This window comes from Martes martes (genome assembly GCF_963455335.1).
Source record: "Martes martes genome assembly, contig: scaffold_175, whole genome shotgun sequence".
Lineage (NCBI taxonomy): Eukaryota > Metazoa > Chordata > Mammalia > Carnivora > Mustelidae > Martes > Martes martes.
The window spans coordinates 16-72104 of NW_027666558.1; the positions used below are offsets into that span (position 1 = coordinate 16).

The following is a 72089-nucleotide window of genomic DNA, read 5'->3' on the forward strand; positions in this document are numbered from 1 at the left end:
GTTTTTTTTATTACTGATTCAATTTCATTACTGGTAATGGATCTATTCAACTTTTCTATTTCTTCCTACTTTAGTTTTGGCAGATTATCTGTTTCAAGGACATTATCCATTTTGTCTGAGTTGTTCAGTTTTTTGGCATATAGGTTTTCATAATACTCAGTTACAATTGTTTGTATTTCTGTGGTGTTCGTTGTTATTTCTCCTCTTTTATTAGTGATTTTATTTGGGTCCTTTCTCTTTCTCCCTTTTGCTCGCTCTTTCTCTTTCTCTTTTGATAAGTCTGTCTAAAGGTTTATCAATTTTATTGATCTTTTCAAAGAACCAGTTCCTGTTTTCATTGGTCTGTTCTATTGTGGTTTTTTGTTTTTGTTTTTGTTTTGTTTTGTTTTTAGTTTCTATATCACTTATTTTAGCTCTAATATTATTATGTCTTTCCTTTTGCTGGTTCTGGGTTTTGTTTGTTCTTTTTCTAGCTCCTTTAGATATAAGGTTAGGTTTTTTATTTGAGATTTTTCTTTCCTCTTGAGGTATGCCTGCGTTGCTATTTACTTCCCTCTTAGAATTGCTTTTGCTATATCCCAAAGATTTTGGATTGTTGTGTTTTCATTTTCATTTGTTTCCCTCTAATCTTTAATTTCTTCTTTTAGTTTGTGGTTGACCCATTCATTGTTTAGTAACATGTTATTTAACCACCATCTATTTGTGGTCCTTCCAAATTTTTTCATGGTTAATTTCTAGTTTCATAGCGTTGTAGTCAGAAAAGATGCATGGTATGACTTTGATATTTTTCAATTTTGAGACTTATCTTGTGGCCTAATATTTGATCTCTTCTAGAGAATATTCTATGTGCACTTGAAAAGAATGTATATTCTGCTGCTTTAGGATGGAATGTTCTGAATGTATCTGTTAACTCCATTTGGTCCAGTGTGTCATTTAAAACCACTGTTTCCTTGTTTATTTTCTGTTTGGGTGATCTGTCCATCAGTGTAAGTGGGGTGTTAAAGTCCCCTACAATTATTGTATTATTATCAACTATTTTTTTTATTTTGCTGTTACCTGTTTTGTGTATTTGGGTGCTCTCATATTGGATGAATAAATATTTACAATTGTTACATTTTCTTAATAGATTGTCCTCATATAGTGTCCTTCATTGTCTCTGGTTACAGTCTTTGTTTTAAAGTCTATTTTTTCCAGTGTAAGTATTGTTACTTGGCTTTCTTTTGACATCCATTTGCATGAAGAATGTTTCTCCATATCCACACTTGCAGTCTTTAGGTGTCTTTAGTTCTAAAATGAGTCTCTTATAGGACGCCTATAGATGGGTCTTTTTTTTTAATCCACTTTTTCACCCTATGTCTTTTGATTGGAGCAGTTAGTCCATTTACAGTCAAAGTAATTATTGATAGATATGTATTTAATTGCCATTTTTTATTGTTTTATGGTTGTTTCCATAGATTTTCTAGACCCTTTCTTCTCTCTTTCATGTGTTGTTGGCTTTCTGTAGTGATATACTTGGATTCTTTTTTATTTTTTGCATATCTATTACAAGGTTTTTACCACCTGGATTGTTTTATTTTCTATTACATTGGTTTTCACTTTAGTTTTTAATATCCTTTTTCTTCTGTTTATTTCAGGCTTAATCTGCTCTACTTTAGTTTTTAAGGTTTTTCACACATTTTCCTCTAATATTGCAGGTTTTGGTGTAAAATTTCACCTAAGTTCTGCTTTAGTGGCATCCCACAAATCCTGATAATGTTGTATTTTCATTTTATTTGGGTTGAGTGTTCTATGAATGTTAATTAGATCCATGGTGACACATGGCTCCAAAGTTCCCTGGGGATGATTTCCATCCCAGTCATACCTGAAAGGAGAAAGAACATGGAGAAAGGTGCTTGAGAGGTTTTTATGACATCACTTCCATTCAAATTCTATTGGTTAGAACTCAGTCATATGGCTTCACCTAATGGTATGGGAAGCTGGGACACGGTAGTCTAGCTTTTTGCCGGGGAAGAAGAGGAAAATGTATTTGGACAAACAACCAGCAATCTTTTTCTATTTTCTGGAAGAGCTTGTATAAGATAAGAAATACTTGAATCATGGGTATACAGTAGAAATTATAAAGTTATTTGGGCCTGCTGTTTTCTTTAGGGGAAATTTTGTAACTGCTGATTGTTTAATGGATAAATGTTGATTTAGGTTTTCTATTCTTGAGTCATTTTTTGTAAGTTACTTTTTAGGTATATATAATTTTGTAAAAGTTTTAAAATGTATTACCATAAATTTGTTTGAAGTATTTTCTTATTTTAAACTCTGCTGTAATTGTAATTATGTTCTTTCTTCATTTTAAATATTGTTTATTTATACTTCTTTTTTACTTGGTTTTTAATCTAACTAGAGCTTTATTCAATCTTGTTAGTCTTTACCAAGAATCTTAATTTTTATCCTATTAATTTCTGTTCATTATTTATTTCTTTTCTCTACATTACTTGGCCTTATTTTGCTGGTCTTTTTCAACTTATAATTTGAATGATAAGCTCATTATTTTTCAGCTTTCTTTTCTAACATATGCATTTAGGGCCATATATTCCCCTTGAATTTGGCTCCAGCTTTGTTGCTACAAGTATTTGTACATATCATTATTGATTATTTCTATGTATTTTCAAATTTCCACTGATTTCTTCTTTAATGCATGAGTAATTTACAGTGTGATTTTAAATTTCCACAGGTATAGGAGCTTTTCTTAGGGTATATATTAGGTTATTAATTTCAAAATTAATTTCATTATTTTCAGAGAATGTGGTAAATGTAATAATGATTCTAGAAAACTTATAGAGTCTTGCTTTATGGCCTGGTATATGCACATTAAGTTTGAGATGTCTTCCTGTTTTTTTTTGTTGTTGTTGTTATTAATTCCTTGCAACATTATCTTATTTATTTATAATTATAGTTGTGTAAGATAGATAGTATGACTCCCATTTTTCAAATCAGAGCATTAAAGTCCAGCCATCACGATAAGTAACTTTACTATATTCACAAACAGATCTAGTTAGTCTTATAACCAGTCTGAACAAACACCGAGTAAAAAAGTATGGTCAACTTTTTATACTGGTTGCATATGAGCCTTGCTTATATCTCATTATAGATTTTTAAACATTAGGGCAAGGGTTCATTCTTATTTAAATGGCTTTTTATCCCTCACTTGATATCTGAAACAATATTCTATGCATATCTGGTGTTTAAGAGATTTTTGTTGATGGGGTGACTGGTTGGCTCTGTCAGTTAATGGACCAACTCTTGGTTTTGGCTTGGGTCCATGATCTCAGGGTTGTGAGATCAAGTCCCACATGGGGCTCCACACTCAGCACAGAGTCTGCTTGAGATTCTTCCTTCCCCTTCCTCTCCCTTCCCTTCTGCTCCTCCCCCACTCGCTCATGCTCTCTCTCAAATAAATACATAAAATCTTAAAAAAAAAAAAAAGATTTTTGTTGAATTGGAGTAAACCTGAGACTGAAATCTGGCAAAATTCCAAAAGAGTATAATAAACAGGTAATTCATGAAGATTCAAAAAATAAAGAAGAGAAAAGATGGTGGAGGACTTGGGGGCCCTATTTCAACGAGTCCCCTGAATTGAGCTGGATATCTACCAGACCATTCCGAACACCCACAAAATCAGCCTGAGATGTAAGAAGATATGGATCTCTACAAACAGAATATTTCTGACGATTGGTCTTGAGGTATGAAATGTGGAGCTGTGATTCTGTGGACAGATATCAGAAGATAAACAGAATGGGGAGGGAGCCTCAGGGATCCTGTGCCACTGGAGTGCAAAAGCCTCCCATGTTGGGGACTGGCACAGACTCAGAGACTGGTAGTGGTGGGGAAAGGACTTTAGGGCAGCCCCCCAGATTGAAACCTGGAGCTGCAGGAGTACACCTGTGAACTGGGGGCAGCTTGCAATTTTAGAGCCACAAAGGGCAGAGACATGCCTGAACTTGGAAGCGAGGGCTGGGAGTGCTGCTGTGGGGCACACGATCCAGGACTCGTGGTTTTTTAGCAACACAGACAGAAATGGAGATAGCGTGACCTAGAGTACTCAGTGGAGAGCAGTGATCTCTCTGTTCTGAGACGGAGGTTTGGATACAGTCACTTCTGCTCTCTCAGAAGAGAACAGAGAAAGCTGCCAGAGAACAAAAGCCCCCCAAAACCAGTTTTCACTGAGCCCATCCTCCCCTCATGGGGGCAGGGCAACTCTGCCCAAACAGGATTGCCTGAGTAACAGTGCAGCAGGCCCCTCCCCCAGAAGACACACTAGAAGAAGAAGAGGCCAACAACCCTAAGGTCCCTATAAAACAGGTGCATCTTGCTTGGGATGTGGCCAATAATTTGGACTCTGTACAGTGTCTGAACCACCCCTCAACAGAATAACTAAGAGGAGGAACCCCCAACAGAGGAAAGATTCAGAGATTGTGAGCTCTGCCACAGAACTAATGCTTATGGATATAAGGAAGATGACAGGAATAGACTTCCAGGTAACAGTTATGAAGACAATAGCTAGGATGGAGAAAACCATTAATGGAATCATAGATTTTCTAAGGGCAGAAGTGAGAGCTAATCTGGCAGAACTTAAAAATGCTATCAGTGAGATCCAATCTAATCTAGATACTCTAACAACCAGGGTAAACAAGGCAGAAGAATTAGTAATCTAGAAGACAAACTGATAGAAAAGAGGGAACAGGACGATGCCTGGAACAAATAGCTTAAAATCCATGAAAACAGAGTTAGAGAAATAAATGATGCCATGAAACATTTCAATGTCAGAATTATTGGGATCCCTGAGGGGGTGGAGAGAGAGAGAGGACTAGAAGATATATTTGAGCAAATCGTAGCCGAGAACTTCCTTAATCTGGGGAATGAAACAAGCATTTGTGTTCTAGAAGCAGAGAGGACTCCTCCCAAGATCAAGGAGAACAGACCAACAGCCTGGCATGTAATAGTAAAACTCACAAATCTTAGACCCAAGGAAATCATTTTAAGGGCAGTTAAGGGGAAGAGATTCCTTACCTACAGAAGGAGGAACATCAGGATAATGTCAGACCTGTCTCCAGAGACTTGGGAGGCCAGAAAGGACTGGCAAGACATGTTCAGGGTACTAAATGAGAAGCACATGCTGCCAAGAATACTTTACCCAGCAAGGCTGTCATTCAGAATGGATGGAGAGATAAAGAGCTTCCAGGACAGACAGAAACTGAAAGAATATGTGACCACTAAGCCGGCCCTGAAAGAAATACTAAGGGGGGTTCTATAAAAGGAGAAATACCCCAAGAGTGATATAGAACAGAAATTTACAGAGACAGTCTATAGAAACAAGGACTTCACAGGCAACATGATGACAATAAAATCATATCTTTCAATAATCACTCTCAACGTGAATGACCTAAATGCTCCCACAAAAGAGCACAGGGTTGCAGATTGGATAAAAAGACAGGACCTACCCATATGCTGTCTACAAGAGACTCATTTTGAACCTAAAGATACATCCAGACTAAAAGTGAAGGGATAGAGAACTTTCATGCCAATGGACCTCAAAAGAAAGCTGGGGTGGCAATTCTCATATCAGACAAACAGAAAGGCACTATATCATTCTTAAAGGGTTATACAACAAGAAGATATAACAGTTGTAAATATCTATGCTCCCAACATGGGAGCAGCCAACTACATAAGCCAACTGTTAACCAAAATGAAGAGACCTATTGATAATAATACATTAATAGTGGGAGACCTCAACACTCCACTCTCAGCAGTAGACAGATCATCTAAGCAGAAAATCAACAAAGGAACAAGAGCTTTGAATGACACACTGGACCAGATGGACCTCATAAATCTATACAGAACATTCCACGCTAAAACAACGGAATACTCATTCTTCTCAAGCGCACATGGAACTTTCTCTAGAATAGACTATATACTGGGTCACAAATCAGGTCCCAACCAGTACCAAAAGATTGAGATTTTCCCCTGCATATTCTCAGACCACAGTGCTTTGAAACTGGAACTCAGTCATAAGAAAAAGTTTGGAAGAAATTCAAACACTTGGAAATTAAAGACCATCCTGCTCAAAAATGTTTGGGTCAACCAGGAAATCAAAGAAGAACTTAAACAATTCATGGAAGCCAATGAGAATGAAAACACATAGGTCCAAAACTTATGTGATATGGAAAAGGCAGTCCTAAGGGGGAAATACATAGCCATCCAAGTGTCACTCAAAAAAAAAAAAAAAGAAAGAAAAAAGAAAAGAAAAGAAAAATCCCGAATACACAAACCATCTTTACACCTTGAAGAACTGGAGAATGAACAGCAAATTAAGCCTAACCCACACACAAGAAGAGAAATAATTAAGATTAGAGCAGAGATCAATGAATTAGATGAGAAATATAGTAGAACATACCAATGAAAATAGAAGCTGGTTCTTTGAAATAATTAGTAAGATCAATAAACCACTGGCCAGACTTATTCAAAAGAAAAGAGAAAAGACCCAAATTAATAAAATTATGAATGAAAGGAGATCATGACTAACACCAAAGATATAGAAACAGTTATCAGAAATTACCAATAACTACATGCCAATCAATTAAGCAACCTGGAAGAAATGGATGCACTCCTGGAAACCTATAAACTACCAAGACTGAAACAGGAAGAAATTGACAACCTGAATAGACTAATAACCAGTAATAAAATTAAAGCAGTGATCAAAAACCTCCCAAAAAACAAGAATCTAGGACCTGATGGATTCCCTAGGGAATTCTACCAGATATTCAAAGAAGAATTAGTATGTATTCTCCTGAAGATTTTTCAAAAAATAGAAACAGAAGGAAAACTTCCATACTCATCCTATGAGGCCAGCATTACCTTGATCCCAAAACCAGGCAAAGACCCCATCAAAAAGGAGAATTATAGTCCAATATCCCTGGTGATTATGGATGCCAAAATTCTCAGCAAGATCCTAGCTAATAGGATCCAACAGTACATTAAAAGGATTATCCAGCATGACCAAGTGGGATTTATCCCTAGGATGCAAGGGTAGTTCAGCATTCACAAATCAATCAATGTGATAGAACACATTAATAAAAGGAGGAAGAACCTTATGGTCCTCTCAGTTGATGCAGAAAAAGCATTTGACTAAATACAGCATCCTTTCCTGATTAAAACTCTTCAGAGTATAGAGATAGAGGGATCATTCCTCAATTTCATAAGATCCATCTATGAAAAACCCAGCAAATATCATTCTCAACGGGAAAAGCTGTAAGCCTTCCTATTGGAATCAGGAATACAATAAGGATGACCACTCTCACCACTACTGTTCAACATAGTATTAGAAGTCCTAGCAACAGCAGTCAGACAACAAAAAGAAATAAAAGGTGTTCAAATTGGCAAAGAAGAAGTCAAACTCTCTCTCTTTGCAGATGACATGATACTTTATGTAAACCCAAAAGACTCCATCCCAAAATTACTAGAACTCATACAGCAATTCAGTAATGTGGCAGGATACAAAATCAATCCACAGAAATCATTTGCTTTCTTAAACACTAACAATGTAAATGTAGAAAGAGAAATTAGAGAATTGATTCCATTTCAATAGCACTAAAAACCATAAGATACCTTAGAATAAACCTAACCAATGAGGTAAAGAATTCATACTCTAGGAGCTACAGACCACTCATTAAAGAAATTGAAGAAGATACAAAAAGATGGAAAAATATTCCATGCTCATGCATTGGAAGAATAAACATTGTTAAAATGTCTGCTGCCCAGAGCAATCTATACTTCTAATGACATTCTGATCAAAATACCAATGGCATTTTTCGAAGTGCTAGAACAAATTATCCTAAAATTTGTATGGAACCAGAAAAGACCCCCAAATCACAAGGAAATGTTGAAAAAGAAAAACAAAGCTGGGGGCATCATCTTGCCAGATTTCAAGCTATATTACAAAGCTGTGATCACCAACACAGCATGGTACTGGCACAGAGATGGACACATAGACCAATGGAACAGAATAGAGAGCCCACATATGGACTCTCAATTCTGTGGTCAAATAATCTTTGACAAAGCAGGAAAAAATATCCAGCGGAAGAAAGACAGTCTCTTCAATAAATGGTGCTGGGAAAATGGGACAGCTAAATACAGAAGAGTGAAACTCGACCATTCTCCTATACCACACACAAAGACAAACTCTAAATGGATGGGAGACCTCAATGTGAGACAGGAATCCATCAAAATCCTAGAGGAGAACATAGGAAGTAACCTTTTGACATCAGCCACAGCAACTTCTTTCAAGACACCTCTCCAAAGGCCAGGGAAACAAAAGTGAAAATGAACTTTTGGGACTTCATCAAGATAAAAAGCTCTGCACAGAAAAGGAAACAGTCTGTGGGCAACCCACGGAATGGGAGAAGATAATTGCAAACAACACTACAAAGGGCTGCTATCCAAGATCTATAAAGAACTTCTGAAACTCAGCACCCAAAAAAACAGATAATCAAGTCAGAATATAGGCAGAAAACATAAACAGACACTTCTTAAAAGAACACATACAAATGGCTAACAGACGCATGAAAAAGTGTTCAACATCACTATCTATCAGGGAAATTCCAATCCAAAACACACTGAGATACCACCTTACACCAGTTAGAATGGCAAAAATTGACAAGACAAGGAACAACAAATGTTGAAGAGGTTGTGGAGAAAAGGGAACCTTCTTACATGTTGGTGAGAACCAAGTTGATACAGCCACTTTGGAAAACACTGTGGGGGTTCTTCAAAAAATTAAAAATAGAGCTACCCTATGACTGAGCAATTGCACTATGGGGTGTTTACCCCAAAGATAAAGATGTAGTGAAAAGAAGGGCCATATGCACCCCAATATTCATAGCAGCAATGTCCACAATAGCCAAACTGTGGAAAGAGCCAAGGTGCCCTTCAACAGATGAATGGATAAAGAAGGTATAGTCGATATATTCAATGGAATATTACTCAGCCATCAGAAAGGATGAATACCCAGCTTTTGCATCAACATGGATGGGACTGGAGGAGATTATGCTATGTGAAATAAGTCAAGCAGAGAAAGTCAATTATCATATGGCTTCACTTATTTGTGGAACATAAGGAATAGTGTGGAGGACAATAGGAGAAGGAAGGGAAAAATGAAGGGGGAGAATTGGAGGCAGAGACAAACCATGAGACTGTGGACTCTGATAAACCAACTGAGGGTTTTAGAGGGGAGGGGCATGGGGGGATGAGTTAGCCCAGTAATGGGTATTAAGGAGGGCACATATTGCATGGAGTACTAGGTGCTATATGCAAACAATGAATCATGGAACACTACATCAAAAACTAATGATGTACTGTATGGTGACTAACATAACATAACAAAAAGAAGAAGAGGAAAAAAATAAAACAGGACTTGTAGTTCTGGAACTATTGCAAAAAATAATCTGAAAACACTTCTGACACAAGTACCTAATAATTCTGGGGAAAGTTATGGAGATAGGTGTATATAGGTAGCATCCATATCTATCTATATCCTTTAAATACCTCTATATATCTATCTGTATATCCTTTAATGTATCTATCTAAATCTAGACAGATATATACATACATACATTTATATCAATATAAAGAACATATTTAGATATAGATACATATGTTAAAGGATAGATGGGCAAACAAAGAGGGACCTACAAAGGCAATAAATGTATAGATACTAAATGGAAAGAAAACTAAGTGAATTTAGTTTACTGATGCAAAGGCAAAAGAGAGTGGCCAGTTTTGATTTTTGTGTTAATGAAGTTATTGGTGGCCTTGGAAATAGATGTGAAGAAGTAGGAATTCCCATTGGTAGGGGGTAAAAAAAGATCAATTGTAAGCTAGATGGTGCTGCCAGGAGAGAGTTTTATTAATTTTAAGATGGAAGAATCATAACCTGATTTAAGACTTACTATTCTTGGAGTGCCTGGATGGCTCAGACAGTTAAGCTGGCTATCTTCGGCTCAGGTCATGATCTCAGGGTCCTGGGATCGAGCCCTGCATTGGGCTCCTTGCTCAGTGGGGGAGCCTGCTTCACCCTCTGCTTCTGTCCCCTACTTGTGCTGTTTCTCTCACTCACTCTATCAAATACATAAATAAAATCTTTAAAAAAAAAAGACTTAATGTTCTTACCTAGCTATCTCTTACTTAGTCTGTAAGATTCAGCTCAGGTATTATCTCTAGGACTATACCTGCACTTGATCAAACTCCTCTATTGTCTTAGCACTGTCAAAAGGTTGTTATCATATCACTTAGAATATTTTAATGAATATATCCATTTAAAGGTCTTGTCTCCTGCAGATTATAAACTCTGTGATCATGTGTTATTTATCTTTCAATCACCAATTCTTGGCAAAGGTTTGGCAATAGAAAGTTCTCAGGCAATGTTTAACTAAACTATGGAGCTTTTCAAAATTTCTCCTTTTTATCCACATTTTGTCCTTTTTTCTTCCATTATAATACATATATACTTTTTAATTGCATTTATTCCTTTTCACATGTATGACCTTCCTACATACATACTTATAGTATAAACAACATAGTTATTTTGTTCATTTTTATAATACTAGCATTTAGCATAGTGCCTATCATTCATTTATTGAATATTCAATCATTTCTTGAGTAACCAGTCGTTATTCTAAACTCTAAGAATATAATAAGGAAAAAGATTTATCTTCTGATAGAGGAAGACAGAATAGACAATAAACCAGGAAAGAAAATTATTTATAATAGTAATTATTAAAGACAAAGAAATAAGGTGATATGATAGAGTAACTGCTGAAAGTGAGGAGTCCTTAATTTATTTATGATTTATTTATTTTTAGAGTGCGAGTATGCATATGCACATACATGAGTGGGAGGGGAGGGGCAAATGGAGAGGGAGAGAAGAATCCTCACACAGATTCCCTGCTGAATGCAGAGCCCAAAGCAAGGCTCGATTCCAGGACCCTGAGATCATGACCAGAGCCGAAATCAAGAGCCTGCTGCTCAACCAACTGAGCCACCCAGGCACCCCAATAGAGTCCTTACTTTAGATAGGATACTTAAGAGCAGAATCAAAAAAGTAAAAATACTACTTTTTTATATGTATTGACTAAAACTTTAAAGTGAGAAGGGAATCTTAATGATTACAGAGTAGTCCAACCTTTTCATTTTACAGATTGATTTAGAGAGAATGTGTGACTTGTTGAAGGTATTAATGAATTTGAAATTTGTCTTTCTCTTGGTAAAGTGTTTTGGAAACTTTGAGATTCTTTATATCTGATTGGGATTTCCCTGAGATGTAAATGACCTATTTAAACCAGGGACTATGATGGTGTACTAATCACACCTATTTTCTTCCCTAATGGAGATTTGGAAAAAAAAGAAAAGAAAGAAAAAAATAAAAGATAGAGCAGGGTAGAGATCTTCAGGGGAGACAGGTAAATGGGCTATAATCACAGTGATACCAATAAAGTTCTGCAAGGAAACTTGTAGCACCTAAGTAAAGGTGTCAGGAATTACATAAGAAACTCTAAAAAAATTTTTTTGTGATTTTTCTAAGATATTCATGGTAGAAAATACACACACACACAAAGTCTAGAGTGGAAAATTGTAATTATAGGCCCTTACTCCAGGGATAACCACTGTTAATTATCTTCCTTATACAAATGTTTCTCCTCTTTCTGTCTTTCTTTTTTACAAAATTAAAATTATATTATTTTTATATATTTTTTTAATATTTGAGGAAACCAGAAAAGTGAAAAGAAAAAGGAAAAGGACAAAGGATAATAAACACTCATGTAATCTACTAAATATATATTTTTTGGTCATATAAGCTTTAGATCTTTAATTTTTTAAAGAAATAAAACATTACAAATATAGTCTATTTATGTTCTATCCTTAGTCCCAGTCCCTTCATTCTCTCCAGACACAACAAATATCATGAATTTAATGTATTTTAATGCTTCTATTACAGTAATTTTTTTAAAAAATAGTATTATTTAGTGTTTTTTTTTAATGTGCATACATGGAATCAATATATAATTGGAGTAATTGAATACAGATTTAGGGGAATTTCTTTTGGAACTGAACATTATGTTTTTCAGTTCTATTCATGCTGATGCATACATATCTTGCTTATTCATAAGTCTTAAGTGCTAACCTTGATGAATTTTCACTGAACACACCTTTGTGACCAGCCCCTAGCTCAAGAAACTGAACATTACCAGTATTCTTGAAATCCCCAAATACCCATGTTTGAATTTTAGGTTGGCCTTCTTTTGCCTAGCATTATTTTGAAATAGTTGTCATCTATCCTTTCCCATTTATAGAATATTTTGTTTTCTTAAGTCAATTTTTTAAAATTCATTCATTCAACTATTGATGGGCATTTGTATAGTTTCTAATTTGTGGCTTTCTTAAATAGTGATGCTATAAACTTTCTAGTACATACTTTTCTGAATGCATTTCATTTTGGTATATGTCTAAAAATTGTTGGGTCATGGCTATGCATCTGTTCAGCTTTAATATAGAGCCAAACAATTTTCCAAAGTATTGTACAAAACTCCATTTGCTCCGATAGTAAATGAGAGTTCAGTTTACTCTGCCTCCTTGGCAACAATTGACATTTTCTGTCTTTTTCATCTTAGGCATTATATAGAGTAGTTGTTGTTATCTTGTGGTTTAATTAGAACTTTCCTGATAGTTAATGAAGTTTTCATACATTTATTGACCATTTAGATATTCTTTTTTATGATATACTTAAATATTTAGCATCCTTACTTGATTTTTTTCTAGCAAATCTAAAGGTAATCTAAAGGTCTCTATTCTCCACCCAATCTAGATAAGGAAGGACCTTAGCAATAACTATTGTTCCCTCACTTAGTAGTGTGCCTTCAAACAAGTCTCTTAACCTTATTTTGCTTCAGTTGTTTCTACATCTGTAAAATGAGGAAATAATAGTACTTAACTCAGAGTTGTTGTGAGAATTAAATGAGTTTAAATATTTAATACACTGAACAGTGCCTGACAGGGAGTATTTCTATATGAATGTTAGTTATTATTATTGTTGTTGTTGTTATTGGCAAAAGGATAGACAATATATATCAAGGGGACAGAACAGAGATTCAAGAAACAAACTGACACAAATACAGCTACTTGATTTTTGACAAGGGTGCAAAAGGAACTCAGTGAAGAAAGGATAGTTTTTTCCGCAAATGGTGTTGGAACCACTGGATATACATACCCAAAGGAGAAAAGAAAAGGAACTTGACCCATGCATTATACCTTAGGTAAAAATTAATTCAAAATGAGTCATAAATTAAATGTAAAACATAAAACTATAACTCCTTTATAGGAAAACATAGGAGAAAATCTCTGTGGCCTGGGTTAGGCAAAGATTTCTTAGATAATACCATAGCACAATCCGTACAAGGAAAAACTTAATAAATCAGACATTACCAAAATTTAAAAGTTTTGCTCTGTGAAAGACACCCTTAAGAGAATTGAAAAGACAAGCCATAGACTTGGAGAAAATATTTCCAAATCACATATCTGACCAAGGACTTGAGGAATTCTAAAATATCAGCAAAGATTTAAACAAATACTTCACTGAAGAAGACATGTGGATGACAAATAAGCACATACGAAGATGCTCAACATCATTATTCATTAAGGATATGCAAATTAAAACCACAGTGAGATACCACTGTACATCTACTAGAGTGACTGAAATAAAACTAACAATACCAAGTGGTGGCAATGATACAGAGCAAGTGAAACTGTCATATAATGCTAGTGGGAAAGCAAGATGGTACAGACAATTTGGAAGGCAGCTTGGCAGTTTCTTACACATTTAAATATATGTTTGCTACATGACCCTACTGAAATAAAAATTTATGTACAAAAAAACACCTTTATGCAAAAGTATAGTAGCTTTAACCTAACAACCCCAAACTGGAAACAACCAAATGTCTCAGCTGGGGAATAAACAAACTGTGGTACATCTGTAAAGTGGAATGTTACTCAGGAATAAAAAGAAACTGTTGATACATGCAGCAGTGTAGGTGAATGTCAGAAGCATTATGCTAAGTGAAAAAAGCCAGACTCAAAAGGCCACATGCTGTATGATTCCACTTATATGAAATTCTGGAAAAGGCCAAAAGTATAAGGATGGAGAATAGGGATGGAAAATAAACAATGGTTGCTAGCAATCAGTGCTTGGCCGCTAAGAGGCAGTATGAGGAAATTTTGGAAGGTGATGAAGTGTCACGTAAGTTGGTTATGGTGCTGTGACATATTTTTGTATTTGTCAAAACTTACAGAACAGCACACACACAGGCAAATGAATATTACTATATAAATTTTAAAAATGTTTAAAGTAAAATCCTTCTTAGGTTAATTCCTTGAATATTACTTCTCTCCTACTCCTGTATTTTTTCTTTTGGGACCCCTATTACTTTTATATTATATACTCTTAATCTTTTCCAATCTTATATTTCCTTATATTTTTCATTCCTTTTATGTAATAAGATGAGTTTCTCAGTGTTATATTTCATCTCATTAATTGTGTTCAAAAAAGAATTTATCTTAAAATTTTTGAATTTTTCATTTTCCAAGGTTCCTTCTTGGTTTTCTCTTAGTGGTTCAGGACCCCCCTCCCTCAGAGATTTTGTTAATGTAGAGTCATTCACAGTGCCAAAGGATGATTTGGTCTAGGTCTTATCTCAGTGATTTTCTCTGCTTCTTCTAATTCTTGCTTCCAGATCTCAGTGCTTCTTATGCCTGTGGTTTTAGCCTCTACTTATTACTCTGTGTTGCTTTTATTTATTTATTTTGTCTATAGAAATCTTTTTTTTTTAAGATTTTATTTATTCATTTGACAGACAGAGATCACAAGTAGGCAGAGAGGCAGGCAGAGACAGAGGGGAAGCAGGCTCCCCGCTGAGCAGAGAGCCCAATGCGGGGCTCGATCCCAGGACCCTGGGATCATGACCTGAGCCGAAGGCAGAGGCTTTAACCCACTGAGCCACCCAGGCACCCCAGAAATCTTTATCTTTTTCCCCAAAGTTTAATTTATTTAAGTAATCTCTACACACTCTGTTGGGCTCAAACTCATGACCTCAAGATCAAGAGTCACATGTTCTTCCGACTGAGCTGGCCAGGGGCCCCTAGAAATCTTTATCTTATATTTGAGTATGACAGTGTCTTTTTAATATTTAAAAAATACGCATTTTACCTATCTTGTTTTTATCAATGAATACTATCTGATATTTCATTATACCACTCTGCCAGTGATTCTCAAGTGGGACAGTTTTGCCCCCCAGAATAATTTGCCTAGAGACGTCTTTGGTACAATGCATAGGACAATCCCTACAACAAATTATCTGACCCAAAAGATCAATAGTATTGATGTTGAGAAACCCTGCACTAAATAAAGAATATGGTATTTTTCATATGTAACATCATCATAACTTATTTAATTGCCTTCCTTATATGCACTTAGAAGGTTTTTTTTTTTTGTATTATAAGTATCACTTTAATAAATAGCCTTCTGTAACTTTTTGGTACCATTGATTCCCAAATGTACACATTTTCTGAACCCTTTGAAAGGCATTACCTTGGAAGCTGGAAATTACTTAGGAAACAACAAAAACATGGGAACAACAAAGTCTTTATAATGTCATATGTTTAGTGGAACTTATAATATGTTCACACATAAAGATCTTCCATTGTTTTTAATTTTTTTTATTAACATATAATGTATTCTTTGCTTCAGGGGTAGAGGTCTATGGCTTATCAGTCTTACAAAATTCACAGCACTCACCATAGCACACACCTTCCCCAATGTCCATAACCCAGCCATCCTATCCCCCACCCCCTTATCCCCCAGCAACCCTCAGTTTGTTTCCTGAGATTAAGAGTCTCTTATGGTTTGTCTCGCTCCCTGGTCCCATATGGTTTCATTTTATTTAAATTCCAGTTAGTTAACATACAGTGTAATATTAGTTTCAGGTGTACAATTTAGTGATTCAACATTTCTATGCAACACCCAGCACTCATCACAAGTACATCCTTAATTCCCATCACCTATTTAACCCATCCTCCCTTCTGGTAATCATCAGTTTGTTCTCTATAGTTTTATACCTTTAAACTCTTTTTTCCCAGGTAGTATGCAGTTGACCCTTGAACAATATGGGTTTGAATTGTGCAGGTCCACTTATATGTAGATGATTTTCAACATAGTACAGGACTATTGATGTACTTTCTCTGCCTTATAATTTTCTTAATAACATTTTCTTTTCTCTAGTTTATTTATTGTAAGACTATAGTATGAAATACATAAAACATACAAAATATGTGTTAATCAACTGTTTATGTTATTGATAAGGCTTCTGGTCAATAGTAGGCTGTTGTTTATATATGTATATACATAAGTAGTTAGGTGTTGGCAGAGTCAAAAATTATATCTACATTTATGAGTGTGCACAGGTTGGTACCCCTAATCCTCATGTTGCTTAAGGGTCAGCTGTACTACTAAATTGTTTTAAGGCCCTTTATGTTCTATAAAGCTTTCTAAAAAATCTTCCTACAGCTTGCTTTATGGTTAGGTTTCACATTTCACAATCTTTTTTTTTTTAAGATTTCATTTATTTATTTTACACAGAGAGAGATCACAAGCAGGCAGAGAGGCAGGCAGAGAGAGAGGGGGAAGCAGGCTCCCTGCTGAGCAGAGAGCCCAATGCGGGGCTCGATCCCAGGACCCCGGGATCATGACCTGAGCCGAAGGCAGAGGCCTTAACCCACTGAGCCACCCAGGCGCCCCACACATTTCACAATCTTAAGGAATACTTGACCAACTTGACTATAAATACCTCATGCATTCTTTATTCTTAATTCTTTTCAGTACGTACTAGTATTAAGATGATTTGTAGTAGGGATAAGTTAATAGAAAAAAACAGGACTGACTTTAATCTGCTGCCTAATCTCAGTTTAGTTCCCTCTCTTACCTAGACCTCAGTTTTTTCACTTGTAAAATGAAGGAGTTATACCACATAATTCCTATAGGCTTTTCCAATTTTAAACCTGTGATATGTTATTATTTTATATTGCTTTTATTTAGCTTTTGGCCGTGATCTTTTATTGTTTCTGGGATAAAATAGAGATAAAAGCAAAGTTCCTCATATTTGTTCTTTATTATCCTCTATCTACCTTCTTATAGTGATGGATAATACAGATTTTATTGTCTTATTGAAGGACTGCAAAGACTGATACTGGAAAAATAACATGAAAATTTACAGCTAGACTGGGAAAGGAGAAGGCTAGATTAAAAAAAAAAAAAAGAGGTGACAGTTGTACACAAACAAACAAAATCTAGGTATCAAATTGAGGCAGGGTCAGAGATATGCACCCTGGGCCCTAACAACCATGAGACCTTGTGTTGAAATTTGTTAGAATTGCACAGGAGCCTAGAATTCAGGTTTTTGAACTTCCTGGTTAATGTTTTAACACTACAGTATATCATATCATTCAAATTATTATGTCATTTAATTTTACCTAGAGAATGAAGATACATGCATGAAATAATCTTTTATAATTTATTTGTATAGGTTTTTTTAACCACTTAACTTATTTTCTGGCTGCTGGTGCTGTTACTTTGGGAATTGGTTTCTTTGCTTTGGCATCAGCTTTGTGGTTCCTGATTTGCAAACGAAGGTAAGGTTTATTAGAATGTTTAACTTTTTTTCCTCTTAAAAATTCAGTGAAAGACTTTTCCAAATGGTATTAAATAACTATAATAGCACTGACTCTGTAATTTGAGGTTTGGTTATAGACACTTAGATTGGGAAGGGAAAGCTTTACATGTTTAAAATAGCCCAGAAAGACACGTCCTACTAGTTTAATAGTCTGAATACTGTAATAGTAATCTTCATGCATTAAAATTCTAAGGAATAATGAGATATATTTTATTTTCTGGGAGATGTGTTCAAATTATAAGTCTAGAAATTTTTAGTTTTTTATTTCTTCTTTTTAAATTTTTTAAAAAATATTTTACTTATTTATTTGACAGACAGAGATCACAAGTAGGCAGAGAAGCAGGCAGAGAGAGGGAGGAGGAAGCAGGCTCCCTGCTGAGCAGAGAGCCCGATGTGGGGCTCGATCCCAGGACCCTAGGATCATGACCCAAGCCAAAGGCAGAGGCTTTAACCCACTGAGCCACGCAGGTGCCCCACAGTTTTTTATTTCTAATTTATTTATTTATTTATTTATTTTTAAGATTTTATTTATTTATTTGACAGACAGAGATCACAAGTAGGCAGAGAGGCAGACAGAGAGAGAGAGGAGGAAGCAGGCTCCCTGCTGAGCAGAGAGCCCGATGCAGGGCTCGATCCCAGGACCCTGGGATCATGACCTGAGCTGAAAGCAGAGGCTTTAATCCACTGAGCCACCCAGGCGCCCCTGATTTCTAATTTAGAAGTTAAAAACATTACTGGGACAAAAAGACTCTCTCTTTTTTTGAGATATTTAAGAGAAGAGCTGACAGAATCCTCTGGTATAGTCTAAATGTAGACTTTTGCCAGAGACAGAAAACCCTAAAATTTGGTGGTTTTGATTATTTTGTTCAGTATTTGCTTTGTTTGATGTTTAAAAATGTAAATTGTAACACGTTCTTGCACATACTCTTCCAGGATTCCCTATCTTAACCAATGAATACATATTATCTATTCATTTGCATAAGTCAGAAAACTAGAAATTCACTTATTCATTCTTTTAACAAATACTTACTGGTGCCTGCCATTGTTCTAGGTACCATGGATACAACTGTGAATAAGTCAGACTGTGAATAAGTCTGTGAATAAGTCAGGGTTTCTGTTTCATAGACTAGTAGTGCCACTGGGAGGAGACAGATAATGAAAAATAAAGTGACCAGGGAATGTCTCTTTAAGTGGGCAGTATTTAATCCGAGATTGGAGTTAAAAGAAGGAAACAACCATATGAAGACTTTGTCAAAGAGCTCTGTAAGCTGAAGGGATAGCAAGTACAAAGACCCCACATGGAAATGTCCTTGGTATTGTTCAGGAAAGGGAAAAAAGGCTAGTGTATAGACTGTAGTGAGTGAGGGAAATAATGATGAAATTAAAGATGTAGATGGGAGCTAGATCACATAGCATGTTGTGGGCTAGAATATGGAGTTTGGATTTTGTTATTTATGCCATTGTAAGGTTTTAAACAGGAGAATGACTTTATCAGCATAATATGGCTAACATTGGGGGCTTACTACCTAGTGGCCACTGTTCTAAGTGCTTTATATGTGACTTCATTTAGAATTCATAACCTGCCCATGAGGTAGCAGTAATGTTATCTCCCTTTTAAGGACACTATAATGTCATCTATAGATGATTTACACTTTTATAACACTTTTTAAAATTTGAGATATAATTCACATACAAAATAGTACATAGATTTTAAATGTATGATGATGAATTTCAGCATATATATTCCCATATCATCACAACCCTGATCAAGATATACAACTTTCCATCACCCTGGAAAGTTCCCTCATGCTCCTTTCCAGTTGTCACTCCCCACCTCCCACTCAGATGTAGTCATTATTCTGATTTTTATTACCAGAGGTTAATTTTGCCTAGTCTTGAGTTACATGTAAATGGGATCATATGGACTTTATGTTTGCATTTTTGCCTTAACATAATATTTTTAAGATTCATTCATATCTTTGTATTTATCTGTATTTCATTCTTTTTATTGATGATTTTTATTAATTGTATAAATATACCTCACTTTATTCAGTTAATGGACAATTGGATCATTTCCAGTTTTTAGTTCTTAGGAATAAGGCTGCTCTGAACGTTCTTGTACAAATCTTTTCGTACACGTGCTTTCACTTTTCTTGGGTAAATACCTAAGAGTAGAATTGCTGGATCATATTAACTTTGTTAGCAAATTGCTGAACAGTCTTCCAAAGTGAGTATATACTTCTACCAGTAATATTTGAGAGTTCTAATTCATATTTTTAAAAGGTTTTTCTTACTTCTCTGTGAAGCCTGTATTTAATTGAGCAAGAGTAAAAGCAGAGCAAGTTAGGAGGCTATTGCATAATCTAGGTCAGAGATGATAGTGTCTTGGACTAAAGGAGATGAAAAGAAGAGGTTGGATTTGAGGTGTGTTTTGCAGGTAAAGTTAGTAGGGCTTGTTTGGTGGATTGAATGAGGTAAGGAAAGATAAATGAAATGGAGAATTAATGCTAACACCTACCTTTTTACCATGAGCAGTTGAGTAGTTGATCATGCCAATTACTGAGATGGGAATATGATTAGAGAGTAAGTTGAAGGAATAGTGATAAACTAGGAGTTACATTTTGGAAAGTGTTTTGGACATCCATTAGAAATGTCAAATACTCAGATATACATGTAGGAAGTTCAGAAGAGAATTCAAGCCTGAAGATTTAGGATATCAATGTATAGAGGGTATCTAAGGTCATTAGAACTGGGTGAGACTAACTAGGGAGTGATTTTTGGAAGAAAAGAATCTAGGACTGTGCCCTTCAGCCCACCAACATTTAGAAATCTAGCAAAAGAATAGGAAGAATCGTCTGAAAAGGAAGAACAGAAAGGTACGCTGTTAAGGAAATCAAAATTAGAAAATGTCTTGGGGGTGTTGGGAAGATGGCAGAGGAGGAGGGCCCTAGGCTCACCCTGTCTCATGTTTACAACTGGATATCATTCACATCCAAGTCAATAAACTGGAGAGTGATCCTAAGACTGGCAGAACAAACTCCACAACTAAATGTAGAGAAAAAGCTGCATGAGAGAGTTTAGGAAGAGCAGACACTGGTCAGGAGCTACCCACAGGAGGGAGAGAGCTGCAGACTTGGAGAGGGAAAAACACCAGGAAGCCCGCACAGAGGAAATGAATCCCCATAATGTCTGGCCTTGAAAACCAAAGGGGCTGAATTCTGTGAGTTTGTATAACCAGCAGGACTTGGAGCCCAGAGTTTTAAAAGTCAGAGGGCTAGTGATAGCCCATAAAGAGTCCCCACCCTTAAAGAGACAAGGGCCCAAGGAAAGGCAACATAGAAGTGACAGCTTGCAGATCGGAGGGAAATCTGTTTATACCAATTTCAGAGAGTGTTGGGGGATTTCTCTGGGAACAAAGGAGCTGGCAGTTGCCATTTTCCTCTCCTGCCCCCTAGCATAAACACAGAGTCAGCTGTAGGAGGTGGTGCTGCACAGGCACTTGCTACTTAACCTATTGGTACTGAGCCCTGCCCACAAGTTCTCCTGAGGACTTGCCAACTCCAAGCCTGCTGATCTCAGCTCCAGGCTCAGTGTAATTTTTGTTAACGCTGTGCATGCTGCACCCACCCATGCCTCTACGTGCTATGCCCCCATGGCCATCACACTTTGGGGGATCCAGCTTATGACTAGTGGGTCAGTGCAAAGTTTACTAACACTGCATATGCCATGCCCAGGCACCAAGTGCCCAGGGTGGCCACTACCACCATCCTCATGCACTGTACCCCCAATAGCCCCTTGGCTGTGGGAGGTCTGGCCTGGGACTAGGGGTTCAGTGCAAATTTTGCTAACATCAAAAGTTGCCCCCAAGCCTTTCTGCTGTCACACCCTCTCAGAGCTGGCCTACCTGGATCTCACTAATATCATTGAGAGCAAATATAGTTCACAATAGGCAAAGAGTCAGTGAGATGTCTGGACAAAAATGAAAAGTGACTCACACCTTAGCAGGATACAAGCAACAAACATAGAAGACTCCTCTGAAGAGCCAGTTTCTGGTGAATAGGGGACACTGCACTGTGGGGCACTACAGGACCTCTTCTTCATAAAGCCACTACTTTCAAGAATAGAACACAGAGCTGACTTTTGTAACACACAGAAACAGACACAGAGAAGTAGACAAATGAGGAAACAGAGTTGCAAGACAAAATCACAGCAGTATATCTAAGAGAAGGAGAAGAAATAATATGCCTGTTACAGAATTTAAAGTAATGATCATAAAGATACTGGACTTCAGAAGAGGGTAGTGGATATTAGTAAGAACCTTGACGAAAAGATTAAAAATAACATATCAGACATGAAGAACTCAATAAAAGAAATTAAAATAAAATAGATGGAATAAGTAGTAGTCTACAGGAAGCAGAGGAACATATCAGTGACCTGGAGGTTAGGATAATGGAAAGCAATTAAGCTGAACAGGTGAGAGACAAATAAATACTGCATAATGAGAACAGACTTACAGAACTCAGTGGCTCCTTCAAGCATAATAACATTCATATTAGAGGGATCCCAGAGGAAAAGAGAGAAAGGCAGGCAGAAAATGTATTTGCGAAATAGCTGAAGACTTCCCAAATCTGGGGAGGGAAACAGAAATCCAGATACAGGAGGCACAGAGATCCCATGACAAATTCAACTCAAAAAGCAAGAAGGTCCACACCAAGACACTTAGTAATTAAAAAGGCAAAAAATAGTGATAGAGAATTTTAAAGGTAGCAAGAGAAAAGAAGACAGCTACATACAAAGGAAACCCCAAAAAGTTATCAGCTGATTATTTAGCAGAAACTTTGTAAGTTGAAAGAGGATAGCATAATGTATTCAAAGTGCTGAAAGGGAAAATTCTGCAGCCAAGAATGCTTTACCCAGCAAGACTATCATTCAGAATAGAAGGAGAGATAAAGAGTTTCCTAGACAAACAAAAGTTAAAAGAACTCATGGCCACTAAACCACCCCTACAAGAAATGTTAAGAGGGAATCTGAGTGGAAAACAAAAACCATAAGTAAGAGTAAGAAAAGTGAGAATCACAAAATAAAAAGATGTAAAAAATCACGCCAAATGTCTGAAATGTAGAAGGGAGAGGAGTAAAAAATGAATTTAAAAACAAGCGACCATCAGCTTAACATAGACTGCTTTATGCAAAAGATGTTATGTATAAACCTAATGGTAACTACAATCAAAAAACAGTAATAGATGTGCAAAAAATAAAAAGTATGGAACCCAAATATATCAGTAACTCCCCCCCCCAGCAAACCATGAAAGAGAGAAAGAAAAGAATCAGAAAAAAATTACAAAAACAACCACAAAAAAGTAACAAAATGACAATAAATACTTATCTATCAATAGTTACTTTGAATGCAAATGGACTAACTGCTCCAATCAAAAGATATAGGGTGAAAGAGTTTATAAAAAAAAAAAAAAGACCCAATTATAGGCTTCCTACAAGAGATTTATTACAGGCCTAAAGACACTTGTAGATTTGAAGTGTGGAAATGGAGAAGCATTCATCATGCAAGTGGATGTCAAAAGAAAGCCAGAATAGCAATACTTATGTTGGACAAACAGACTCTAAAATAAAGTCTGTAAAAAGAGGCAAAGAAGGACACTACATAATAATAAACAGAACCCAACAAGAATATATAGCAATTATAAATATTTTTATGCACCCAACATGGGAGTACCCAAATACACAAAACAGTTAATAACAAACATAAAGGAAATATTCAATAGTAATACAATAATAGTAGGGGACTTTAGCTTCCATTTACATCAATGGACAGATCATTCAAGTAGAAAATCAATGATGAAACAGTAACTTTGAATGATACACTGGACCAGATGGATTTAATGGATATATTCAAAACATTCCATCCAAAAGCAGCAGAATACACATTCTTTTCAAGCGCAAATGGAACATTCTCCAGAATAGATCACATGTTAAGACATGAAACAAGCCTCAACAAATTTGAAAATATCAAAGTTATACCGTGCATATTTTCTGACCATAATGCTATGAAATTAGAAATCAATCATAAAATATCTGGGAAGATTTTGGGAAGATCCACAAATACATGGAGATTAAATAATAAATAAATACTAAACAATGAATGGGTCAACCATGAAGTAAAAGAAGAAATAAAAAAGTACATAGAAACAAATGAAAATGAAAACACAATAGTCCAGGGGCACCTGGGTGGATCAGTTGGTTAAGTGTCTGCCTTCAGCTCAGGGCATGATCTCTGGGTCCTAGGATTGAACCCCCGGGTCATGCTCCCTGCTCCCTCCCTCTCTCCCTCTGCCCCTCCTCTCTGCTTGTGCTTGCTCTTTCACTCTCTCTTTCTCCCAAATAAATAAATAAAACCTTAAAACAACAACAACAACACACAGTTGTCCAAATCTTTGGGATGCAACAAAAGCAATTTTTTTCTTTTTCTTTTTATTGTGGTGTTAGTCACCATACAGTACATCATTAGTTTTTGAGGTAGTGTTCCAAGATTCATTGATTATGTATAACACCCAGTGCTCCATGCAATACATGCCCTAAATACCCACCACCAGGCTCACCCATTCCCTAGTTCTTCCCCTTAAAACCGTCATTTTGTTTCTTGGAGTCCAGTCTCTCATGGTTCATCTCCCCCTCCAATTTCCCTCTCTTCACTTTTCCTTTCCTTCTCCTAATGTCTTCCATGTTATTCCTTATGTTCCACAAGTAAGTGAAACCGTATAATAATTGACTTTTTCTGCTTGACTTATTTCACTCAGCATAATCTCCTCCAGTCCCATCCATGTTGATGCAAAAGCTGGGTATTCATCCTTTCTGATGGCTGAGTAATATTCCATTGAATATATCGACTACACCTTCTTTATCCATTCATCTGTTGAAGGGCACCTTGGCTCTTTCCACAGTTTGGCTATTGTGGACATTGCTGCTATGAACATTGGGGTGCATATGGCCCTTCTTTTCACTACATCTGTATCTTTGGGGTAAATACCCAATAGCGCAATTGCCGGATCATAGAGAAATGCAGTTATTCTTTAAATATATCTTTTATTTTTATTTTTTAGAGTGGGAAAGAGAGGAAGAAAGAGAGAGAAAGGAGGGGCAGAGGGAGAGAGAGAATCTTAAGTAGGCTCCACTCCCAGCACAAAACCTGACACAGGGCTCAATCTCACAACCCTAAAATCATGACCTGAGCCAGACTAAGAGTTAGATACTTAACAGACTGAGCCAGGCAGCCACCCCCCAGCAAAAGCAATTCTAAAAGGGAAATTTATAGCAATACAAGCCTACCTCACAAGGCAAGAGAGACCTCAAACCTAAAGAAGCTGGAAAAAGAACAACAAACAAAACCTAAAACCAGGAGAAGAAAAGAAATAATAATAAAGATTAGAGCAGAAATAAATGATATAGAAACTTAAAAATTAAAAAAAAAGATCAATGAAACCAGGACCTGGTTCTTTGAAAATATCAACCAAATTGATAAACCTCTAGGCAGACTCTTCCAGAAAAAAGGGTGGGGAGAAAGATTTTAAACAAAATCACTAAAGAAAGAGGAGAAATAACAACTAATATCCCAGAAATGCAAATAATTGTAAGAATATTATGAAAAACTATATGCCAATAAATTAGACAACGTAGAAGAAATGAATACATTCAGAGAAATATAACCTACCAAAACTGAAGCAGGAGGAAACAGAAAATTTGAACAGATCTTTTACCAGCAAGGCAATTGAATCTGTAATCAAAAAACACCCGATAAACAATAGTCCAGGGGAAGATGGCTTCACAGCTGAATGCTACCAAACATTTAAGGAAAAGTTAATGCCTGTTCTACTCAAACAATTCTAAAAAATAGAAGAAGGAAAACTTCTAAATTCATTCTGTGAGGCCAGCATTATCCTGATATCAAAACCAATTAAATACACCACAAAAGAGAACTACAGGCCAATATCTCTGATGAACATAAATGCAAAAATCTCAACAAAATACTAGCAAATAAAATCCAACAATACATTAAAAAAGTCATTCACCGTGACCAAGTGGGATTTATTCCTGGGATGAAAGGGTGGTTCTATATTCACAAAATAATCAATGTAATACATCTCATCAATAAAAGAAAGGATAAAAAGAGTGATCATCTCAATAGATGCAGAAAAAGCATTCAACAGAGTACAAGACCCATTCATAATAATAATCCTTTTAAAAGTAGGTTTAGAGGGAACATACCTCAAGATAATAAAGTCCATATATGAAAAACCCACAGCTGTTACCATTCTCAATAGGGAAAAACAGAGGTTTCCCCCTAAGGTCAGGAACAACACAAGGATGTCCACTCTTGCCATTTTTATTAAACATAGTACTAGAAGTCCTAGCCAAAGCAATCAGACAACAAAAAGAAATAAAGACATCTAAATTGGTAAGGAAGAAGTAAAACTCTCATTATTTGCAGATAATAATACTATATATAGAAAACTCTAAAGACTCAACCAAAAAACTACTAGAACTGATAAATGAATTTAGTAAAGTCACAGGATACAAAATCAATATGCAAAAATTTGTTGCATTTTTATACATTAGTAATGAAGCAACAGAAAGAGAAATTAAGAAAATAATCCCATTTACAACCACACCAAAAACAATAGAATACCTAGGAATAAACAAAGAGGTGAAAGACCCATACTCTGAAAGCTATAAAACATTGATGGAAGAAATTAGAGACAGAAATGGAAAGACATCCCATGCTAATTGCTTAGAACAGTTGTTAAAATGTCCATACTACTCAAAGGAATTTACAGATTTAATGCAATTCCTACCAAAACACCAACAACATTTCTTCATAGAACTAGAACAAAAAAAATCACAAAATTTATATGGAACCACAAAAGACCCTGGATAATGAAAGCAATTTTGAAAAAGAAAAAGCTGGAGGTATCACAATTCCAACTTCAAATTATGTTACAAAGCCGTAGTAATCAAAACAGTATGGTACTGGCACAAAAATTGACACATAGATTAATGGAACAGATTAGAAAACACAGAAATAAATCCCAAATTTTGTGGTCAATTAATCTTCAAAAAAGCAGGAAAGAATATCCAATGGGAAAAAGACCATCTCTTCAACAAATGATGTTGGGAAAACTGGACAGCTACATGCAAAAGAATGAAACGGGACCACTTGAAGAGAGCACAGGCATTAATTTCTCTGACATTGGCTCTAGCAACATTTTTCTAGATATGTCTTCTGAGGCAAGGGGAATAAAAGAAAAAATAAGCTATTGGGACTACATCAAAATAAAAGTCTTCTGCACAGCAAAGGAAATAATGAACAAAACTAAATGGCAACCTATGGAATGGGAGAAGATATTTGCAAATGACATCTGATAAGGGGTTAGTATCCAAAATATATAAAGAGTTTATACGATTCAACACCCACAAAACAAATAGTCCAATTTAAAAATGAGCAGAAGACACAGACATTTCTTCAAAGAAGACATCCAGATGTCCCACAGACACATGAAAAGATGCTCAACACCACTGATCATCAGGGAAATGCAAATCAAAACCACAATGAGATACTACCTCTCACCCGTCAGGATGCCTAAAATCAAAAACACAAGAAACAACTGTTGGAGAGCATGTGCAGAAAAAGAAACCCTCTTGCACTGTTGGTGAGAACGCAAATTGGTGCAGCCACTTTGGAAGACAGTATGGAGATTCCTCAAGAAATTATAAATAGAGCTACACTATGATTCAGTGTTTGCACTACTTGGTATTTACCCAGAAATAGTTCAAAAACATGAATTCAGGAGATACATGCACCCCTCTGTTTATTGCAGCATTATTTACAGAAGCCAAACTATGGAAGCAATCTAAGTGTCCATTGAATGATGAATAGATAAATAAGGTGTGGTATAATAGACAATGGAGTATTATTCAACCATAAAAAAATAAAATCTTTCCATTTGCAGTGCATAGGTGAAGCTAGAGAGTATAATGTTAAGCAAAATAAGTCAGTCTGAGAAAGACAAATACCATATGATTTCACTCTTATGTGGAATTTAAGAAACAAAACCAAAAGCAAAGCAAAAGCGCGGGGGGGGGGGTGGACCAAGAAGCAGACTCTTAACTATAGAGAACAAACTAATGGTTATCAGAAGGGAGGTGAAGGGGAGGATGGGTGAAACAGGTGAAGGGGATTAAGGAGTGCACTTGTCATGATGAGCACTGGGCAATATATAGAATTGTTGTATCACTGTATTTACACCTGAAACTAAGATAACATTGTATGTTAACTATACTGGAATTTAAAATTTTAAAAAATAAATAGAAGGGAAAAAATTAGAAAATGTTTCAAGAAGGAGGAGATGATGATATTGAAAGTGCTTAAGAAGTTGAGAAAGATGATGGAGAAATAATTTTTGGATTTGGCAACATGGAAGTTATTGACAACCTCTAACAGTTTTGGTGGAGTGATGAGTTCAGAAGCTCACATTTGAATAAAACACAGGAGGTGAGAGAATTGAATCAATATAGACCTCCCTTTAAGGAAGGTGGTGTTTCTCTTTTGTTTTGTATTGTTTTGTTTTTGGTGAAGGGGAGTTGACAAATGGGGAAGTAACTGGAGGAGAATGTGAGGGCAAGGAAGAGGGTTTTTTTTCCTCTCTAAAAATTGAAGACATGCTTGATTATCTTCCTCTCTCATTCACACTTTCCCTAAATTTGAACCATCACCAAGTTCTATTTAACCTCATAAATCACTCAAATCTATCCTTTTCTTTCAGTTACCACTGTTATCATCTTATTTATCATTATCCCTCACATAGATTACTGCAGTACAAGTAATAACTGACTCTCTACCTACACTATTATCCTCATTAAATCTCTTCTCCACACTTCAGCCAGACATTTTCCAAATACATATATAATCAAGTTACCAGACCATTCCATCCCATCCCCACTATATTATAAAGGACTTCTGATTGCTTTTAGGATAAAGACAAGTGGCATGACTTTTAAGGCCCTACATGGTCTGCCCATTTCATCTCCCACTTTCCTCTTGCTTTCACTGTTTAGCTACACTGTCCTAATCTGGCCCCTAGATCTTTATCTTGATATTCTTTCTGACTGAAATACTTTCTTCTACAACTCCCTTCCTCCACAACACTCTGCCTAATAAATTACTATTTCTTCAAATGACCAATTCAGTCATCTTTTCCTCAGAAAAGCCTTCTCCCTAACCTCTCTAACCAGATGAATTCCCTTTGTTGCATACTCCCACAGTACAACAGGTACCTTTCCTTGATAACACTTTCCAAAATTGTAATTTTTCATTTTCTTGTCAGCATTTTATTAATGTCTGTTTTCCTTAATAGTGTTTAACCTCCACAAGAGCAGTAACGGTTCTATGAGGGTAGTGGCTGTGCTTTTTTTCCCTTGCCACTATATATACAGCACCCAGCATAACGTCTGACCCATAGCAAGTACTCACTAAATACTTGTTAAGTGAATTTAATTCAATGAATGAGTGAATCCTAGTTGCCTAAACCACATTAAGTAATGAAATACAGTCTCTTAATTTAGAAGTTTTCTAGTACTTCTGTATGAAGAAATGGCAATCGGCGTTATTTTTTAAATTGGTAAGTTTGGAATGACTATTAGAAACTACATTTCCTTATGCTTAACTGTCTTTGATCAGCTGGAGTTTTACTTGCTGCTTCATTATTTTTAATGGTCTCTCAAAATTGTTTGTGTTGCATGGGTAAGGTCATGGGTACACTTGCATTGTAAGTCATTAGTTTCAATCCAGTTTCCTTGTATTTAATTTTGCCAGATATATTATTAAGTATAAAACTGATGAATGAATTTCATTTCATTCCTTTGTCATAGAAGGCAAATTTATGAAAAGACTAGTTAACATTAAAGTAGATTGATGATCTCACAACCAGAAAGATGGATATCAAAAAATCGTGGTTAATTTTAAGCTGGAAATATTAACCATGCATAAAAAGTGGCTTAATTTACATTCTATGAATAAAATGGGTATAGTAAAATCAGTAACATATGAGAAGGGAATATATATATTGATTGGTGTTTTAAAAATAAAAATAAATATATGGGGGGAGAGCGAGATGGCAGATGAGTAGGAGATGTAAATTTTGTCTGGTCCCAGGAATTCAGCTAGATAGTTATCAAACCATTCTGAGCACCTACAAACTCAACAGGAGATTGAAAAAAAGAATAGCAGCAATTCTATGAACAGAAAAGCAACCACTTTCTGGAAGGTCTCTTCTGATTTGTTTAGTGTATATTTTTCTGAGGTCATTGTTACCCTTTTAGGATTTTCTTCTCTCATTCATTCATCTATTCTTCTTTGGAAAAAATGATAAAATGGAAAAATTCATCTCAAAAAAAAAAAAAAGAAGAAGAACAAGAGGCAGTACCAACTGCTAGGGTCCTAATCAATACAGACATTAGTAAGATGTCAGAACTAGAGTTCACAATGGCGACTATATAGATACTAGCTGGGCTTGAAAAAAGCGGAGAAGGTACTAGAGAATCCCTTTCTGGAGAAATAAAAGAACTAAAATCTAACCAAGTCAAAATTAAAAAGGCTATTAATGAGGTGCAATAAAAAATGGAGGTTCTTACTGCTAGGATAAATGAGGCAGAAGAGGGAATTAGTAATACAGAAGAGCAAATGATGGAGAATAAAGAAGCTGAGAAAAAGAAATAAATAACTACTGGATCACAAGGCGAGAATTTGAGAGATGAGTGATACAATAAGACAAAACAATATTAGAATAATTGGGAATCCCAGAAGAAGAAGAAAGAGAGGAGCAGAAGATATATTAAGAAGAACTTCCTTAATTTGGGGAAGGAAACAGGCATCAAAATCCAGGAGGCATAGAGAATCCCCCTAAAAATTAATAAAAATAGGTCCACACCCCATCATCTAATAGTAAAACTTACAAGTCTCAGAGACAAAAGAAAGTAGCTCAGGACAAGAGGTCTGTAACCTACAACAGTAGAAACATTAGACTGGCAGAAGACCTATCCACAGAGACCTGACAGGCCAGAAAGGACTGGCATAATATATTCAGAAATATATCAGATATATCAGAAATATATCAGAAAACTATGCAGCCAAGAATACTATATCCAGCTAGGCTGTCACTGAAAATAGAAGGAAAGATAAAAGTCTTTCAGGACAAAGAAAAACTAAAAGAGTTTGTGAACACCAAACCGGCCCTACAAGAAATATTGAAAGAGATCCTCTAAGCAAAGAGAGAGAGCCTAAAAGTAACATAAACGAGACAGGAACAGAGACAATATACAGTAACAGTCACCTTACAAGCAATACAGTGGCACTAAACTCATATCTTTCAATAGTTACCTTAATGTAAATGGGCTAAATGCCCTAGTTGAAAGGCATGGCTATCAGATTGGATTAAATGTGTGTTTAATACACACACACACACACACACACACACACAAAAGACTCATTGATATGCTGTCTGCAAGAGACTCATTTTAGACCCAAAGACAACTCCAGATTTAAAGTGAGGGGGTGGAAAACCTTTTACCATGCTAATGGACATTAAAAAAAAAAAAAACAACAAATCTGGGATGGTGATCCTTATATCAGACAAATTGGATTTTAAACCAAAGACTAATAAGAGATGAGGAAGGACACTATAACATACTTAAAGGGTCAACAAAAAGATCTAAAAATTGTAAATATCTATGCCCCTAACATGGGAGCAGCCAATTATATAAGCCAATTAATAACAAAATCAAAGAAACACATCAACAATAATACAAGATTAGTAGGGGACTTTTACACCTCCCTCACTGAAATAGATCATTTAAGCAAAAGATCAACAATGAAATAAAAGCTTTAAATGACACACTGGACCAAATGGACTTCACAGATATATTCAGAACATTCCATCCCAAAGCAACAGAATACACATTCTTCTCTAGTGCACATGGAACAGTCACCAGAATAGGGTCACAAATCAGATTTCAACCAGTACCAAAAGATCAGGATCATTCCCTGTGCATTTTTGCACCACAATGCTTTGAAACTGAAACTCAATCACAAGAGGAAAGTTGGGAAGAACCCAAATACATGGAGGTTAAAGATCATCATACTAAAGAATGAATGGTTCAACCAGGAAATTAAAGAAGAATTTTAAAAATTCATGGAAACAAATGAAAATGAAAATGCAATAGTTCAAAACCTTTGGGATGCAGTAATGGTGGTCCTAAGAGGGAAGTATATAGCAATACAAGCCTTTCTCAAGAAACAAGAAAGGTTTCAAATACACAATCTAACCCTACACCTAAAGGAACTGGAGAAAGAACAGCAAAGAAAGCCTAACCCCAGCAGAGCAGAAATCAATGAAATAGAAACCAAAAGAACAGTAGAACAAATCAACAAAACTAAGAGCTGGTTCTTAGAAAGAATTAATAAGGTTGATAAACCCCTGGCCAGATTTATCCAAAAGAAAAGAAAAAGGACCCAAATAAATAAAATCATGAATGAAAGAGGAGAGATCAAAACCAACATGGAAGAAATATAAACAATTGTAAGAACATATTTATGAACAACTCTATGCCAATAAATTAGGCAATGTGGAAGAAATGGATGGATTCCTAGAACATATAAACTACCAAAACTGAAACAGGAAGAAATAAAAAACCTGAACAGACCCATAACCAGCAAGGAAATTGAAGCAGTAATCAAAAATCTCCCAACAAACAAGAATCCAGGGCCAGGTGGCTTTCCAGGGGGAATTCTACCAAACATTTAAAGAAAAATTAATACCTGTTCTTCCAGAGCTGTTTCAAAAAGTCAAAATGGAAGGAAAACTTCCAAACTCTTTCTGAGAGTCCAGCATTACTTCGATCCCAAAACCAGACAAAGACCCCATCAAAAAGGAGAATTACAGAGCAATATCCCTGATGGATATGCATACAAAAATTCTCACCAGAATACTAGCCTATAGGATCTAGTAGTACATTAAAAGGATTATTCACCACAACAAAGTGGGATTTATTCCTGGGCTGCAGGGTTGGTTCAACATCTGCAAATCAATCAATGTGATACAATATATTAATAAAAGAAAGAACAAGAACCATATGATCCTCTCAATAGATGTAGAAAAAGCATTTCACAAAGTACAGCATCCTTTCTTGATTAAAACTCTTCATAGTGTAGGGATAGAGGGAACATGCCTCAATATCATAAAAGCCATGTATGAAAAACCCACAACAAATATCATTCTCAATGGGGAAAAACTGGGAGCTTTCCCCCTAAGGTCAGGAATACAGCAGGGATGTCCACTATCACCATTGCTGTTCAACATAGTACTAGAAGTCCTGCCTAAGCTATCAGAAAACAGAAAGAAATAAAAGGCATCTGAATCAACAAAGAAGTCAAACTCTCACTTTGCAGGTGATACAATACTTTATGTGGAAAACCCAAAAGATTCCACACCAAAACTGCTAGAACTCATACAGGAGTTCAGTAAAGTGTCAGGATATAAAATCAGCATACAGAAATGAGTTGCATTTCTATACAACAACAGCAAGACAGAAGAGAGAGAAATTAAGGAGTTGATCCCATTTACAATTGCACTCAACACCGTTAAGATACCTATGAATAAATCTAACCAGTGAGGCAAAGAATCTGTACTTTGAAAACTGTAGAATACTCATGAAATAAATTGAGGATGACACAAAGAACTGGAAAAAATGCTCATCGATTAGAAGAACAAATATTGTTAAAATGTCTATGCTACTTACAGCAATCTACACATTCAAAGCAATCCCTATAAAATACCATCAACTTTTTTCACAGACTGGAACAAATAATCCTAAAAACTGTATGGAACCAGAAAAGACAAAAGAATATTGAAAAAGAAAACCAAAGGTGGTGCCATCAGACTTCTGGACTTCAAGCTCTATTACAAAGCTGTAGTCATCGAGACAGTATGGTACTGGCACAAAAGTAGACACATAGGTCAGTGGAACAGGATAGAGAACCCAGAAATGGACCCTCAACTCTGGTCAACTAATCTTTGACAAAGCAGGAAAGAATGTCCAATGGAAAAAAGACAGTCTCTTCAACAAATGGTGTTGGGAAAATTGGGCAGACATGCAGAAGGATGAAACTGGACCATTTCCTTACACCATACATACAAAAAACTCAAAATGGACGAAAGACCTAAATGTGAGACAGGAATCCATCAAAATCTTTGAGGAGAACACAGACAGCCACCTCTGTGACCTCAGCCACAGCAAGTTCTTCCTAGAAACATCACCAAAGACAAGGGAAGCACTCAGCATAATCTCTGAGTGAAATAAGTCAAGCAAAGAAAGTCAATTATCATATGGTTTCACTTACTTGTGGAACAAAGGAAATAACATGGAGGACACTAGAAGAAGGAAAAGAAAAGTGAATTGGGGGAAATAGGAGGGGGAGATGAACCACAAAAGAGACTGGACTCTGAGAAACAAACTGAGGGTTTTAGAGGGGAGAGGGTAGGGACATGGGTGAGCCTGGTGGTAAGTATTAAGGGGGGCACGTATTTTATGGAGCACTAGATGTTGTACATAAATAATGAATTTGGAACATTGCATCAAAAACTAATGATGTATTTTATGGTGACCAACATAAAACGATGAAAAAAATGACAAGGGAAGCAGGGCAAAAATGAGCTTTGGTGACATCATCAAGATAAAAGATCTGCATAGCAAAGGTAACAGTCAACAAAACCAAAAGACAACTGACAGAATGGGAGAATGGGAGAAGATACTTGCAAATGACAGATCAGATAAAGGGCTAGTATCCAGAATGTACGAAGAACTTATCAAACTCAACACCCAAAAAACAATCAAGTCAAGAAATGGGCAAAAGACATGAACAGACATTTCTCCAAAGTAGACATCCAAATTGCCAGCAGACACATGAAAAAGTGCTGCTCAACATCATTCCACATCAGGGAAATACAAATCAAAACCACAATGAGATACCACCTCACACCAATCAGAGTGGCTAAAATTAACAAGTCAGGAAATGACAGGTGTTGGTGAGGATGTGGAGAAAGGGGAACCCTCCCACACTGTTGGTGGGAATGCAAGGTGGTGCAGCCACTTTAGAAAACAGCGTGGAGCTTCCTCAAAAGGTTGAAAATAGAACTACCCTATAACCCAGCAAATACACTGCTGGGTATTTACCTCAAAGATACAAATGTAGTGATCCGAAGGGGCACTTGTACCCCAATGTTGTTAGTAGCAATGTCCACAATGGAAACTATGGAAAGAGCCTAGATGTCCATCAGTAGATGAATGGATATAGAAGGTGGTATACACACACACACACACACACACACACACACACACACACAGGAATATTATGCTGCGATCAAAAAATGAAATCTTGCCATTTGCAACGACTTGAATGGAACAAAGGGTATTATGCTAAGCAAAATAAGCCAATCAGAGAAAGACACTTAAATGATCTCACTGATATGAGGAATTTGAGAAACAAGACAGAGGATCATAGGGGAAGGTGGGGGGAAATGAAACAAGACAAAACCAGAGAGGGAGACAAACCTTAAGAGACTCTTAATCTCAGGAAACAAACTGAGGATTGCTGGAGTGGAGGGGGGTAGGAGGGATAGGGTGGCTGGGTGATGGACATTGGGGAAGGTATGTGCTATGGTGAGAGCTGTGAACTGTGTAAGACTGATGAATTATAGACCTGTACCCCTGAAACAAATAATACATTATATGTTAATAAAAAATAAAAATAAATATTAATATTTCTGATTTTAAACCTTTATGTATAACTATTAGAAATAATAATTTTAGTTATTTATAATGGAACTCATGTTTGATAATATTCTCTATAAAATATTTTTCAGAGAAATATTTCGAAATTCCAAATTTAAAGCGATTGATGAGAGATGCAGGCAAAGATCATCAAAGGAAAAGATTAAATCTCATTCTCAGTGTGTCTTTATTTCTCGAAATTTTCATACTGGAGGATTCCAATCACAGGTAGTGTATGATGTTTTATAGAAATATTTTCAAATAATTTATTTGATACCATGTCACTAACATTGTTGTCTTTAAATCTGAAAAACAGTATCCACTGTTTTCAATTTGAGAGATAGTAATATGGAACTAATTAAATTACCCAAACTAGTTAGTTTTTATATTATAGGAAAATGAAAAACTAAAAGGAAATGTCTGCCTTTATAGTTGCTTCTCTATATCTCTAGCCTAAGAACCTATACTCCTCATGTTAGGATTATTACGGGGATGAAGAAAAATGGCATAAGAAAAACAAAGCAAAATTGCCAGGCTTAACAGAGGAAACTGATTTGGAAATAAGAGGAAACTCAGAAAACCAAATAATCTAAAAAACCAACTAATTGAAATTAAGTACTACTTAACAAAGATTTATTAAGACTTCAGTATATTCTAAGCTCTGGGAACCCCCTGTTAAGGATGATAAGGTACACACATAGTTAACTTTCTGTTATGTGGTGTCAAAACAGTGTTATATGGACAAAGTAAAACAGGAGAGATACCAGTGGAAATGTAAAACTATGATATAATTAAACAAAACAAATATTAGTGGTTTACAGCATCGTTATTATTATAGCATTAATTAAAAAATAGCAGCAAATTGATAGAATATTAAAGTTTCATTGTACATATTGAATATTGAACTCAAGTTGAACTCAGTGTTCATTTGTTGAACAAATATTTTTCAAGTGCCTTAAATATGACAACACTAGGTTTGGCACCGAGGCTACATAAGTAAGGTATGAGTTCAGAACTAGATGAGCCCAAAGTTAGTAGAGAAGAAAAACATATAAACTAAAAATTACATCATAATGTGGTAAGAGCCACAGAATTGAAGAAATGCAGACAAGGGAGCATAAATTGAGAAAGCCTTCACAGAGAAGAAATTTTTAGTTGGATTTTGAAAAAGGAATAGAAGTTTGCCAGGAGGAAAGAGAACAAGGGACATTCATTCTATGTTCAAAGGCTTGCAGGTATGAAAGTAAGTAACATGTTCAGTAAAAATGTTACAATGTTTGGGAGCTAGGGTTCATAAAGGGAAATGGTGGGGAAAGGTCCTGGAGATGAGTTTTTGAGAAACCTCATTTACAGCCTAAGGATTTTGGATTTTACTCCATAGACTTTACAGATCCACTGGAGGCATTATGGGATTATAGTCTACAGCATAGACTATAGAGCCAGTTGATGCAGGTTCAAATCCTAGCTCAACCACTGCTAGCTGGGTAATCTTAGGCAAATTACTTACTGTGTGTCTGTTTCCTCACCTGAAAAATGAGGATGATTCAATCTCTATAGAATTGTTATGGGAAGTAAATGAATTAGTATGTAAAAAACACTCAGAATTGTGCCTGGCCACATAGTGAGCACCATACAAGTTTACCATTATGATTACTGGGAGGTTTTAGGCAGGTGGTTTTAATGATCAAATCAATTCTAAATAGTTCTTTCAAATGAAGGGTTGTTTGAAATTGAGATTGCAATGCAGAGAGAAATGTTTAAATATATTTACTGAGTACCCATCACATGCTAGGCATTTTGCTGGGTACTGTAGTATAATGATGTCTTCATACCTAATGACAGATAACAGATAAACAAAATGTCATGAATACTATGATGGAAGAAGTACATATATAATAGTACTGTTTAACTGTTTATTGTTCATTCAACAAATACCTAATAAAGTCTTATATGCCAGGCACTATTCTAGGCAACTGGAAATTTGGTAGTGAACAAGGAAAACAAGAGTCCCTGTTTCCATGAGATTTATAGACTAATGGGAGAGATAAATAATATACAAAGAAATATAGAATATTATTCAGAATTATTGATAATGATAGGAACCTAATTCAGAAAAAAAGGTAGTATAAATCATAGTATGAAAACAGGGTATGAAAAGAAAAAGGTAGTGCTGACTTCAGCCACAATCAGTTTCAGGCAGTACAAAAGGATTCTTTTTCATATTGTCCTTCTTTTTCTCATCTCAGTTTCTGCCTGTGTATTGACCTCTTCCTCACCTCCTAGAGACAGACAGGCAGGAGGATGAAAATTATAATGAAAGATAGGGCTTAATGGATAGAACTAGAGCTGCATTTCTAAAACATATATTGTGAAATACAACATATAAACAATAGAATACCCACAAACAATTTAAAGACTAATAAGTGTAATTATTTATATCCACCACTCAGAATAAGAAATAGAATATTACCAGTACCTTTGAGGTGTCCTGAGCCTTCATTTATCTCTTCCAGTCTGTATCCCAGCCCTTCACTGCAACTATCTTATAATTGCAGTTAACCATTTCTTTGCTTTTCTTTATGATTTTACCAATGTATTATTAAATTTTACATCATTTTAGACTCCATGTCTAATATACTCTTACCTTACCTTTTTGTGCAACATTATGTTTCTGAGATTCATCCAGGTTGGTGCGTATGCCCATAGTGCATTATAGCCTTTTTTAAAAAAAAATATTTTATTTATTTATTCGACAGAGATCACAAGTAGGCAGAGAGAGAGGGGAGGAAGCAGGCTCCCCGCTGAGCAGAGAGCCCCATGCGGGGCTTGATCCCAGGACCCTGAGATCATGACCTGAGCCAAAGGCAGAGGCTTTAACCCACTGAGCCACCCAGATGCCCCGCATTATAGACTTTTTTACAGTATTCCAGTATATGAACTGACCAAATTTTGTTTTGCAAATAACCAAAATTAAAATTAAAAGACCTCGAATAGCCAAAGCAATCTTGATAAAGAACAAAAATGGAGGTTTCACAATCCCAAATATCAAGATACTCTACAAAGCCGTAGTGATCAAAACAATGTGGTACTGGCACAAAAACAGACGTGTAGATCAATAGAACAGAAAAGAAAACCCAGAAATGGATCTACAACTGTATGGTCCACTAATTGTTGACAAAGCAGGAAAGAATAGCAAGGGAAAAAATATAGTCTCTTCAACAAATGGTGTTGGGAAAACTGGACAGCAACACACAAAAGAATCAAACTGGACCACTTTCTTACACCACACACACACAAAAAATTCAAAATGGTTGAAAGACCCAAATGTGAAACAGGAAACCATCAAAATTCTAGAGATCACAGGAAGCAACTTCTTTGACATTGGCCATAGCAACTTCTTACTAGCCATATGATTTTTTTTTTTTTAATGAGGAATTCTCCTTTTTTTTTTTTTAGACTTATTTATTTATTTACTTATTGAAAGACAAAGATCACAAGTAGACAGAGAGGCAGGCAGAGAGAGAGGAGGAAGCAGGCTCCCTGCTGTGCAGAGAACCCGATGTGGGGCTCGATCGCAGGACCCTGAGATCATGACCTGAGCCAAAGGCAGAGGCTTTAACCCACTGAGCCACCCAGGTGCCCCCTTACTAGCCATATCTTGGAGGCAAGGGAAACCGAAGTAAAAATGAGCTTTGGGACTTCATCAAGATTAAAAGCTTCAATGTCGTATCTAAAACCTTTTTCTAATCTAAGATGTAAAGATTTATGCCTATATTTTCTTCTAAGAGCTTTAATAGTTTTAGCTCTTATATTTAAGTGTTTGAGCTTTAATAGTTTTAGCTCTTATATTTAAGTGTTTGATCTATTTTGAGTTAGTTTTTGATATGGTGTGAGGTATGGGCCCAACTTCATTCATTTGCATGTACATACCTTGTTGTCCCAACACTATTTGTTGAAAAGACTATTCTTTCCCCAATGATTGTCTTCGAGCACTTGTCAAAAGTCAATTTGCTATAAATGTGAACATTTACTTCTGGAATGTCAGTTCTATTCCATTGATCTATATATCTATCCTTAATCAGTTCCACATCTTAATAATTATAGCTTTGAAGTAAGTTCTCCAACTTTTTTTTTTTAGGATTGTTTTTGCTATTAAGTGTTACATTTTATATTTCTATCTTTGATCCACTTTTAGTTAATTTTTTTAACAAGGTGTGAGGTTTAGGTCAAAATTCATTTTGGGAGCTCCTGATGTCTAATTGTTCCAGCACTATTTATTGAAAAGACTATCCTATTTATATTGAATTGCTTTTGCAACTTTTATCAAAAATCTGTTGAGCAAATACATGTGGGTCTATTTCTGGATTCTCTGTCTATACTGTTGAACTATGTGTCTATTTCTATCAAAACCACACTCTAGGGCGCCTGGGTGGCTCAGTTGGTTGAGCAACTGCCTTTGGCTCAGGTCATGATCCTGGAGTCCTGGGATCGAGTCCCGCATCGGGCTCCCTGCTTGGCAGGGAGTCTGCTCCCTCTGACCCTCCACCTTCTCATGCTTTCTCTCTCTCTCAAATAAATTTAAAAAAAAAAAAACACACACACACTCTAGCTACATAGTAGGTTGTAAAATTGGACAGTATGGTTCCTCCAATTTCATTCTTCTTTTTCAATGTTTTTTGTTTTTTTAGATTTTCTTGGTTTTTTGTCTGTTCATATAAATTTTAAGATAAATTAATCTCTAACTACAAAATACCTTTTTGAGATTGTAATGGAAATTACATTTAGTTTATAGATTAGTTTGAGGCAAATTGCCATCTTTACTACAATTGATATTTATATTGACCTGTCTTCTATGACTTTTATAAATAAATTTACTTATTACTTTTAGTAATTTGTGTGTGTGTGTGTGGACTCCCCATAGGGTTTTCTTCAACACAATCATATCATCTGTGAAAAACATCAACTTTACTTATTTTCTAATCTTTATGCTTTTATTTTAATTTTTCATCTTGTACTGGGTAAGACCTCATGTAATAATGATAAATAGAAGTGTCAGAAATAGTTATCCTTTTTATATCCCTGATCTCAGAATCCATTCAGCTCTTCACCAGTAAGTGGAAAGTTAACTCTGAAATTTTTGTAGATGCATATTGTCAGGTCAAGGAAATTCCCTTCTATTCTTAGTCTAATGAAAGTTTGTTGTTTCTGGTTTTTTTAGTCATGAAGTTTGCTCAATTTTGCCAAATGGTTTTTCTGCATCTTTTGACATTGTTCACATGGATTTTCTCTTTTGTTATTGTGAATTACATTGAATTTCAAATGTTAAATCAACCTTGTATTCCTGGAATATTCCTGGAATAAACCCCGATTTACTGATATATTTTAAATAACTTTTACATCTATGTATATGAGGAATATTATTCTATAATTTTCTTATCTTGTAATATCTTTATTAGATTTTTTAAAAGATTTTATTTATTTCTTTTTTTTGAGAGAGAGAGAAAAAAAACAGAAGCAGTGGGAGGAACAGAGGAAGAAGCAGGCTCAGGGAGCCTGGTGCTGGGCTGAATCCCAGGACCCTGGGAGCATGACCTGAGCCGAAAGCAGACACTTAACAGCCTCAACCACCGAGATGCCCTTATTTGTTGTTAGATTTTAAAATCATAGTTATTGTGGTCAGAAAACTATGAAATGTCTCCTGCTCCTCTACTTTTTGAAAAATTTTTGTGTATAATTGGCAATACTGCTTTCTCAAAGGTTTTCCTAGAATTCAGCAATGAAGTCACCTAGGTCTAGAGTTTTCTTCCAGAGAAAGTTTTTGACTATAAATATAGGACTTTTAATAGATATGGGGCTATTTAAGTGTTTTATTTTTTATGCTTTAGAAATCTGTTTTTCAATGAATTTGTCCATTTGATCTAAATTATTAAGTTTATTGGCATAAAGTTTTAATAGTATCCACTTATTTTCCTTTTAATATCTGTAGAATCTTTAGTGATGACACTCTTTTCATTCCTGATTCTCTCTTTTTCTAAATCAATCTTGCTAGGAATATTCAATTTATTATCCTTAGACCTCTCTTCTTTTACGTAAACATCTGATATTTAAATTTTCTTCTAAGCAATGCTTTTGCTGCATCCCACAAATTTTTATGTTTTGTTTTCATCATTATTCAGTTCAAAATATTTTTTAAATGTCCTTTTGTTGTCTTCCAGGATATTGACATTTTTGAAGAATACAGTCAGTTACTTTATAGATCATAAGATTAATTTTGACTTTCCTTGTGATCAGATTCATTTTATCACATCTGAAGACATACAATGTTCATCCGCTTTTCACTAATGATTTTAGTTGATCACACCATCAGAATATGTCTATTCTTCACCCATTGTATTGTTCCTGTTTTTACACTAGCAATTAAATAATCTGTGTGATGACACTTTGAACCATGTAACCATGAAAATACCTTTCTTCATCAAACTCTACTTACCAAGTAGACTTATCTGAACCAAGGTAAGGTTCTTACCTGAACCTTGCTTTACAAAGCTGTAGCAAAATAATGTTTTTCTTATGATACTACTTCCATCTTCCATTTGGCTTTCTACTATAAGAAAAATTCTCTGTCTTTATTATCTGTGTAGACTTATGGGTTTCTGTGTTATTCAGTAGATGGTAATCCATTACTGTACTTATTTTGATGTTCAATTTTTTCCAGATTTAACCAGTGAGAACCCCCAAGGTTGTTTCCCTTTTTTATATATCCCTGTCATTTTTTGAGCCCTTACTTCTGAAACTATAGCATAATTTTTAATAGTTATTATCTATGTATCATAATACATTTAAGTATTTCTTTTAGAACTTTAAATTACAGATTAAAAAAATGCTTAAGATTGTTGTGAAGAACATTCTGGTAACTGAATATTTACATAAATCCAAAATTATTAACCTGGCATAATACATTTCTAGAAGTAGATTTGTTATATGGCCCTCCAGAAAAATTCTACCTATTTATAGGCAGCAATATGTAAGAATGTCCATTTTGCAATTCCCTTAAATTTGGGTGGAATTTCAATCAATCTAGGGCCTTATTCTGTGGTCCCCAGACCAGCAATATTGTTGTTACCTGGGCGCATCTGTTAGAAATGCACAGTCTCAGACCCCACTCCAGACCTACTGGGTCATAATCTGCATTTGAACAAACTCACCAGGTAAAACATAGGCACATAAAAGTCTGAGGGGCAGCATTCTGATATAATTTATATAGGAGTCACAAACTGAATTGGTCCTAAGTCTAGGCAAGGTAAGTCAGGAACCTGTACTGGCATTTATGTTAATAAAAGGTAAATGGAACAAATAAGTAAAGTTGATTGCAAAAAAAGTGCTTAGGTGTTATCCTATATACATATAAGACATATATGAAATATATATATTATATATACACATATAAGACATATATGAAATATATATATTATATATTATATATTATATATTATATATTATATATACACACACTCATGCACACACACATACTATATAATGTATATAGTATATATATAATGTATATATACTATATAATGTATATAGTGTGTGTGTGTATATATATATATATATAGTGTGTGGGTGTGTGTGTGCATTAGTGTGTGTATCTCCTAAGAAACCATTTTGGGGGATAGGACAATGCAAATCAGCTTGGAGTACTAACACTGTTCCCCTAAAACACAAGAAAGCAATGTTGTTATCTCTCCTCTCTCATCTTTACCCACTCCATCCCAAACACCCTATGCAGTAGCCCACTGTTTATCTAGTGGTCTAAGAAAAACCTGAATCAGAACCACTTGCAGAGTGTGTTACAATGGATACTCCCAATCTCCTCCCAGAGAATGTGTTTTAGCAGGGTCTGATATTGTCTCCAAGTATCAGCATTTTAATAGGCACACCAGGTGATTCTGATGCCCTGGAGTTTGAGAACTACTATACCACTACACTTTCCAGAATACATCTTAGAATATATTGTTTGAGCAACTCTTTTATTTGCTTCAAAAGAATAGCACATTTTTATAAAAGTCTTCAGTCAGAATTCATGTTTTTGTTGTTGGTTAATGAAATGAGTAAGTCTAAGAATTCCAATTACTTTTTTAGACCTCTCTAGTTCTAGTGACTCTGAGTTAGTGAGGAGGGGGAGAAATAATCCTGATGAACTCTATTTCACCCCTTCATTCCTAATCCTGAGATTGCCTTCTTGAACCAGTTCATGTTCTTTCCAGATGATACCTAAACACTTTTTTTTCTGTCAGTATATTTTGATGAAATAAACTCATCGTGGAAAAAAAATTCCATCAAAACCTTATTATGAAGTTAAAATATATTATTCTTATATAAATATGTTAAATATATTAAAGAAATTATAGAGAAACCATTCAGTTTTTTAAATATGAATAACTTTTTTTATGTAGGAGGAGCAAAGAAAAAAGGAAACAGCACGTATAAAAGGTAATTTTTCTCAACAATTTGTTAGAAGAAACCATAATTATATATAATTATAGCAATTTACATCTTAAAGAACCAAGAGGCCTACCTAAATGTTATCTAAATATTGTTTTAATACCATGGAAATTCAAGGGAAACATTAATGTATTAGTATGCGAGTGGGCGTATATTCCTTAAAAAACAAAACTTACAATGTCACATCTTAAATTAAAATGTGAAATTCAAATTTTTGTTCCTTATTTATACCCAAAAGCATCATAGTCAGGAGCATCTTGGTGGTTCATTGGGTTAACTGTCCAATTCTTGATTTCGGCTCAGGTCATGATTTCAGGGTTATGAGATCGAGCCTGGTGTAGAGCTCCATGCTGGGCATGTAGCCTGTTTAAGATTGTCTCCATTCATCCCCCCACCATCCCTAAGTTTAAAAAAAAAAGTGTCATAGTCAATGCCGTATAGTTATCTTGGAGGGTCAAAAGACATGAGTATTTTGTAATCCTTTAGATATTGCATATTATGTCTTATTACCTCAAAATATTATCCTCCTATGTAAGAAATGTTGGATATACAAAATGTAATAAGATATTTAAAACAGAAAAGTTAATGTTATACATTAATATCAAAGTTTAGTATATAAAATATTATAAAATATACTTAGGATATTATATAGTATATTTTCTAAAACTTAACCTTTTTAAATATCAACTGTGCAGTATAAATAATGTAATAATTGAAGAAACATGAATCTTAGAGTACTAGAAGTCTAGGTGAAGTCTGCTGTGTCTCTGATCTGTGGTGAGTCATCAGTCTCTAAATCTCAGTCTTCTCTTCTGTGAAATGGTTCTAATAATAACTTCCTTGAAAAATTATTGAAAGGATAAATGATATATGGAAATATATCAAACTGCTTCATATATTATAAGGCACTCTAAGAATGTTAGTAGTTACTTCAATTGGTGTCAAGGCAACCCATAGGCCCTTTCCACTGTGGACCAAACATTCTGTAATCTGCCTGCTTACAAAGGCATGTATTTTTAAAATTTAAGTATCTAAGAAAATATCTAAGAAATATCTAAGAAACTATGTTTTCTGATATTAGAGACATTCCAGAACTGAGCTTTCTAGCCTATTTAGAATCTTCTCCTATTAAAACAGGTTGATTTTCTTTAGAATAGCCTTTTCTATTCTTGATTGTAATGAAGTTATTAATCCCCAATTACATACTTAACACTGTACAGATGATGATAGCAACTTAGAATTTTCACTATTGCATCCTTCTATCCATTTTAACCCAAAAAAGAGTCTGAATTTTAAAAAGAAATGTCACCTTTTTAAGTAAGATTTGGCTCATGAATGTATAGTATTCATAGTAAATCTAATTTTCTTTTACAGTAATTAAAGATCACTCTAAAGAAGAATTCTGCCTTGCAACACAAAAGGTCATTTGTGACCCCTCAGAGACTAGCTTGGCAACACATCCCAGCAGTGTTACCTTAACCTTATCAACACTACCATCTGATTCTTATTACAGCCAAAGTATAGAAGCAGCTGATGACTGGTTTTCTGATGATACTCTAGCAAAAAAGAGCTCCCCAATGCCTTTTCTCAGGGAACCTCTACTGGAAAAAGTATTTTCATACCTGTCAACAATTTCCTTAGAAGATTGTACTGAAAATGTACTGAATATGACACTTTATGATGATCAGAAAGATGACAGCATTAAGGAAATATTTTCACGAAGAAATGCAGAGGTTGAAATACAAAACCTTCAACATAATATTGAATGACTTTTTTTCTTTTGAAACATTGTATACACTGAAATCATGGAAAGTTAAAACTGAATCACCAGCTTCTGAGTCTCTTAACATGTCCATACTAACATTATTTGTTCTTTACCTTAGAGTGGTCCTACTTCCCTTGCCATTTCTTATTTCTAGAAATAAAATTACAGGAAGCAGTAGAGTGACATTATGAATATTAAGTTTAACTCCTTGTATTTCATCAAAGGACATAATAAATAATATGAATGTATTTCAACATACAAGAGAAATACTTTAAGAAATCTTCAGCATAAATAGATTTTTGAATAAAACATTCACAACATTTCCTTATACTTTTGACATTTTCAATTTTACTTCCATGTGGGTAGGGCTGGGCAGAATACTTCCATCAGCTTTTCTGAATTTTAAATACATAAATCTCTTAACATTCAAATTTTATTTTGTCATGATTTTGGTAAACAATATAATTTTGCTCTTCTAGGGGAGCCTGGAAACTGAAGAATCCAGAAAATAATTTTCTTTGCCCTTTCCTATGTCTGTTTCTCAGAATGGTTTCCCAATCCTTACTCCACTATGATGGAAATGTGGCCAGCTATATTCCTAAACCGCTGATTCAAGCTAGATGAATCAGAGTTCTTACTAATCTGAGAGATCCTTCTTTTTTTTTTTTAAACATATCTTTATCATTTTATTAGGAATAATTCTAAGTGGGTGATGCAGAAAATTTACTGAGTTTGATGAGTTTTCTAAAACCTCTTAATGAAGGTAATCTGAGAGACCCTTGGTCAGATTTCTATGTTTAGTCCTGAGGGATTTCTGAAATCATCCACCATGTAATTAATCTTTTTTCCCTCTCTCCTAAATAGTCTCCATATAATCAGTTCCTTCCTTCCTTGCTTCCTTCTTTCTCTCTCTCTCTCTCCTTTTCTTCTTTCTTTTCTGGAAAATGGCTAAATAGAATATTAACTTTTGTGCTTAAGTTACTCACCAACACTTGTGCATATCTTCCCAAGAGATAAATCATACCTATTACAATAAATAAAAAGAAACTTCTCTCAATTAAAAGTAGCATTGCCCATGTCTATTGATTCTGTCCCATGGGAAATATTTAAAAAAAATTAGAATACCTGTCTCTCCTGAACCACCTCATTGTTTCTAGTAGTTACTGGTTGTGAGAACAGCTCTCTAATGTCCACCCTTACATCTAAATAAGCTATTTGAACTCAGGGTCTGTAAGGAACAGCATATATATAAATTGTTCTCTGTCTCTTGGTGTCTCTCCAATTTATATCTTACTACCTATCCCAGAGAAGTTATCTTTAATTTTGGTAAGATGTTAAAATTTTTCTGGGAATTTGGGATTGGAGATAAGAGAGTCTAGCTTTGATCTGATTAGTCTCTGGAATAGCGGAAACAACCTGGGGAGCTATGGGCTGCGTTTGGGAAGGAAAAATAGTAAATCTGCAGTGAGAGAGCAGTGAAGCACTTACAAAATAAAAAGCAGTGATGAGAGATAAGGCAAATGTGATTCCTGCTTTCTAATAGTCCTCCATTTCCTTATTCCAGCCCTTCATGAGGCTGCTCTTGGCTTGGTATGGCAGTCTGGTATCCTAATAATAAGTTCCCCTGTTTGCTTAAGCTAGCAAGATTTGATATTTATTAATGTCCTGTTTTTAACTGTTGTTCTGGGCTTTGGTAAGGTACCCTTGTAATTTTATAATAAATTGTCCTTTTTGCATAAAGTAAAAAGAGTTTTGTTTCTGTTACTGAACAAAGCATCCTAATCAAATTCTTGTCATTACAAATGAGAAATAAAGAGATCTATGCATATAAAATAATTGTTATATTATGAATGGATTGAACTTTTTTCTCAAAACCTAACACATTATTAAATGTGTTATTAAAATGTTATTCTGTATCATATTATTAAAATGTTATTCTGTATCATAGCTACATAACTGTTCTCTTTGAAAAGACTGATAAGCATATGAAATTACATATGAAATTACAGCAGTCTAAAATAATCTTATTTTTAAGAACTGTAAAGGATCTAAGATTTCACCATTCGTGCCCTCTGACAAGTTAGCCCTCAGTGGTTTTATAGTGACAAAGGACGGTTTATTATTCATAGCAGTAGCAAGGATAACTTTTGAAAGAGGCTGACGTCCATGGAGTGGATCATCTTGTCCACTTAATTATTAAATTTCTTCTGATATTTCTCTTTGGGTAGCATTTACTTAAGACTCATTTATATTCATATTCTGTGTCCATTTTCCATCGAGAAAGTTACCTACATACATCATTCCTAGTCTCTTTGTCACTAATTTTCCAGTTGTATTCCTTACAAGTCTCCAACCATTCAGCCAAACCATTACCCACTGCCAATGAATCAGCAAAAATCTATACCTCTGAAAATTTATTCTTCCAGGCTATACAGCTAGGTCACTGCTCAAAGTTATGCCTACTGAGACTTTCACCACTGCCTATCAAGGCCATACATGAGCAGGGCTCTCTTACTTTAGGTGTAAACTCTGAGATGATGCTGGCATGTCATGTACAACTGTCTGAAAGTCAGGATCAAGTATTTTCTTAGTCAACTGTTGATAAGTAACTCTACTTGATGCCATAGCTATATGATGAGAGAGAGAAGACCATGTAGCATGAGTAAGAGCCATGGGTATCTCAACCATTTTCTCATGCAATTTCTTTGTGCTTTAAGAATCTGCTCAAATTCAATTTTATATAACCTAATGCCATTTGTAATTGAGTGCAGATCTGCATGCCTAACTTTATGTGTTAGCAAATCAAACAACACCAGTTCATGGTGAATAGTTGAACTCAAAGGTAAGTTGGTGGCCATGGTCACATGTTAAGTCCCTACTAGTCTAATGGTAAGCCAGAGGATGTTTCCAAAGAATAATTATTGGCAGGTGATAGCAGAGCTTTGTTTAGAATCCTATAGACTCTCGTTAACCTAGAGTTGCCTGCTAAAGTCTCCATGGAGTATATCTATTTGCTACAAACACTTCACATAACATGGATCTGCTATGTGGCAGAACTAACTTAGTAGCCTGAATCTGTTGCAGAGCTTTCTATTCTTCCAGACCATACTCAGAACTGGAACCTCTTTCAGGTTCCTCAGTGAGTTGGTCTAAGTATCACATCCAAATGAAGTATATGTTACCTCCAATATCCAATGGAGTCCACTATACATTGTGTGTCTTTCTTAGTGGTTGGAGGTATCAGATGCAGCAACTAGTCTTTCACCTTGGAAGGGATATCCAGACATGCTCCAGACCACTGGATTCCTAGTAATTTTACTGAAGCAACAGGCCCTTGAATTTTGTAGAATTTATTTCCACTGTCTGGCTTGCATTTATCTAATCATATTATCTAGGGTAGTTACTAATGCTTGTTCACCGTGTCCAGCTAGCATGATATCACAAATGTCTTCTGGTGTCCATTTGTGTGGAATGAAGATTAAGGCCCATTTAGACTAAATTATGACAGAGAGCTAGAGAGATAATCTAACCCTGCAGTAGAACAGCGAAGTTAGTGCTGATCTTTAGAGATGAAATAAAACTGCATGTTGTGGTCTACACTAACAGGAATAAAGAAAAAAAATATTTGCTGGAGGAATAGGTGGATAGCATATACAAGAGAAAGCACTGATTTGCTCCACCAATGAAGCAACACCAGGAACAGTAGCTCTAATTAGAGGGACCTCCTGATTAAATAGTTTAAAACAATCCATTTTCATTTTCTAAGTTTTATCTTCTTCTGTGCAGGCCAAATAGGCAACTTGAAAAGAGATGTGGCAAGAGTTACCACTCCTGAATCTTTCAAGTGGCATTAATCTCTAATCTCTCTCTATGTGTATTGCTTTTGGTTTATTATTTTGGGTGGGGGAAGCAGTTCTAGTGGCTTCCACTTTGGTTTTTGCTACCATAATAGCCCTCATCCCATGGGTTAGGGAACCAATGTGGAGATTTTGCCCTTTGCTAAGTATGCCTACTCCAATTATGCTTCCTAGGACTGGAGGAAATAATCATGGGTTTGGTTTGGAACCCACTGGGCTAACTGAGATGAACCAATCTAAAACTACATTAATGACCTTACTTCCATAGGCCCCTATTTTGACTAGGGGACCACTGTGACTTTTAGTTATCCAGGAATTAGTGTCAGTTCATAGCCAGTATCTGGTAACCTGTTTTTAAAAATCTGGCCTTGCCTCCATAGGCCCCTATTTTGACTAGGGGGCCACTGTGACTTTTGGCTCTCCAGGAATTAGTGGCAGTTCATAGCCAGTATCTGGTAATCTGTTTTTTAAATCTGGTTATTTGCCTTAGCCCAATGCACTCTCACACTGGCAAATGGCTGCGAATATTTGGGAGGAAGTGTAGGAGGAAGATTTTCTATGTAATAAAAGTTGCAATGTAAAGTTTCAGCAGAACAGCTGCGCCCTTCCTCAAAGGCCATCTTTTATCTAAAAGGCTCTGAGTCTGAGAACTAGCTCAAATCTGGAAACCGGCTGAGGAACCACGTCTCTGTATTGTGATGATTCAAGTTAGAGCTTAGAGCTTTTCCTCTTACTTAAACCAAGTAAGCTTTTATAGGTTAAATCTCTCTCTACTGTGGTAGACAATAACTGAAATATCTGCTTGGCTCTTTCAGCTCTCCAGCTGTTGTTTTGCCCCTGGATACCTTGGATTTTCACCTAAGTATGTAATAGTTCAAGAGTGAGCCATGGCAAAAGACCTGAAGAGAAATCTTTCGAAAGAAGATGTACGAATAGCCAACAGATACATAAAAATGTGCTCAAAGTCATTAATCATCAGGGAAATGCAAATCAGGAAAAAAAAAAAAAAAAGCCCTGTGATAGGGTATTGAGTTGGAATTGAAGGTATTAGTATGTATGTGTATGCAATGTGTGTTTGTGTGTGTATTTATCTATTTACAATGATACTTCTAATACTATTATTAGAATTAGTATCTTTATGCTATATGTGTTTATACTGTATTTCCTAATACTGATCCCTCATCTCATGTATCAACACAGTTAATGCTCAGACTTGGTTTCTTTTTTTTTTTAAAGATTTTATTTATTTATTTAACAGAGAGAGACACAGTGAGAGAGAGAATACAAGCAGGGGGAGTGGGAGAGGGAGAAGCAGGCTTCGTGCTGAACAGGGAGCCTGATGCGAGGCTCAATCCCACACCCTGGGATCATGACCTGAGCTAAAGGCAGACGCTTATTGACTGAGCCACCCAGGTGCCTCGCAGACTTGGTTTCTAAAAACAATTCTCCACTCAAAGGAAATAATATTCCTTGAAGAAATGATTAATTCTAGGACTGGGGCAAGGAAATTATGAAGTAAACCTAGAACATTTTCTTGCACCTAAAGTAAGAAAGTACACATAAATTGATGGGACCATGTCAAAAGGACACCTGAGCTAGCTTAAAGAGGCTCCCACTTTTCAAATTAGGGAAATTCTGAGGACAAAATGAATAATAATAAATTGTAACATATTGAACTAGAAAAGGACCTGTGAATCCATCCTGAAAACTTTTTTTTTTAAAGATTTTATTTATTTATTTGTCAGAGAAAGATCACAAGTAGGCAGAGAGTCAGGCAGAGAGAGAGGAGGAAGCAGGCTCCCTGCTGAGCAGAGAGCCCGATGCAGGGCTCCATCTCAGGACCCTGAGCTCATGACCTGAGCCAAAGGCAGCGGCTTAATCCACTGAGCCACCCAGGCGCCCCATCCTGAAAGCTTTTTATAAAAAATTTAAAGGGCTAAGGACAGAAAGCCAACTAATGAATGTAGAAAGATAGAATTAGGAAATCACTTTTTGCAATCTCCTCAGTAATAATTGATTTATGCAAGAAGTCAATGTGTTAGTACACATTAAGTTTAAGATAGTTGAGAACATGATATTCACATCTCAAAGAATCTGTACATACTCACAGATTCTGTACAAAAAGAGAAGAAACTACTTTTCCAATGGGAAAAGACTCTAAAAGTAATCAAACCAAACGATCATTTTTTTCCTTATTTTCATTTTTATTTATTTTTTAGTTAACATATAATGCATTATTTGTTTCGGGGGTACAAGTGTGTGATTCAACAGTCTTACACAATTCACAGCACTCACCATAGCACATACCCTCCCCAATGTCCATCACCCCACCACCCCATCCCCCCACCCTCTCCCCTCCAGCAACCCTCAGTGTGTTTCCTATGATTAAGACTCTCTTATGGTTTGTCTCCCTCTCTGATTTCATCTTGTTTTATTTTTTTCTTTCTTCCCCTCTGATCCTGTGTTTTGTTTCTTAAATTCCACCTATCAGTGAGATCATATGATAATCTTTTTCTTATTGACTTATTTTGCTTAACAAATACCTTCTAGTTACATCCACATCATTGCAGATGGAGAGATTGTGGTTTTTTGATGGCTGAGTAGTATTCCAGTTGTGTGTGTCTGTGTGAGTGTATGTAGGTATGTGTATGTGTATGTATGTGTATGTGTATGTATGTGTATATTCTTCATCCATCTGTCGATGGACATCTGGGCTCTCTCCATAGTTTGGCTATTGTGGATGATGCTACTATAAACATTGGGGTGGAGGTGCCCCTTCAGATGACTACATTTGTGTCTTTGAGGTAAATACCTAGTAGTGCAATTGCTGGGTCATAGGGTAGCTCCATTTTCAGCTTTTTGAGGAACATGTATACTGTTTTCCAAAGTGGCTGTAGCAGCTTGTATTCCCACCAACAGTGTAAGAGGATACCCCTCTCTCTGCATCCTTGCTAACATCTGTTGTTTCCTGTGTTGTTAATTTTAGCCATTCTGACTGGTGTGAGTTGGTATCTCATTGTGGTTTTGATTTGTATTTCTCTGATGCCAAGGGATGTTGAGCTTTTTTTCATGTGTCTGTTGGCCATTTGGATGTCTTCTTTGCAGAAATGTCTATTCATGTCTTCTGCCCATTTCTTAATGGGATTATTTGTTGAGTGTTGAGTTTAATAAATTCTTTATAGATTTTGGATACTAGCCATTTATCTGATATGCCATTTGCAAATATCTTCTCCCATTCTTTTGGTTTTCTTTTGTTTTTTTTTTATTAAATTTTTTATTTATTTTCAGCGTAACAGTATTCATTGTTTTTTCACCACACCCAGTGCTCCATGCAATCTGTGCCCTCCCTAATACCCACCACCTGGTTCCCCCAACCTACCACCCCCCGCCCCTTCAAAACCCTCAGGTTGTTTTTCAGAGTCCATAGTTTCTCATGGTTCACCTCCCCTTCCAATTGCCCTCAACTCCCTTCTCCTCTCCATCTACCCCTGTACTCTATATTATTTGTTATGCTCCACAAATAAGTGAAACCATATGATACTTGACTCTCTCTGTTTGACTTATTTCACTCAGCATAATCTCTTCCAGTCCTGTCCATGTTGCTACAAAAGTTGGGTATTCATCCTTTCTGATGGAGGCATAATACTCCATAGTGTATATGGACCACATCTTCCTTATCCATTCATCCGTTGAAGGGCATCTTGGTTCTTTCGACAGTTTGGCGACTGTGGCCATTGCTGCTATAAACATTGGGGTACAGATGGCCCTTCTTTTCACTACATCTGTATCTTTGGGGTAAATACCCAGTAGTGCAATTGCAGGGTCATAGGGAAACTCTATTTTTAATTTCCTGAGGAATCTCCACACTGTTCTCCAAAGTGGCTGCACCAGTTTGCATTCCCACCAACAGTGTAAGAGGGTTCCCCTTTCTCCACATCCTCTCCAACACACGTAGTTTCCTGTCTTGCTAATTTTGGCCATTCTAACTGGTGTAAGGTGGTATCTCAATGTGGTTTTGATTTGAATCTCCCTGATGGCTAGTGATGATGAACATTTTTTCATGTGTCTGGTAGCCATTTGTATGTCTTCATTGGAGAAGTGTCTGTTCATATCTTCTGCCCGTTTTTTAATATGATTGTCTGTTTTGTGTGTGTTGAGTTTGAGGAGTTCTTTATAGATCCTGGATATCAACCTTTTGTCTGTACTGTCATTTGCAAATATCTTCTCCCATTCCGTGGGTTGCCTCTTTGTTTTGTTGACTGTTTCTTTTGCTGTACAGAAGCTTTTGATCTTGATGAAGTCCCAAAAGTTCATTTTCGCTTTTGTTTCCTTCGCCTTTGGAGACATATCTTGAAAGAAGTTGCTGTGGCTGATATCAAAGAGGTTACTGCCTATGTTCTCCTCGAGGATTCTGATGGATTCCTGTCTCACGTTGAGGTCTTTTATCCATTTCGAGTTTATATTTATGTGCGGTGTAAGAGAATGGTCGAGTTTCATTCTTCTACATATAGCTGTCCAGTTTTCCCAGCACCATTTATTGAAGAGACTGTCTTTTTTCCACTGGATATTTTTTCTGTTTTGTCGAAGATTATTTGACCATAGAGTTGAGGGTCCATATCTGGGCTCTCTACTCTGTTCCACTGGTCCATGTGTCTGTTTTTATGCCAGTACCATGCTGTCTTGGTGATCACAGCTTTGTAGTAAAGCTTGAAATCAGGTAACGTGATGCCGCCAGTTTTATTTTTGTTTTTTCAACATTTCCTTAGCAATTCAGGGTCTCTTCTGATTCCATACAAATTTTAGGATTATTTGCTCCAGCTCTTTGAAAAATACTGGTGGAATTTTGATTGGTTTTATTGACTGTTTCCTTTGCCGTGCAAAAGCTTTTTATCTTGATGAAGCCCCAATAGCTCATTTTTTACTTTGTTTCCCTTCCCTTGAAGACATGTCTAGCAAGAAGCTGCTGCACAATGGCCACGGTCGCCAAACTGTGGAAAGAACCAAGATGCCCTTCAACGGATGAATGGATAAGGAAGATGTGGTCCATATACACTATGGAGTATTATGCCTCCATCAGAAAGGACGAAGACCCAACTTTTGTAGCAACATGGACAGGACTGGAAGAGATTATGCTGAGTGAAATAAGTCAAACAGAGAAAGTCAAGTATCATATGGTTTCACTTATTGGTGGAGCATAACAAATAATATAGAGGACAAGGGTAGATGGAGAGGAGAAGGGAGTTGAGGGCAATTGGAAGGGGAGGTGAACCATGAGAGACTATGGACTCTGAAAAACAACCTGAGGGTTTTGAAGGGGCGGGGTGGGAGGGTGGGGGAACCAGGTGGTGGGTATTAGGGAGGGCACAGATTGCATGGAGCACTGGGTGTGGTGAAAAAACAATGAATACTGTTACGCTGAAAATAAATAAAAAATTAAAAAAAAAAAAAAAAAAAGAAGCTGCTGCAGCTGAGGTTGAGGAGGTAGCTGCCTGTGTTCTCCTCTAGGATTTTGATAGATCTCACATTTAGGTCCATTTTGAATCTATTGTGTATGGTATAAGGAAATGGTTCAGTTTTATTCTTCTGCATGTGGCTGTTCAATTTTCCTAACACCATTTGTTGAAGACACTGTCTTTTTTTCCATTGGATATTCTTTCCTGCTTTGTTGAAGATGAGTTGGCCATAGAGTTGGGGGTCCATTTCTGGATTCTCTATTCTGTTCCGTTGATCTAGGTGCGTCTTTTTGTGCCAGTATCATACTGTCTTGATGACTACAGCTTTGTAATAGAGCTGAAAGTCCAGAATTGTGATGGCACCACCTTTGGTTTTCTTTTTCAACATTCTTTTGGCTATTCAGGGTCTTTTCTGGTTCCATACAGTTTTTAGGATTATTTGTTCCAGCTCTGTGAAAAAAGTTGATTGTATTTTATAGGGATAGCTTTGAGTGTGTAGATTGCTATAAGTAGCATAGTCATTTTAACAATATTTGTTCTTCTAATCCATGAGCATGGAACATTTTTCCATTTCTTTGTTTCTTCCTCAATTTCTTTCATGAGTGTTCTATGGTTTTCTGAGTTCAGATTCTTTGCCTCTTTGGTTAGGTTCATTCTTAGGTATATTATGGTTTTGGGTGCAGTTGTAAATGGGATCAACTCCTTAATTTCTCTTTATTCTGTCTCATTGTCTCATTGTTATTGTATAGAAATGCAACTGATTTCTGTGCATTGATTTTATATCTTGCCATGTTGCTGAATTCCTGTATGAGTTTTAGCAATTTTCAGCTGAAGTCTTTTGGGTTTTCCACATAGAGTATCTTGTCATCTGTAAAGAGTGAAAGCTAGACTTCTTTACTGATTCAGATTCCTTTTATTTCTTTTTGTTGTCTGATTGCTGAGGCTAGGACTTCTAGTACTATGTTGAATAGCAGTGGTGATAGTGGACATCCCTGCTGTATTCCTGACCTTAGGGGGAAAGCTTTCAGTTTTTCCCCATTAAGAATGATATTTGGGGCACCTGGGTGGCTCAGTGGGTTAGGCCTCTGCCTTCAGTTCAGGTCATGATCTCAGGGTCCTGGGATTGAGCCCCGCATCGGGCTCTCTGCTTGACAGGGAGCCTGCTTCCTCCTCTCTCTCTGCCTGCCTCTCTGCCTACTTGTGATCTCTCTCTCTCTGTCAAATAAATAAATAAAATCTTAAAAAAAAATGTTTGGTAGAATTCCCCCTGGAAAGCCACCTGTCCCTGGATTCTTGTCTGTTGAGAGATTTTTGATTACTGCTTCAATTTCCTTGCTGGTTATGGGTCTGTTCAGGTTTTTTATTTCTTCTGTTTCAGTTTTGGTAGTTTATATGTTCTAGGAATCCATCCATTTCTTCCAGATTACCTAATTGATTGGCATAGAGTTGCTCATAAATATGTTCTTACAATTGTTTGTATTTCTTCCATGTTGGTTGTTTTCTCTCCTCTTTCATTCATGGTTTTATTTATTTGGGTCCTTTCTCTTTTCTTTTTGATAAGTCTGGCCAGGGGTTTATCAATCTTATTCTTTCAAAGAACCAGCTCCTAGTTTCATTGATTTGTTCTACTGTTCTTTTGGTTTCTATTTCATTGATTTCTGCTCTGATCTTTATTATTTCTCTTCTTCTGCTGGATTTGGGCTTACTTTGCTGTTCTTTCTCCAGCTCCTTTGGGTGTAGGATTAGGTTGTGTATTTGAAACCTTTCTTGTTTCTTGAGAAAGGTTTGTATTGCTATATAATTCCCTCTTAGGACCTCCATTGCTGCATCCCAAAGGTTTTAAACTGTTGTGTTTTCATTTTCACTTGTTTCCACGAATTTTTTAAATTCTTTAATTTCCTGGTTGACTCATTCATTCTTTGGTATGATGCTCTTCAACCTCCATGTATTTGGGTTCCTTCCAACTTTCCTCTTGTGGTTGAGTTTTAGTTTCAAAACATTGTGGTGCAAAAATGTGCAGGGAATGATCCTGATCTTTTGGTACTGGTTGAGATCTGATTGGTGACCCAGTATGTGATCTACTTTGGAGACTGTTCCATGTGCACTAGAGAAGAATGTGTATTCTGTTGTTTGGGGATGGAATATACCTGAATATACCTGTAAAGTCCATTTGGTCCATTGTGTCATTCAAAGCCCTTGTTACCTTGTTGATCTTCTGCTTAGATGATCTGTCCATTGCAGTGAGTGGGGTGATAAAGTCCCCTACTACTCTTGTATTATTGTCGATGTGTTTCTTTGATTTTGTTATTAATTGGCTTGTATAATTGGCTGCTCCCATGTTGGGATAAATATTTACAACTGTTAGATCTTTTTGTTAAATAAATGCTTTAATTATGATATAGTGTCCTTCCTCATGTCTTATTACAGTCTTTGGTTTAAAATCTAATTTGTCTGATATAAGGATTTCCACACCAGCTTTTTTTTTTTTTTTAATGTCTATTAGCATGGTAAATGGTTTTCCAGCCCCTCACTTTAAATCTGGTGGGGTCTTTAGACCTAAAATGAGTCTGCCTATCAATGGGTCTTGCTTTTTTATCCAATCTGATATCCTATGTCTCTTGATTGGGGCACTTATCCCATTTACATTCAGGGTAACTATTGAAAGATATGAATTTAGTGCCATTGTCTTATCTGTAAAGTCACTGTTTCTGTGTATTGTCTCTGTTCCTTTCTGGTCTATGTTACTTTCAGACTCTCTCTTTGCTTAAAGGATCTCTTTTAATATTTCTTGTAGGGCTTATTTGGTATTCACAAATTTTTTTAGTTTCTGTTTGTCCTGGAAGTTTTCTATCATGCCTCCTATTTTGAATGACATCTTAGCTGGATAAAGTATTCTCAGCTGTGTATTTTTCTCATTTAGCACCCTGAATATATCATGCCAGTCCTGTCTGGCTTGCCAGGTCTCTGTGGGTAAGTCTGCTGCCAATCTAATGCTTCTACCCTTTTAGGTTATGGACTTCTTGTCCCAAGCTGCTTTCAGGATTTTCTCATTGTCTCTGAGATTTGTAAGTTTCACTATTATATGTCGGGGTGCTGACCTATTTTTATTGATTTGAGGGGGATTCTCTGTGCCTCCTGGACTTGGATACCTGTTTCCTTCCCCAGATTAAGGAAGTTCTCCACTATAATTTGCTCCAATATACCTCTGTACCTTTCTCTCTTTCCTCTTCTTCTGGGATCCCAGTTATTCTAATGTTTTGCTTTACGGTATCACTTATCTCTCAAATTCTCCCCTCATGATCTAGTAGTCGTTTATCTCTCTTTTTCTCAGCTTCTTTAGTTTTTCTCATTTTGTCTTCTGTATTTGTCTTCCTTTCATTTATCCTTGCAGTTAGAGCCTCCATTTTTAAAAAAATATTTATTTATTTTTCAAAGAGAGAGAGCACAAGCAGGGTAAGCAGCAGGGAGAGGGAGAAGCAGGGTCCCCACTGAACAAGGAGCTTGATGCGGTACTCGATCCTAGGACCCTGGAATCATGATCTGAGCTGAAGGCAGACCCTTAACCAACTGAGCTGCCCAGGCATCCCTAGAGCCTCCATTTTTTATTGCTTCTCATTAATGGCCTTTTTGATTTTGACTTGATTAGATTTTAGTTCTTTTATTTCTCTAGAAAGGGATTCTCTAGTGTTTTCTATGCTTTTTTCAAGCCCAGCTAGTATATTTATAATCATTATTCTGAACTCTAGTTCCAACATCTTACTTATATCCATACTGATTAGGTCCCTGACAGTCAGTACTGCCTCTTGTTCTCTTGTTTGATGTGAGTTTTTCTGTCTTGTCATTTTGTCCAAGTGTTTCTATCTCAGGCACATGGTCCCCTTTGTAGTCTCCAAATACTGCAGACTCCTGTTCAATGCCAACATGCACTCAGATGAACAAGAGAACAAAATACTAAAATGGCAACAATGACCCCCCCGTATATACACTAAACAAATCAGAAGAGACACAAATTAAAAAAATTTAAAAATTAAAAAAAATTAAAAGGAACAAAAGAAAGGAAAGGTTTAAAAAAGAGAGAATATAATCAGACAAGCAGACAGAATAGAGCAATACACTGGATCCTGTGTGTACTTTGGTCCACTTGTTAGAAAACCCAACCCCAAATTGTAGAGAAAGAAAAACTTATATGTGTAAAAAAAAAAAAATTAAATACTTTGAAAGGATAGAATGTAACTATAAAAATGAAAATTAAAAAAGACTTTAACAACAACAACAAAAAAAGAATATGGTATATGATCAAACAGGTTAAGAGAACAGAGCCATACACTAGATTCTGGGTGTATTTTGGCCTGTTGGAAGAAACTGCTTCCCAAAATTATAAAGAAAGAAAATTACACACACACATACACTTAAGTACAAGGGATAGAATGTAACTGTAAAACTCAAAACTTTAAAACTTTTATTTTTTAGATTGTATTTATTTATTAGAAAGATAGAGAGCACAAGTAGGCAGAGCAGCAGGCAGAGGGAGAGGGAAAAGCAGGCTCTCCACTGAGCAGGGAGCCTGATGCAGGACTCGATCCCAGGACCTTGGGATCATGACTGAGGCAAAGGCAGCCACTTAACCAACCAAGCCATCCAGGTGCCTTTAAAAAGATTTTGAAAAGAATTGGTAAAATAAGAAATTGGTTGAAAAATGAAAGAGAAAAAATTAAAATCGAAAGACTGAAAATCATGGGAGGAAAACCCCACGAATTCTATATGCTCTATTCCTCTAGTGCTGGAGTTTTACAGTTCTCCTTGATCAGCAAACTTGATCTTGGCTGGATGTTCTTGGCTGATCTTCTTGGGGAGGGGCCTGTCGCACTGATTCTCAAGTGTCTTTGACATGGGGGCCAGGCTAAGTAAGTTTCTCTGGTTTGTTCTATGTGCCTTTTGTTCCCTGAAGCCTTTCTGCACAGCTTTAGAGGATGAGAATGAAAATGGCAGCCTCCCAAGCTGAGCTTTTGGCTCCAGGGCCCCACTCCTCAGTTCACCCTCAGGGAAAAGCCATCAATCACTCCTGTCTCCCTGGTGTCTGTCTGCACTCTGTGCTCACCCAGCCTGTAACCAAGCATTTCTGTCTTAAACACACAACCTCTTTTCTAGTCTCCATACCCTGAAGATTCCTGCAGTGTGCTCCTGTGCTGCTCTTCCCAGGTGAGGAAGGGGGGTCTTGGCAGTTCTTCTGCTTGTTGGGCCCCTGCTTGGAGAGCAGTCACCTTACTGTGTTCTAGTTCATGGTTTATGGTGACCCCAATTTGAAAACACACTCCTGGGCTCACTGCTTGCAACTCACTTCCCTGCTCTGATGCCGAGGAGCTCTGTCACACTCAGGCACCCCTGGTCTTCCTGTGACCTCAAGGATCCTGAGACCATACTGTCCCACCTAGGATTCTGCCCCACTTAGCCACCTGAGTGCCTTTCAGGCTGGGGCATCTCCTCACCAGAGCAGACTTCTAAAAACCAACTGACCAAATTTATAGTGTGAAAAACGAGACCAATTGACATTTACCTCCCATTATGAGGCACTGAGAAGGACACAATTCCTATACACTATTCCTGCTCTCCCCCTCCAAATTACCTAAGTTTTATTTTTTTTTAAGATTTTACTTATTAACTTGAGAGAGAAAGAGAGAGAGCACAAGTAGGGGGAGCAGCAGAGGGAGAGGGAGAAGCAGGCTCCCTGATGAGCAGGGAGCTCAACATGGGACTTGATCTCAGGACCTTGGGATCATGACCTGAGCTGAAAGCAGATGTTTAAGTGACTGAGTCACCCAGGTGCCTCCCAAATTACCTAAAGTTAGTCATGAGAAAGCAATTGAATAAACCCAAATTAAGGAATATTCTGCAATGCAACTGTCCTAGATTCTTCAAAAACAACCATGTCATGAAATACCAATAAAATATTAGGGAGTTTTTCTTTATTAAATGAGGCTGAAGAAACATGTCAACTAAATGCAACATGATATACTTAGTTGGAGACAAGATCTCTTTCTCTCTCACTATAAAGATGTTATCAGAACAATTGGGGAAATTTGACTATGAAGTTTATATTAGTAACACTATATCAGTATTAAATTTCATGAGTTTGGTGGTTTTATTATAAGGTAGAAGAATGTCCTCATTCTTAAAAGTCACATGCTGAAGAATTTCCCACATCTATAACATAATTGTTTAGTTTGCTATCTTGAACTAGAACTCCCAGTCATTGGCTGATAGTAAAAGGATGAAAACAATTGTTTTAGTAAGATTGGCTTAGACATGTTATACAAGATGGACTGCCGGGAAATCATTTAAGAACTTGTTGTAGTATAATAGAAGTACTCTGAGCTGTATCTTGATCTATACCAATATTTTGCTTGGCAGAGAAGTAGAAGGGCTACTTGGGCAGTGAGGTCAACATCACACATCCAAGTGCATCAGGGAGCTTGTTTTGGGATTAAATCCTAGTCTAATCGAGCAGGAGCAGGAGTCTAATAAGAGACAGAATGATGGGAGATAAAACAAGAAAAATAGACAACCAGATTGTGGAAGGCTTTGAATGCCAAACTAAGATTTGGGCTTGATTTGACAGGCAGTAGGTGCCATCGAATATTTTTAAATAGAGAAAGGTGTTTTGGAAAGAAAATAATAGAACAGTATTGAAATTTTTTTCTTTCTTTTTTAAAATTTTTTAAACTTTATTTTATTTTTTCAGTGTTCCAAGATTCATTGTTTATGCATCATACCCAGTTCTCCATGCAACATGCGCCCTCCTTAATACCCACCACCAGGCTCACCCAACCCCCCACCCCCTTCCCCTCCAAAACCCTCACTTTGTTTCTCAGAATCTACAGTCTCTCATAGTTCATCTCCCCCTCCAATTTCCCCCAATTCCCTTCTCCTTTCCTTTTCCCAATGTACTCTGTGTTATTCCTTATGCTCCACAAGTGAAACCATATGATAATTGACTCTCTCTGCTTGACTCATTTCACTCAGCATTATCTCCTCCAGTCACATCCATGTTGATACAAAAGTTGGGTATTCATCCTTTCTGATGGAGGCTTAGTATTCCATTGTATATATGGATCACATCTTCTTTATCCATTCATCTGTTGAAGGGCATCTCGGCTATTTCCACAGTTTGGTGACTGTGGCCATTGCTGCTATGAACATTGGGGTACAGATGGCCCTTTTTTCCACTACATCTGTATCTTTGGGGTAAATACCCGGTAGTGCAATTACAGACACATGAAAAAATGTTCATCATCATTAACCATCAGGGAAATTCAAATCAAAACCACATTGAGATACCACCTTAAATCACTTAGAATGGCCAAAATTAACAAGACAGTAAACAACAAGTGTTGGAGAGGATGTGGAGAAAGGGGAACCCTCTTACACTGTTGGTGGGAATGTAAGTTGGTGCAGTCACTTTGAAAAACAGTGTGGAGATTCCTTAAGAAATTAAAAATAGAAAAAAAAAATTTAAAAATAGAGCTACCCTATAACCCTGAAATTTCTTTCTATATTCAATGTCAAAATTGAAATTTTTTAAATTCAAGATAAGAAAGCTTTAATTTTAAAGAATAAACACAGTTTTTCTGTCCCTTTTCCTAAGTTTAGATTATTTAAGTCATAAATGATATCATGTGCTTTAGTAAACCAAGTTACAAAGTAAATTTTAGGAAACCAGTATTCTTGAGGAGATCTAAACTTGCCAGCTAGTTTATGTCTCTTCAAATAGTAATATCGGATATTAAAACATTTTATATCCTTTGAATCTGCTAAACATATCTTTTTGAGTGTTAAGGATGATTATTTTTATAACTCCTGAATATTTATTAATTTTTTTATTTTATTTTTTCAGTGTTCCAAGATTTATTGTTTATGCACCACAACCAGTGCTCCATGCAATACATGCCCTCCTTAATACCCATCACCAGTCTCACCTAACCCCCATCCCCCTCCCCAAAACCCTCAGTTTGTTTCTCAGAGTCCACAGTCTCTCATGGTTCATCCCCCTGCAATTTTACTTATCCTTTCCTTCTCCTAATGTCCTCCATGTTATTCCTTATGCTCCACAAGTAAGTGAAACCATATGATAATTGACTCTCTCTGCTTGGGCCAAAATGCCCTTCAACAGACAAATGGATAAAGAAGATATGATTCATATATGATATGGAATATTATGCCTCCATCAGAAAGGATGAATACCCAACTCTTGTACCAATATGGGCAGTACTGGAGCAGATTATGCTGAGTGAAATAACTCCTGAAAATTTAGAATTATGCTTTATTCTCAAGGTTTCTAAATTCAGAGGGTAGGTATTTATTAAATTACAGATTCTTATATTTTCGCTCTTCAATTAAAAACCACAAAAGAGTTTGGGCAGCACTATTTTTTTATTAGAATTTTACCAACATGCTTCTTTCTTCATTGGTGTTATTCTTAAACACACACACAAAAGCTAGACCAACAAAAATAAAACAAAAATGACCCTTTAACTTACTGAATTAAGCAAACAGGACATCCTGAAACATAGTATAACAAAAACTCTTCTATGAAGCAAATAAAATAGTAGCATTTGCACTCTAATTGAAAATAAGTTTTACTCTTTCCTGGATGGTGAAAGGAGTATGCAACTTGTAATATGTGACTATCCAGGAAACTGTTAAGAAATACCTACCACCAGGCTGAGGCTGAGGCTGGATTATGCTGCAAACAAGATGCTTTCTAAGGAAAAAGGCTCATCACCAACAACTCCCTATATACCCTTTTACTACAAACACCATGCCACATGGCTCTCCTTTACTAACACCAGTGCAAAAGTTTTTTTTTTCTTTTCCCTTTTTGAAACCTTTTTTCCATCCTACTTCAAATTTAGAGTATTTTGTGGATTCTTTATGGATTTGCATATGCTGGACATTTAATGCAATATATGATCTTTCGTATTCCATAATATTTTCAAGATTTTGTAACATTTCAAGATCCATCCATAATATAGCATGGGTCAGTGCTTCATTCCTTTTTATGGTTGAATAATATCCCATTTAATGAATGTTTTGTTTATCCATCCATTGCCCTTTTTTTCACATTTTAAAATTTTTAACTGAAGTATGGTCAAAATACAATATTATGTTAGTTTCTGGTGTACAACATATGATTATATACATTATAAAATGCTCACCATGGTAAGTATAGTTATCATCTGTCACCATACAAAGTTATCACAATATTATTAACTATATTCCCTCTGCTGTAATTTTGATCTCTGTTATTTATTTTATAAATAGAACTTTGTTCACATATATGTGAAATCATATGTTATATCAAATGGCAAGATTTCATTTTTTTTTTTTTAAGCAATCTCTAAACCCGATGTGGGACTTGAATTCATGACCCTAAGATCAAGAGTCAGATGCTCTGGTGACTGCCAGGCACCCCCAAGATCTCATTTTTATACTCCATTGTGTGATACACCACATCTATTTTATCCATTCATCTGTCAGTGGACACTTATGTTGCTTCCACATCTCATTACTCTTAAGAGAAAGATCAAAGTTCTTTCTGTGACTTGCAAGGCTTTTGGTGATCTGATTACCACTCACGTTCTGGCCCCATTCCTACTTCCACTGCCGTGTCACTTGGCTCCCTTTTAGCCCCTCAACTGAACCTCATCCCTTATGACCCTGACCTTTTTTACATATCTATATCTACATCTATAGATATATGATTTTATTTATCTATCTGAGACAGAGAATGTCAGAGAGAGAGCACACATCGGGGTGGTAGGAGCAGAGGGAGAGGGAGAAGGAGAAGCAGGCCAGGCACCCCTTTGTTTCTCCATATTTGCCTATTCTGGACACTTATGTTAATGGAATTATACAATATGTCATCTTCTGTGACTAACTTTTTCTACTTAGATTAACATTTACAATGTTCATCCATGTTAGAATGTATAACAGGACTTCATTCCATTTCATTGCTGAGTAGTATTCCATTGTGTACATATACCACATTTTTGTTTATCCACTCATTCATTTATGGACATTTATGGACATAAAAAATAATTTTAAGTAATCTCTATACTCAACATAGGGCTCAAACTCACAACCTCAACACCAAGAGTCACATGCTCTATCAACTGAGCCAGCCAGGCACCCACAGACAAATTTTTAATGTAAATTGTTAATAGGTTGAGGTGAGTGCAAGCTAGCAAACTAAGTAATCTGTAATATATTCTGAAAAATTACTGAGTGCATGATGTTCTACATACAAGATAGTTACAAAGTAAGAAGAAACTGTATATATCCTGCTTTACATCCTAAAACTAAATAATGTAGAATAATTTGAAGAGAAGAGAAGGCATGGAAAACATGCTGAATATGTGAAAAGTATTCATTTTGGCCAAAGCTATTGCCCAATTATTTAAGCTCTAGAGTTAGGCTTTTACGGTGCCGTGTTGAAATGGTGAAGCCTGAGGTGAAAGGAAAAATATGCACCTCTATATACATGTCTTTACAAACTTTTTAAAATCTTTTTTTTAAGATTTTATTTACTTATTTTACAGAGAGAGAGAGACAGTGAGAGAGGGAACACAAGCCAGGGGGAGAGGGAGAAGCAGACTCCCTGCTCTGCAGGAAGACTGATACGGGTCTTCGTCCCAGGACTCTGGGATCATGACCTGAGCCAAAGACAGATGTTTAATGACTGAGTCACCCAGGCGCCCCTGCTTTTACCAACTTTTAGTGGTAAATTTTTTTTTACAGGTAGTCTTTGAAAATATTGATGCATTGTTTCCAATAAAATCAGGAAAGTAGAATTATACAAAATTCTGGTTTGGATATAAGTAAAACATTTAAACTTAAAGTAGTTATGAGTTTTAAGACATCTACTTTCAGTTTTTTTATATTTTTCCAATTACTTTAAGCTTCTGGGTATAAATAACCAGTCTTTAGCACCCTCATAAAATTGGCTAAGGAATCCTATTTCTAACTTCAAGAACACCGGGATAATCTGTTTCTCTAGAAGGTTTCATAAAATTCACCTGATACATTTAAGTGAGTAGATTTTTTAAAACTACTAATTCAATTTCTTTAATGGTGGTAATACTATTCAGGTTTCCTATTTCTTCTTTCTTTCTTGGTGACTTATACTTTTCTAAGAAATTCCCGATTTTTGTGTAAGCTTTGATATTTACTGGCACAAAGTTACTTGTAGTTGCTCACTAACGATATTTTCATCTTTGCCATATACTTAAGTTTCTTCTCCTTTGTTATTATAATTTATCTGTGTCTCTACTTCCCCCCACACCCAAGCAATTTCATCCATTGTGGTAAAAAGATGCATGGTATGACTTCAACCTTTTTTAATTTGTTGAGACTTGTTTTATGTCAATATGTGATCTACTCTGGAGAATGTTCCATATGCACTTGCAAAGAATACGTATTCTGCTGCTTTAGGATGAAATGTTCTGAGTATGACTGCTAAATCCATCTGATCTAGTGTGTCAAAGTCACTGTTTCCTTGTTGATTTTCTGTTTGGATAAATCTGTCCATTGATGTAAGTGGAGTGTTAAAGTCCTCTACTATTATTGTATTATTATCAGTTATTCCTTTATGCTTTTTATTAACTGTTTTATGTATTTGGGTCCTCCCATGTTGGGTGCATAAGTATTTACAATTGTTATATCTTCTTGTTGGATTGTCCCCTTTATTATTATATACTATCCTTCTTTGTCTCATTACAGTCTTTGTTTTAAAGTTTATTTTCCCAATATAAGTATTGCTACCCTTGCCTTCTTTTGACATCAGTTTGCATGACAAATGTTTCTCCAACCCCTCACTTTCAGCCTGCATATGTCTTTAGGTGTGAAATGAATCTCTTGTAGGCAGCCTATAGATGGATCTTGTTTTTTTTTTTTTTTAATTCACTCTTTTACCCTATGTCATTTGATTGGATTTTTTAGTCCAAAAATTTATATTCAAAGTAATTATTAATAAGCATTTTATTCTCATTTTGTTACTTGTTTTGTGGTTGTTTTCTTAGTTCTTCACTGATCCTTTCTTCTCTTCTTTCTTTCACAGTTGCTAGTTTTCTTTAATGATCAATTTGGATTCCTTTCTCTTTATTTTTTGCATATCTGTTACTGGTCTTTGATTTGTGGTTACCATTAGGTTTACATATAACATCTTTTGCATATGGCAGTCTATATTAAGTTCATGGTCAATGTCACTTAAGTTTGAGCCCATTCTTTACCCCTCTCCTTGCCACATTTTATGTATATGAGTCATACTTTATATCCTTTTCTTTTGTAAGTCCCTTGACTGATTTTTACAAATATATTTATTTTTAACAGTTTTATGCTTCCTACTTTTTTTACTCTTACTTATGATCTTTCTTTTCCTCTCAAAGAGTTCCCTTGAGCATTTCTTATGGGGCTGGTTTAGTGGTCATTAACTCCTTTAGCTTTTGTTTGTCTGGAAAACTCTTTACCTCTCCTTCTATTCTGAATGACAGCCTTTCTGGATAGAGTATTCTTGGCTGTGGATTTTTTTCCCTTTTGCTGCTTCTGTGTTGTATCTCTGTTAGCTGTTTGTCATACTATTTCTTTAAGGGCAAGGACTCCACTTCCTATCACCTTCTGAGCTCTCCTGGAGTAGAGCCCTCTGATTTTTAAAATTCCAGGCTTCTAGTCTCCCTGTTATAAGCACTCATGGAATTTGACCCCTCTAATTTTCTTTTTTTTTTTTTTTTAAGATTTATTTATTCATCTGAGAGAGGGAGAGAGAGAGAGAGAGAGAACAGAGGAGAGACAGAGGGAGAGAATCTCAAGCAGACTCCCCTCTGAGTGCAGAGCCCCATGTAGGGCTCAATCTCACAACCCGTGAGATCACAACCTGAGCTGAAACCAAGAGTCAAACACTTAACCAACTGAACCACCCATGTGCCCCCACCCATCTAATTTTCAAAGCCAAATGTTTTGGGGATCTGTCATCCCCTCTTCTCAGTGGGATGATCTGTTTCTTTCTCCACTTTATAACTCCTCCTACATATGGGTCCATTTTGCTCCCATCCATTTTACTCTTCACTGAATCTTTGCCCTTCCTACCCTCTTTGATGTGGCTTCTTCACTACCTTTAGTTGTGGAGTTTGAGCTGTCAGTTTTCAGGTTGTTTTCTGGGTTGTTTACACTGATGTCACTGTTATCTAGTTGTATCCATGGAACAAGTGAGTTGAGGGTCCTCTTATTCAGCCATGTTGGCCCCCCTCCTCTCTAATTTGGCATTTTTTTAAAAGATTTTATTTACTTATTTGATAGATACAGATAATAATAATAATAATACAAGTAGGCAGAGAGGCAGGCAGAGAGAGAGAGGAGGAGGAAGCAGGCTCCCCACTGAGCAGAGAGCCCAATCCGGGGCTTGATCCCAGGACCCTGGAATCATGGCCCGAGCCGAAGGCAGAGGCTTTAACCCACTGAGCCACCCAGGCGCCCCTAATTTGGCATTTTAAAGGGTAATTTTGAGTACCATCAATTTTTGGCTTAAGCCTACCGTTATTTATTTTTTTTAAAGGTAAAGCAGCAATTTATTGAATGAAATTAAAATATTTTGTCACATTTCTGTGAAATTATTTAAGAAACTCAAAGATAAGCCTACCTTTAAATATAATTATTCCCTCTCCCCATCTACCATTAAAATAGAATTCAATTGTATCTTTACCTCTTCCTTCCTGAAAAGTTTTCATTTAATTTGTTAATTTTTTTGTGAAACATTTATTTCCTAAATAAATTTTCTAAAGAGAAATATCATTTTCTAAAGAGACATCATTTTCTAAAGAGAAATAACAGTATTCATTTATTAAAGTAATAGTAGTACTGTTTAAAGTGCTTACTAGTTGGAACTAGACATATGTATTATTTTTAGATGCTCATTGGGTTGACTTTTTTCTTTTTAAAGATTTTATTTTTTTATTTGACAGAGAGACACCAAGAGAGGGAACACAAGCAGGGGAGTGGGAGAGGGAGAAACAGGCTTCCTGCTGAGTGGGGAGACCCATGTGGGGCTCTATCCCAGGACCTTAGCATCATAACCTGAGCCGAAGGCAGGCACTTAACAACTGAGCCACCCAGATACCCCTGGGTTGACCTCTAGCATGACTCAGGTAAATATGAATAATAATGAACAAATGAATGTTTATTAAAATAATACTCATTTTAATTAATATACATCAATAATACACACCAAACTGCTTCCAGATGAAAGAATATGAGACATGATTGCAATACCTAGAGATATATAAATATTATTTATAATGATGATGCACAAGCAAATAAATTCTTGAAAATTTTTCTTCCTGTTGTCATTAAGGAGAAAAAGTTCAACACAACATTTTATATTCCCTAGGATTATCCTTATACAAACATAGCATATAAAGACTTAAAGGGAATAGGAAGAAAAAGAAAATACTTTTTGAGTTAGGGTTTAGGGATTACTTTTATTTTAATAACATTCTAGAGTTTAATTAGAAGTAAACATTATTAAATTCTATTTATAAGACAAGTAAAAAATAAATATTTTGTCATATTAAAGAAAGGAAGATTTTAAGACTTTTGAGAATATTGAAAATAAGAGAGAACAAAATCTTGGGGTGCCTGGGTGGCTCAGTTTGTTAAGTATCCCAGAGTACTGGGATCCAGCCCCATATCAGGCTCCCTGCTAGCAGGGAGACTGCTTCTCCCTTCCCACTGCTTGTGCTCTCTCTCTTGTTCTCTCTCTCGCAAATAAAGAAAATCTTAAAAAGAAAAAAAAAACCCTTAAAAATATTCTTTAAAAAACACTTCAGAGTGCCCGGGTGGCTCGGTAGGTTAAGTGTCTGCCTTTGGCCCAGGTCATGATCCCAGGGTCCTGGGATCGAGTCCTATGTGGGCTCCCTGCTCAGCAGAGAGTCTGCTTTTCGCTCTCCATCTGCCCCTCCCCCCTGCTCGTGTGCTCTCTCTCTCCCAAATGAATAAATAAAATCTTTTAAAAAAAAAAAACACTTCAAACTGTTATTTTAATCAAAGAAACTGTCTATCTTCCTTAGGGGTGGGAAAGAAACAAAGGATTTAGATGAAAGCACTCTTTGATTTGTCCAAAAAGCATTTAGCTATATGCTTTTATATACCATATGCTTTTATAACCTTTTGATTTATTTAGTCTTATGTTTCTTGGCATCATTGAAACTTCCATAGCTGCTCTTCATAAGAGGTGTGTGTCTACATTAATAGAAGAAAGGAACATGTGTTAGAAAACTGCCACATTAATTTTCTATTTTTAAAAATTATTTATTTATTTTTAGAGAGAGAGTGCACAAGTTTGGGGAGGGAAAGAGGGAGGAGAAAGAGAATCTCAAGCAGACTCCCCACTGAGTTCAGAACCTGGGGTCTGATCCCACAACCCTCAGGTCATGATACAAGCCAAAACCAAGAGTCAGATGCTTAACTGGTTGAGTCACTTAAGTACCTCTTAATTTTCTATTTTGAATACTTTTCAAAAACACTAATAATTCTTTTTTCTATATTCAACAACTTTTGAGAGAACTTTTTGCAATTTTTCATTTTTCAGAAAGTTAAAATAGTGCCCTAGAACTAGGGAAGTTTGAATTATGTAACAATGTCAGGTATTCAGAACCTTATGCAAAAACCTGCTGTTGGGACCCAGAGAAGAGCAATGTTTCATCTGTCAACATAGGATTCTGGTATTTTGGTTGGTCAAACATATATAGTTGCATTTGACTTGTCATTTACAAAAGACAACTAACTCTAAGGTGGGAACTCCCAACCACTACACCTCAGAAAGGCAAATTATGAGATATTTCCTGTATTTCTCCTGTGTGTCATTTGGGGAAGCACTACCAAAGCACAGTATGGTTGAAAAAACTGTAATTGGTAGTGAAACATGGATTGGAATTCTTATATTTTAAAGCCCACTATCCAAAATATGGTCCATGAGCCAGAAGCAATGGCATCACCTGGAAGTTTGTCAGAAATGCAGAATCACAGGCCCAATCCAGACCCACATTAATATTTGAGAAGCACTGTTAAAAGAAACATGTAATCAGTTAGCTAACTTTTGTCAACAACTTCATATAAAAGGAACAGTTTCCTGAAAAATAATTATTTAAAGGACTCCCACTACCACAAACATTGGTGTTTGTAGGTATTGTTAACTGACTATAAAATCATATGATCACTGTAGAAATTTTTAAAAATTAAGAAAGTGGGAGAATTTCTTAATATATATTCATAATTACATTCTCTTTTCTTCAGTGAAATACAAAAATATACATATTTTACAAAATTGGGATTATACCGTAGATACAAGATTTATATTTTACTTTTCATTTGATTTCTCATGAGTATTTTCAGCAGTACTTTTAAAAAAAATTTAAGGGGTAAAGGGGAGTGGAAGGTATAGGCTTCAGTTTGGGAATGAATAAGTCAGAGGGATGAAAGGTACAATGTAGGGAATATAGTCAATGCTATTGTAATAGCATTGTATGGTGGCAGAAGGTAACTATGTTTGTGGAGAACATAGAATAACATACAGAGTTGTCAAGTCACCACGTTGTTCACATGAAACTAATGCAACATTGTGTATCAACTATACATCAATTTAAAAAATCTTTTTGGGGCACCTGGTGATGTAGTTGTTGAGCTTCCGACTCTTAGTTTCAGCTAAAGTTGTGATCTCAGGGTCCTGAGATTGAGAGCTTTGTGTCAGACTCTGTGCT

The 72089-nt window shown here is 36.1% G+C and overlaps 1 protein-coding gene across 1 annotated transcript; it reads left to right on the forward strand.

The window, feature by feature from the left end:
• Nucleotides 1–1963: 1963 nt before the first annotated feature.
• On the forward strand, nucleotides 1964–45981 carry LOC308337936 (uncharacterized protein C1orf185; the record flags this gene model as incomplete). The annotated part of the gene is given in 6 exon segments (XM_080831487.1): nucleotides 1964–1984; nucleotides 1986–2022; nucleotides 17673–17778; nucleotides 35803–35938; nucleotides 44164–44200; nucleotides 45587–45981. Coding segments are annotated over 6 exon segments (732 nt in total).
• Between the last annotated feature and the right edge of the window lie 26108 nt (nucleotides 45982–72089).